This window comes from Vicugna pacos, chromosome 6 (assembly GCF_048564905.1).
Source record: "Vicugna pacos chromosome 6, VicPac4, whole genome shotgun sequence".
NCBI classification, from domain to species: domain Eukaryota; kingdom Metazoa; phylum Chordata; class Mammalia; order Artiodactyla; family Camelidae; genus Vicugna; species Vicugna pacos.
The window spans coordinates 60303400-60364347 of record NC_132992.1 but is presented as its reverse complement, the minus strand read 5'-3'; the positions used below and the strand labels follow the sequence as shown (position 1 = coordinate 60364347).

General features: G+C 36.1%; 1 protein-coding gene across 4 annotated transcripts; it reads right to left on the bottom strand.

Annotated features, from left to right (window-relative positions):
• Positions 1-4048: 4048 nt before the first annotated feature.
• On the bottom strand, positions 4049-46345 carry PPM1A (protein phosphatase, Mg2+/Mn2+ dependent 1A). Of its 4 annotated transcripts, none has more exons than XM_072963157.1 (6): positions 46059-46345; positions 14117-14970; positions 11680-11797; positions 7436-7544; positions 5934-5991; positions 4049-4953 (listed from the first exon to the last, which is right to left on the bottom strand). In XM_072963157.1, the coding sequence occupies exons 1-6, from the start codon at positions 46327-46329 to the stop codon at positions 4924-4926; spliced, it is 1440 nt and encodes a 479-aa protein (XP_072819258.1). In that variant the 5' UTR covers positions 46330-46345; the 3' UTR covers positions 4049-4923. The 4 variants fall into 4 exon arrangements, with proteins under 4 accessions (XP_072819258.1, XP_072819259.1, XP_072819260.1 ...); XM_072963158.1 differs by lacking the exon at positions 46059-46345 and adding an exon at positions 42629-43059; XM_072963159.1 differs by lacking the exon at positions 46059-46345 and adding an exon at positions 42047-42185.
• Between the last annotated feature and the right edge of the window lie 14603 nt (positions 46346-60948).

Sequence of the window (60948 nt, the reverse complement as noted above, 5' to 3'; positions counted from 1 at the left end):
TGCAAGAGTTCTTAATCATATACGCCTAGGCCCATGGAAGACTTCCTATGCTTTTAAATAATTAAAAGTAATCTTCCTCTGTCCTCCTCACTGGCATCTTCCCACCCCTCCATCTCCCAGGTTTTCTTATTTTTGGCCCAGCTTTACATAGTAGGAATTGGCTTTGGTGAGGTAATGCACTAAGCTTTCTTGAAAGCTCAAAAAAATGGAACTGACCTGTTTTGGTCTGAAAAAAGAAAAGAGAAGCCAAGAGGGTAGTAGAGAAAATGAAGCAACATTTTCTGCAAGATGAGGGGGAAAAAATGCCACTTTGTTGTTGTATCAATTTAAACAACCCTTTCCCCCATCTAATAAAAGTTTGTTGTCAACTACATTTTCAATTTTAATATATCCGAGTGTTTCTAACTGGTGCACTCCTACCTGCTGGTAATATAATTAGGAAAACATGAGAGCAGAGGCCCCTAACTTAATATATAAAAGAGGTAAAAAAGAAAAAAATCTGTGTTAAAGTGAACAAAAGTGGAATCAAATGCCTCTCATCATCCTTGTGTAGCATTCTATCAGTAATAAGAGACTATTCTGACCAACAGAAGAGAATTATATATTCATAACATTTAGAAAATGTATCCTTAAATATTTCAAGCATATTCTGAAGTATTGTACGTAAAATTTAAAACAGATACAACCCCAAACTCATGGCACATTACAGAAGGAAATTCAGCAAAATTAGGCTTCTAAAATTTTAAACTATAAAGAAGTATACCTAATGCCTAAAAGAAAAACTCATTAGAAGACTAGATCACTTAATTAAAAAATGGTCATCTCACCAGCAGTATTCGCAAGCAAAAGTATGTGAAGCTCTTAAAGTTTCCTTCAAAGAAAAACCTCAAATGAAAAACATTTATATACTAAAATATTTACATATTTTCTAATACCAAGTCCTAACACAGTACTGTACAAATAATCAAAACATTAAGGGCTTAAACCTTTCATTTAAACTTCATGAATTAAAAGCACACACCATGAAATTCAAAATTAAAATAGAACGAAGAAAATCTGTAATGTGTTTCATCAGTTCTTTCACAAACTACAAAATGAATTTCCAAAGAATTTGTCCAGTAAAGACGGGCAGTAAAATTATTTTTAAAAAGTTAAAACACAGTAATCACATGACTAAAATTGGACACTAACACTGGCAATGTGTTTTCAAGAAAATACAGAATTTTACTTAAGATAAATATATATGTGTGTGTGTGTGTGTGTGTGTGTATATATTTTTTAAATGCCTTAACTCAAACTCCAACAGCATTTCCGAGATTGGAGAATTCTAAGAAATCCATTACCTGTTTCTCTGACATGCTGCTGTCAGCAGGAAGAGTAAAGGCCAGCCGTGCACGGCAGTCAAGCATACTGAATAGACGTGTGAGCCTCATTAGTCTAATTTGATTCCTATGCTAAGCAAAATTTTCTTTTGAATGAGATTTTTAACTTTGAGAAGAAAATAAACAGAAAAAAAGAGTTCTCAAGTGAACAAAGGAACTGCAAATGAGCTCTTTGTGGCAGAGACCTGCCTTGTTCCGGAAAGTATCTGGCAGACAGTAGGTGGGCAATAGCTATTTTTTTGGATGAGTGATCCAGTTATAACATTAACATATGTTAGATTATAAATTCTATTCATATGTAAACTCCTTGAGACAAGGACCTATTCATTTCTTTATAGTTCCAAGGTGCTTACCCTAGAACAGTGTTTTGCAGATAATGCAATATATATTGTAGAAAAGGTGAGTTATTCGCTGGACTGGTCAAATAAATCACCAAAAGTACTGCTATTAATTCAGATTATTTGAAGTACATAGTTGATTTATTCTTTAATCCAGATTTCTTAATATTATGTAGTAAAAAAAAATTAAGTGGCTGGAGTAGTACACTAATTGCATAGAACTCTAGAAGCAAGTTAATGCGTCATAATTAAAAATAAGTTTGAAACAGTTCTAAAGCTGAATAAGAAAAATACTGTTTGGATTTTTAAAAGTTAATGCTAATATTAAGAACTGCTTCTGTTATCTGTAAAAGTATATTCCCTAAGAAAATGGAAATTAAGAGAGCTTACCTTGCTAAAAGAATAAGAGATCAGTGAAAATTTTAATGTTAGGATAACAAGAATCTGCTATACAAAATGAATTTCCTATTAAAAGCAGCAAAGTGGGTTCATCCTGTTAAAATATTTAAATGGAAGTACATTTTAGTAGTATATTATCATCACAAAAGAACTTTATCCCTCCAAAGAAAATACAACACATCAAAAAGTTTTGAGGCATTGCCCTGAGATGCTAATCAGCACACAAAAGAGGGTGGGAGGTCAAGAATTTAAGTGGTACAAAAATGAAGTGCACAACAGTGGTGCTAAAAGTGCCTTTTAAATGTGTGGCTGGTTCCCCACCACCACCATTAGCCCCAGGAATCAAGAATACACACAGACTGCGGTTCTAATGTGTACTTCCTCCCTGTATTTTTGTAATGAAAAATTCTACCTAGTATGGCAATATTGACTCATGTGGAAAAGATTTAGTCTTCTTAGATCACACTTAATATAGTTTTCTCTCACTTTCAAGACTAACTTCTGTACTCATTAATTTTAACAGGAATATTTTAACCTTCTCTTTATAAAGACTTTCAAATTTTAAAAAGTCTCTAAATATGCTATTATGGTTTGAAATATAGCTTTCCAACACATATTTTACTTACTATTAAGATTTTGCATCTTAAAATCCAATTCAAGCTTTTGAAATTTCCAGAACTAAAAACCTTAGTCTACTTAAACAATTAAGGAACTGTATGTAATAGGAATTTAGTTTTCAGTACTAGTATGTCTAGTAATCAGTCTATACTAGAAGCACTGTTATTCATTAAATGTATGTATTCAATAAATTTAGATGCTTGCAAAGTCATAACTTAGAACAGTACCATACTTCGCACTCTACCACAGATTTAGACATTAAGCATTTATTGTAAGTTAAGTACGGAATTGGTTCTATAATTCCAACTGTTATGAATTTCTAAATATAAATAGTACTTTTTTTCTTCATGCTGGATTAAGATATAAATTAAATACAATTAAGTTACATGTAATCACCTCACAAATAAGAGGGATAATGAAAAGATTTTGCTGGTTTATGTAACTACCTAAATCTGAAGCATGTTTCACATTACTCTTCCCACTACTCCCCTAACTTTACATTAGTTTTAAGGCTATATATACAAATACGTATATTTCCAAGTTAGGGAAAAAACAAATATAACAAAATTATACTACCTTTTATACACAAAGTTTTGATTTTGTATTCAGTGTTGTATTTAAACCTTACATTTTAATAGTTTTCTAGTGGAGAATCTGCCTACTGAATGATTAAATAACATGGTGATAAATACAACATTCAACCTAAAAAGACAAAAATACAGAAGGGCACAGAACAGTAGTCTTTTCAATGTGACAGGATTTAAAACTTACTTTCACATGCTTAATCAGAGGAATTGAAACCTAAATTAAATTAGGTTTTTTTATATCTACAATTCTTTAAGCTTCTGAAAGTTATTTTTAAAGGCCAACAGCTAAATATATTCAACATGCTATATTTCAAATCACAAATACATCTTAACTACTTGGATTCTAAAGACATGAGCCAATTATAAATCACAGGCAAACACACACACACACACACACACACACACACACACGACACACACCCCTACCATCGAGTGTTAGACTGTCAAGCTTTGACAATTACTTTAATTAAACAGTAGGCAAACTCAAGCTGATACACATCTTAATGAAAAAATAAGCAGCCAGAAAGAAACCCATTTAAAACCAGATTAGGGAACCACAGAGACATAACTCAGTCTTTCTAATGGAAGGGAAACAGTTCTATCTATGCCTTAAGTAACTATTTTCCAATTAAGAGACTAACATCTTTCCCCATGAGAAACTTCTCACTTACAGTGGCATGGTGTTTTAAAAGGGCAGGGTAAAGGAGGAATTACACATACATGATTAAATTTCTTGTTTGTTAAATCAAGCTTTATTGATAAAATGGAATTCAGAGTATCTTACTAGGAACAGCAGCAGGCCCAGCCAATCATGATAGCAAAAATGTGGCAGTCTCCTACTATCTGTAGGAAGCTGCTGCTTATCAATTAGTAATTAAATGTAAGGACTTGTAAAAGAGGTGCAAAGAATCAAGGCATTTTAGCCCCAAGATTGATATTCTTATGAATATATTGTATTACCTGCAATACTCATGGCAACAAGGAGAGAACAACCTAAAAGACAGTTAAATGAAGGGACCAGCTTTATCAACAATGCCAATCCCACTGCCAATAAAATTAAGATAGTTTTCAATTAACTCCCTGGATGTTCAGCTTTGTAAGAGTTTGGAATAGTTCTCCATAATCACGTGCACCGTTGAGCATGTAGCTGACATGGCTGCTGCTCTCCCTGTCCCAACCCCAAGTCCAAACACAACATGACTTGAAAGGGCTATATATCTGTTGCATCACACAACAAGCCAAACATTTCTTGTAACTTTGATAGTGATTTAAAGCAGTTCATAATTAAATATGAGCATTTTGTACAAGGACAATTATACTTTACAAAAAACAAAATCATACAACAAAAATTGCTGGAGTCTGATTTACAACATGAATTATGGTTTGAAATCACGTTTACATAAGTCTCAAATTTACAAAAAAAAAAAAATCAGTTCTGGGCTAGCTGTTGTACTGCTGAAGTTCTCTGGTGTAATCACTCTCACCCATGTCATATATGCCTTTCTTAAACGTGGAGGATGGATGTTTAAAAGGTTCAATGAAGTTGAGCTGTACTCTCCTTTGGAGGCGAAGGTAAACTCCATGGTTAGATGAGCAGTTTTACCACATATCATCAGTTGATGTAGAGTCCTTTATAAAAGGAAACAAAGCAAAACAAGCAACTAAATTAAAGCTTAGAGGTACGCTACCTTCCGAGTAATGCAGAAAGGTAAGGTTTTGTAAAGTGGACCTTTGGAATATAAATGTTTTCTAAAGTATATAAGTATGTGTACATGTGTATATGAAATATCAATATTTAATCTGTTCAAAGAATTGTTAAACCCTTTGTTTTACTTTGGAATAAAATACCTGAAATATGATTTTATCATGAGGTTGACCAAATGTATTTCTAAGCCAATAAAACCACTAAAAAGAATTTTTTTCTCTTCAATAAACCCAATTTATTTTTAGAGCACTACCTTTATAAATTTTGATTGCATAGAAGACATTAAGACCTCAAGTAATAAGAGATTTGAGGAGGCTTCATAAGGCAATATATAAAATACTTCAGAGCTGGGCCCAAATGATTTTAAGTTATCACTTTTCTGTAATCACCATACTACAACAGAATTTTAACAGAAAACTTAACTGGAGAATATGGCATTCTAAATGTCTTTATATAAACAGAATTCTCTAAGTATACAGGGTTCTTGACAAAGGTATTTCCAACCATAAAAACTATTTAGTGGAGATGGGCAGTCTAAAGTTCTGTTGTAGCTGCTTAAAAAACTCAGAATAATTCAAAATTCTGAGCAGAGATATTACCAACTTCAAAAAAGAAATTTAGTGGAGGAAAACTTCTGAAGTTGACTGCTTGTAGAGGCTTGAAAAAAAAAAAACAACCCAGAACAATTCAAAGGGACTTTCTTCTTTTTTGAGAGAGATGGCCACTCACCATGATTATGTCCTCAATCACTAGAACTGTGGTGCAGGCAGAGTTCAGAGCAATCAATCAGGGGTGTGTGTAAGAGAATGGGTGCACTGAACAGCTCTGCAAAAACAGGTAGGAAGGATATGCATTTGTGGAGTGGAAGGGAAGGGAAAGCGCAAGGAGCTAAAATGCTACTTACTGTGTCATCATTTTTGTAAGGATTCAGTCTATTGTAAACGGCTTCAATTACATTCCGCCTAAATTTAGGAAAAAATGCAGAAAGTTAATTCTTCAGAGCACAAAACTGCTTAATAACTCATAGCCAGGTGTTCATTAAAATGTCAAAGACAATCATACACTTACTTTAGTTTTATTTCTTACTGTCAATAAGTGAGCCTTACTTTAAGATATTTGGGCCCCAATGTTAAAGTAGAAGTAAATATACTCAAAAATGTAACATTCTATTAATGCAATTAATAGAAGACTAAAAGTCATGGCTTAAAAGAAAATCAGTCTGTATGGTCTACTTCTATTCAAACTGGCACTAAGTGGTTATGAGTCAGAAATGACAATGCAATTCTTAGGATATGCTAATATATTCTAGTTAAGAGCTGAATGTTAGTTTTGAAGTAGAAATAACTTCAACATTTGTTGTAGTAAAATAATTTAGATATATTTTACATTTAAATTTCTGCTTTTTGTAATGCCCCTTTAAAAAAGGTCTATTAAAACTGAAATGTCAAATATGACATTTCCCTGGCATGTCTAGGAATTAGTTTCTGAAACACATTTTATTAAAAATAAAGAATCTGTAGTGGTATTTTTAAGTTATAGCCTTCCTACTTCTAAAATTGATTTAAAACAATTTTATAGACAATCATTTCACAGAAGGTCATACTGAAGAAATAATTTCCAAAAAGTAAAAGCTTCAAACCAGAATTTTTACAACTACTATTTAGTGAAATGATTATAAAGAATATGACTACACTTACAGAACACAGTGGAAAATCAAGGAAATTAGTCAATATATCTTTGTCAGTCAATTACATGGATATCTAAGGTAAAAATGCTTTATGTCTTGAATTATAAAATTGTTTAAAGTCTTCACTTGGTTTATACAGAGGTAAGCTTAATATTTAACACAGGTGAGTCCAGTTCTATGAACTAAAGTGCAAAGAGAAAAAAAGTAAGAAATGCGTCCTTCTGCCTTCCCTCACACCAAAGCCCAATCAACCAGCAATCAACAACCAAAAACACTGGGAAAATCAGAGATGTAAGAAATGGCCTAGATGTTAGAAGAGAAAAATGCTTATCCCTGGGATGTTAGGTATCCAGGGACTGACAAAACCAGATGATAATAGTAGGAATAATAATGACACTTAGAATTTTGTAGTATTATATAATTTAGTTTAAAAAATTCTTTCACTGTATTGTCTCATTTATGCTACATGAGGAAATCAGTGTAACCCAATCATCCTTTAAAGATAGCCTTCAGTGTAATTAGTTACAATGACATTCTTATACCCGGTCTACGAAGCACCATATACCACTAATACTGAAAAGCACTGAATCACAGGTTAATTTTAAAGACACAGATAAACACACCACTTTAGAATTAGGTAAATACACATCTGATCAATGGACACTTAACATTTTCATGTACTGAGATAAATGGTTAAGAGTATGCAGAATGTAACTTACTTGCTTGCCAGTTCACCCCCTGGTGGGAGGCTGGGGATGTTCTCACTCGCTAATGTGCGCATCACATGGACTAAGTCAGGGACGCCTTCCCCCTGCTTCTTTATGATTTCTGGGAATCAGAAGTACTTTTTTTGTAAGTGTTATCCAGTTTAATAATAACACAAAAAAACTGAAATAAAGATAACTTAGGTTTTTAAAGATGGCATTTACCAATCTGAGATTTTCTAAACTAGTATAAGAAAAAAAAATCAAGATGACCTTTGAAAATTTATAACAAAGGGATGTATAAAATGACACAAAAGATGACATACTTTCCAGATTAACTTCAAAGAACAAAAATAAGATAAAAATGTGAAAAAAATTTCATGTTAAAATTAATGTATTACTTAATAAGGGATATGTGTGAACAAATGAGAATATTCTTCTTAAGATGCCAACTAATTACTTCTGAGGAGATTCTCTCCTCTTTTTAGACTGGAAACATGTTTCCTGAACTTTGAGCTGAAAACACAGTGCACCTATTTTTTTTAAAAAATTAGCAATTTCAAGATGTGAAACAATAAAAAAAAACATTTAAGTATGGGGGATTTACTGATTATATCCTAACCCAAATCATATTTACATATGTTTATATTTGCAAAATAATACTTAAGTAGCATGTGCAGAACAGGTCATGTACCTGAACATCATTCTCAGCTCTCTCAGTTTAATTTTTGTCTCAAGTATCTTTAAGCAATAAATAGGTATATACCATTTCCTTAGTTGATTATTTAAACAAAGCCTACAGAATGGAAAATGTCTAAATTTCATGACAAATTTTTTAAAAAGAAAAATATCTGATAAACCATACAACTACAACCATACAACTGCATTTAAAATTGTCAATTTCAAAACATCCAGTTATTAAATGGGTAGAGTGCTATGATTTACGGTGTTGCCATGCAGATGTATATTGTTATTCATACCACAGAATACCAACAATTATGCGCAAACAACTTAAAGAGCTCTCAAACTATTCACTTTAAGTATAAGAAGTCTTTATCTGAGTTTTAGCATATTTATTCTAAATGCAAGATCATGCCAAAGGTATTTGTAAGTTACATGTTCAAGTTTTGTTCAATTTTTGTTTAAACTGGGGATCATTCTAGTTCTCAATTTGTAAATACCTTTGAAAATAGCAATGCATATAAAGATATTTCATCCTCTGATCAAGTTTCAAAATATTAATTCATCATTAAAGCCATATATTAAAAGACAGACAGTGCTACCCATATCTCTTTAAATGGCTTAAGTTGTCCTTTTAGGATTAAAGCCAAATTTTACCATCTCTTATTTTTTGCCTTTTTTTTTTTTTTAAACCAGTCTTAAATCTGAACAAAAAGCAAGGATCTCAGATTTGGTTTGCCAAGTTCCTTTATTGTATAATCTTTAACATCTAGTATATTTATTCTACATATGATTCTAATGCTGGAAATCTGCTGTACAAAAATAAAGGGATTTGATATTTACCTAAACTGCACAATTTCACAATCTAAAGCTGTAATACACTTAACATACAGTCTCTGCTAAGCCAATACAATTATTGGATAGATAACTAGATACAACAGAAATGAACACTGATGATAAATTCAATCAATGAGGTTTCAGGTCTAAAAACATTACCTTGAATTATCTATATTTGATGTATCTTACATCTCCTTTGTTAAAATATAAAAATTAGGATATTTTAATTGTGAAGAAAATTACAAGAAGACAAATTCTTTAAAAAAATAATATAAGGCTTTTAAAACAGTTAATATCTTATTCCACATGGGACAATACATTTAAACTATCTAACCACTAATACTAGACTAGCCTTGCTTCTTTCTGCTTTTTGAAAAAGAAAAAAATTTTAAGAAACAGTCCTTTAATTGCTCTTGGACTAATTACATTTTAATTAGAATTGCAAAAAGACTGAATGCTTTTATTAAAGAATATATATTTATAGATCTGTGTTTCACATACTCATATATAAACATATTCTGCTATGTCCCATCCCCTCCACCAAGTCTGAGGAATTCTATCAGTTATCTCCAAATTAGCAACTTTAAAGCTTGGGCAGTCAGTAGCAAATAAAAATACACATACATAGGTATGCTCTTAAAGTGACTTAGAAGGACCAAAACCTTAAGTGGTATGGTTTAAATTATGAGTTGAATCTTTTCACAACCCTAGAGAGGCAAGTATTGAGAAGATCACAGGAGGAAAGCTGAAAACTCTTTGTCCTTTTCTGTGGTGTGGACAGAGAAGTCAAAAGTATTCAAAGCAAATAAGATGAGGTTTAGTAGGTCACAGAAATTTAGTGAAGGCTTATATTTAAAGAAGGAAAAAAAAAAAGAAAAAGGTATTTGGTGCCTGTTTTGGAAGCTGAATGCAGTATTTATCACTTTTTAAGACATATTAACAACTTTTACAATGCAAGTAGTTACATTCTTTCTATGTTTTTAAATTTAGTAGTGGTTTTAATTGATGTAATATTTATTCTCTAGTTGCAGTCTCATCAAATCTACCTCCATATACTGTATTTATGACATAATTCTAATTAAACAGTACAAGTATAACAACACTTCAACATATCAAAAATACTAAGTACTAATGAAAACTGTTCAGGTGGCAATTCTTGCTTGATAATAAGCAATATAAAACTTAATACTGTAACAAAATTATGTATGCTAAGCAATTATTTAAAATTGCATAAAAAACTTAAGAGTGCCCACTAAAAGTAGCAATTCATTTATAAATTCTGACCCAATTTCATAGTAAATAAAACTATTTATTTCTTTAAATCAGTAAGAAAACATGTACACCCAAGTTAATTAAAAATGCCAATAAATTAAATATCAACATATCCCAATACACAGTCTTCTTAAGGTTTCATATTTTTTCCACTAACCAGCAGCTTGAACCGATGTGATACGACTTGGCAGCATTCTAAATATTTTATCTTACTGTATTATATATAAATAACTTATATTGAAATGAATCACTTTAAATAAAAATTTTCCAAGACCCTTGGTAATAGGAAACAAACTCATTGAATAGTATGTCCAATGAATGAAATCCTAAATAGCACATACACATACTAGATATATCATTATCAAGCAGGGGAGAGAAAAACAAAATAGCCGCTCTAGACAGTACTGAAAATCAAAACCAATCATGATTCTAATATCAGACTAATTATAACTGATATCAAACAGTAAAAAGGGTGAAAACAAAATTAAAGTGCACATTAATTTTAATAAAATGCCGGCACAGTAGGATATAATAGTGTGTAGGTCAATGCTTACATGCTGTTAGAGGTCTTTAACGTGCAAAGTAATGACATTAGGAGCCCAAAATGTATTTTAACACTATTATAGGCATGTCAAGTTTTTCTGCTTAAAGAAACTGCATAATCTACATGCTTACTGTATATATGCAGTAAACTGGAATTCTCTGAGACAACATTTATACCCAGTAGTACCTGCATCAAAAATCACCTAAACTTTTTCAAATAAAGGCATTACACTTGAGAGTACAAACACCTTTCTAACTGTCTCAAAGTAATTTGCAGAATTACAACAAACACACTTATGGAATTTCCAACTTATTTCTTGACTTTATTCAGCATTTACATTTCTGCCAGGTAGAGACCTAGTATGTCTTCTTTCAGGTTTATGTTGTCTAGGTGAGGCAGTTTATGGCTTAGGCAAGAATTTCTGAAACAGTTTAAAATGAATTTTTAAAAGCTGTGGCACATGAAAGTTGTTATTAACCAGACTACGATCTTTAAGCTGTTTTTAAAAAGTCCCCAAATACCTTAAGTTCATACACACAGCTTTATATAAAAAGATGGTACAAATTATCACCATCAAGAATAATCTGTTTATAATTAATTAAAACCACAAATAAGACTCTCCTGGCATAAAATTACTCATACCAGTGAATTCATCAAGAATTTGAAAGCACACAAACACTTTAGCCTTTTTAAACAAAAGTATCCTGAACAGAATGTATTGGGCCATACTAGTTGTTACTTATAACTGTGATAAGACAACAAAATACCTAAACAGCTACTACAGAAACACCCTTTTCCACTTTTACACACTAAACACTAAATGTCAAAGGCATGTATGTAAAGACCTAAAAGCTAAAATGTTAAAATTTGATTGTGTTGAGGTTTTTCTTTAATAAAGCTACTTATTTTTTGTTAAATGATCCACCTTCTACTCTGCTTTCCAGGTACTTGTCCAACTCTGCCTCCTTCTTCACTGCTTCTGGAGATACTTTGGGTGCATTTGGAAAACAGATCAATATCACACTCATGTTGTCTCGACTTCCCTGGGAAGAAAAAAGTTTGAGAAAGTATTTTGTTTTCGTTTGGCTCTTCAAAGTCTTGAGTACCTTTATACCCAAGCAAATTATACTTGTTCTAGTAAAAATATATATTGTTTTTAAGGAGAAAAAAATGTATATATAGAGGGGCATCCTCCCATACATATATAGTATATATACTGTACAGTATAACCAACACTCCAAAAGACGGGAGAGAAACACTATAGGTTAAATTATACTACAACAATTATTTTTCTTAAATTCTTAAGATAGAAATATTTCTGAACATTTCCTGGTGGCCTACTTAACCTGAAGTGATAACTAACAGAAATATACATACATAACATACATACATACATTCAGTTCAATAAGATAGAAAATTTTAGTAGTATTCCTCACAACATGATTTGACCTGTATTTACATGTATACTTGACAAATTTACACTTAAATTGTGGGGCTAATTAATTTGCTTCATAGTAAGTAGAAATAAGGAATTAAAAATAAAACTTCATATATAAAGTTTATAAACCAGCTTTTAACTTTCACAACTTAAAAAAATGGCTTAACTTTTAGGAAGTACATTTATTTTTAAAGACACCTAGGTATTCAAAATGCTGTAATTAAAGTACTTGACTCAATTTTGGCCTCCCCACAAATCAGACTTCCTATTAGTAATTGGAATTAACTTCTACATTTTAAGTATTTAATTCCCCTAAATGGGAAAACTAACATTATACAATTTGTTTAGGCAAACAAAGAATTTAATATTAAAAAGAATATTGGGTGAAAACTGTATAAAAATGTGCCAAATGATAAGGTAGTGAATAATTTTTTAAATAAAGCATAATGCAGAAGAGATAAGGTAGATTCTGAGTCATAATTTACTAATATCTGAATCTGACAATTCTCTCAAGAAAACAGATTTTAGTTTAGTTAACAAATGTTTAATTCTCAGGTGCTACAGAATAAACCTAACAAATGAATGCTACTTTGTCCCTTTTTAATACTAAAAGGTACAAAGAACATATGCATCTTTGGTCCCCTACAAATTCAGAAATTAACAGTGCACACTATCAAACTGTTGCTCTATCGATTTTTTTTAACATGTATGTTGGATATTACATAAACTTGATTTGTGTTGGATGTTACATAAACCTGATTTCTAAGTACAGATTTTAAGATTTTCAGTACAGCTGGCAGTTTGCATATAAAACTACAAAGAATATTATGCTGACTTTCTATTTCTGTGTCAAAATGAAATAAAATATATAGCCTTAGAAGAGTTTTATAACCAAAAAACTCCAAAGAATTAGTTAATGAACATGACTGACAAAATAGAACAGTGTGGTAGAAAGAAGACTGAACCTAAGTCAAGGGCCTGGTTTCTAGTCTTAGTGCCACAACTGAAGAAGTACATTGTGTAACATTTTTAACTTCTCTAGAGAAGGAAGCAGCAGGTATCCAGTACACAGGTTCCTAAACTAGGCACTTTATATGTATACATTAGCTTATTAATTTAATCCCTCAACAGTCCTATGAGTTAGATACTATTTCTTCCATTCAACAGCTGAGAGAGGCTGAACAATTTGTTCAAGACTGTACAGCCCCAAAATAATCGAGGTAGGATTTGATTTCAGGTCTGACTCTTAAGCCCGTAGAGCCTTCTCCTGTTCATCCATATGTATGATCCCATTTGATCATCCCCAACAACCCCATGAGACAGGGTAATAATCTCTCTCCTTTTTTTTTTCCAAACAATTAAAGAAACTGATTTTCCAGACAGTTTAAATCTTACCTGAAGTCATACAGTCTCATACCAAGTTCTTCTGACTCCATGTCCAAGGCTATTTCTAGTAAATCACACCACATGATCACTAAATTCTCTCCGTTGGTGCTACAAATTCATTAGACCATAGTCTCAAAGTACTTCCGTAAGTGTACTGAGATAGCACACGGTAAAAAAATTAAAATTCTAAAGTACTTTCACATACAGACACAGAGGCCTAAGCCTCCCTATTCCCTTTAAAACATGCACTTTGATATAATTTGTTACCTTTGATAATATTCCACAATATTAAAAAACTCAAGTAGTCATGGTTACTAAATGATTAAACATTCAGATTATAGTTCTTACATATCTGGCAACTGGGTAATTTATTTCTAAGAAGTCTTCCTATATTATTTTCATAATTGGTGAACAGTATTCTGCAATTGTACCAAAAACTTCTTTCTAAGAACTATAGATTCTAAGATGATTAGTATATACTAGAGTAGTAATTAAGATGATTTAAATTACTTTATCTTTTAAAAAAAAGTCTAGCTACCTTATACAAACAGGTGTCGACTACTTCATTGCAAACTTTCTCAAGGTCATCAGTGACTTCAAGTCTGGATCTTACAAAATCACAGAGCTCTTCATTTCCCATAACATCCCAAATACCATCACATGCAAGGATAATGAACTGGTCATCTTCTTCAGATCTTTCAATATCATGGACTTCAGGCTCTGGTGAGACAAGCTGCTCTGTAGGACCTTTTCCATGGACACATTTGTAATCAAAGTCCCCAAGGGCCCTTGATACAGCCAGAGAGCCATTCACACGCTGAATCATTACAGAACCACCTGCATTCTGAATTCGTTCTTTTTCCAGAGGATTACTTGGTTTGTGATCTTGTGTAAAGAAGTGAACCTTCCTGTTCCTACAAAGTAAACCTCTCGAGTCTCCACAGTTAATGAAATAAGTATGTTGAGGAGAAATTAAGACACCCACAGCTGTTGACCCACTTCTGTCAGCACCGTGTTTCTTCTCTGACATCACTCTCATGTGTTCATCGATCTCCAGAAAACCTGTTCTGATTCCATTCTTTACATTTTCCACAGAAGGTGCTCCTGCAGACCCTTTAAAATCCTGGTTATTGGTGATGTGATCTAACAAATGCTCACAGCAGTATTTGGCAACCTGAGACCCAGCGTGCCCATCATACACAGCGAAGAACGACCATGTTTCAAGTCCACTTGGCAAGCCAATCACAGCTGTATGTGCGTCCTCCATCTCAACTCGCCAGCCTTGCATGCTGCTTAGCCCGTATCGCAGCCCATTGCCCTGCCCCTGGGCGTTATGTTTTTCCATCTTTGGTTTGTCTAAAAATGCTCCCATTATGTCTTGATCCTTTAGGTCTGCAAAGGAAGAGAAACAGAAGAGTTAATAACTATCTTATAAACAAAATACATATCCAACAACTTTTTTAAGAGTGAAGGAAATACAAAGAAAGCTTTAAATTAGAATTTATATTGCTGACTTAGAACCTGATGATTAACAAGGAAGAATTAGGGGAAAGGCTGATCAGGCACAGCTCAGAACTGACAACAAGCAGAGAGAACTAAAGCATCATGATAAAAGTAGCTGACCTGACATTTCCCCAAGAAACAACCACCTGAGGTAGAAAAATCACTTGGCAGTGGCCATCAGCTTACATGAACCAGGTCAAATGGTCAATGATGCACTGAACATGTGAATCTCTTGAGAAATCTCAGAACTAAGTTGTATATGTATTAGTCAAGAAAAGCCAAATGAATTCACAGGACATACATACCAAAAGCCTACTAATTCAAACATCTCAGTTGAACGTTCAGGATTTTCCAAAGTTTGATTCCAAATATCTAGTTTTATTCCTACTACATGAACCCTCTGAAAAAGTAAAACTCTATTCACAATGATCCAAATTTGTATGTTCCTTCCTTCAAGACTTTGCTCATGTCAGTCCCCTTAACTGGAATCCCTTGCCATTCCTCCCTACTTATAGAAATAAGTATACCCATGCTTTAAAGTCTAGCTCAAATTCTACCTTTTACATAGATTTTTCAGTCTTTGATAAAGGCAATAAATTATTAAATTACTATAAGTGGTCCAGCCCCAATTTATTGCAAGTTGCAAAGCAAGTTTACACACATTTACATGTAACACAATTCAGTGTAACCTAATCTAATGGTAATAGCATGTATCATTATTATGGTACTCTATGACCATTAGGTATAAACAGTAAAGGAGAGCAAAAGGTCTAGGATAGCACTGTGGACAAGCCTGAAAGCTTAGCCAATCCAATCCTTTCCCAATAATCAAAAGCTTAAACCTCTGGTCTGGAATGGGGTTTAAGGCAGGAAGACAGTTGGTCAGGATTTAGGTTGGCCTTTACTTGAGTAATAGCCTAGGAATGTAGAGACTTGGACTCCAAGTCATCAAATGAGTCACAAATGAACTCAAAGAAATCTGAAAGAATAACAGAATGAGATTTAACGGAGGTGAAGGAGAGATGGAGAGGCGTGAGGAAAAGTTCCTAGGTGAATCAGGATGCACTTAGGAGACTAGGAGATTGATGATGTCAGTGATATTAAGCTCTGAGAAGAAGCTGGGAGAGAAAGAGGAAGAAGGAAAAACAATTAAGGAAGAAAACAGTTTCCAAGCAACCTCTCCCCACCGCCTTCTTTACTCTACTAGAGCCAAACTAATACACAGCAGAGAACTCTGGCCGACAGGTGTAATAAAATGATCTCCTGCCTACTTGTCTGCTTCCTATTACAATTCCACTAATGGAGGGTAAATAATGAAAATTAGCCATTATTCATTCCTTATGGTGGTACTCATCAGATTACCTTTCTGACACCAAGTTGATACACAATATGGCAAAGGTAAGTGTTTTAATTGGACAAAAGATACAATACTAATGATACCTTAATGCAGACAATATTTAAGATGAATTCTAAATCATTCTGATATGTTTTACAAGCATTACGTCAATTAATTCCCAACAACACTCTAAAGTGGGTAATTGTATTACCTCCAATTTATAAATGAACTTTAGTGAGACTAAAGAACTTGGCTAATGCCAATTAATAGATAAATTTAGGGGAATCAGGGCTCTGATTCAAGCCTGCCTGAACTCTAAAGCACCATTTACTACTAAGGCAATGGTCTTAACCATGGCTGTACAAAAGAATTATCTGTGGGGCTTTCGAGAAAATAAGACTAAAAAATCAGAATTTCCAGAATGCCTGGGTTGGAACATAGACATTAGTGCATCTGTGGTAAAGATTAGATGGAATGCCTAGATAGGTAGGTAGGTAGAAGAAGATTGAGCCATGGTGAGGTCAAGTCATCTGCTGAAGGTCAACAGCAAGCTGCCTCATCTCTGTATCTCAATTTCTTTAGCTAGGCTAAAGGGCAAGTGGGAGGAATCACAGTCAGTCCTTCGTATCTTTGGGTTTTGCATCCATGGATATGGAGGGCTGACTATAGTCCCTGTACTATGCTATGTTATAGAAGGGACTTAAACAGCCACTTCAGCATTTTAGTATCCATGGGGGCTCTGGGAACCAATCCCTGCCGATCCCAAGGGACAAATGTATACTTAAGGCACTTAATACTACTAATCCAGCATTCTTTATCTGTACAATGGCCATATTAATACTTACCTCTGAACGTTGCTACAAGGTTTAAATGAGGTAATGACTGCAAAGTAGTCACACAGTATATGGCAAATGAGGCACTCAGCAAATGGAAACTATTTAATTATTACTACATTCCCACATACACAGCCACGTCTAGATTCTGATACTATGTAACAGGAATCTTTCTCTTTTATAGGAAAGTCCAGTAGTATTTTCCAGATATACATATGAAACTACCAAATAAGTAATTATTTGAAGATACATAGGTTATGCTTTCTAAAAACAAAACCTAAACTTTTGAAAAAATATATTATAAATATAAAAATGTAACAAGCCAAGTCAATCATCTGATAAATTTTAGGTTCAGCTCCACAGCAAATGCAAACATATGACAAGGGCAAGTTAATAATTTTGTAGTTGGACTTTCACATACTGAAAATAGGCAATTCAGAAATCTTACTTCCTGGGATTCTGAGTAATTTGTAGAATCCTGGTGAAGCACCCAACTATAGCTACATAAATACAGCAGATAGTTATGTAAACATAATACTTACCAGAAATTCTTTACTTATAAATACCATGTTGGCATAGTTATTTTCCTTAAGTGGACTACTACAGAGTATTTTATGTAGTCAAATTATTAAATTGGCATATGTCTATAAATAATAAATCCCAAGGGGATTCAATTTGTCCATGAAAGTTTAAGTTAGTCTCTGAGAGAAATTCTGGTTCTCACCTAGACTTAAATTTACTCTGAGCACATGCCATGTCTCATCACAACACCAGCATTATCAGCTGATCAGAACTTTTCAATAAAGTTGACTATGACAGTAATAAGATTGAATTCATCTGTGATATAATCAGAAAATTTGGGGACCATTTTTGCCTTTTAAAACAAAACAAACTCCCAAGTTAAAAAATTCTAAAGCTGGTCAGGAAGTATTCATTAAAGTTCAGCCACTGCCTTTTATTAAGCAAAACTGATCTCAAATCATAGCAAAAAGTCTTGGACTTGTCATTTGCTTTAATCCGCTCAGAATTATCCAAATTTAAAAAGCTCTTTATATTCCACTGTTAAGATCCCTAAGCAATATAGTAACCATGAAACAAGAGTTAATAAACTGACAATTTTGGAAGAGTCCTTTAGTAAAAAACTGAAGACTAAAAACCTATTTTTTTCCTATTTACCTATGGACACAGTCTATAGAACTAAACACTGCTAAACAGGCATCTGAAGGAGGGCAGATGGTGGTAACTTAAGGACCTTAGATGAGCACTGAGATAAGTTTGATTATAAAAATTGCAAAGGAAAATCTAGACTAGGTCTGCAAAAGAAATAAGAAATCTAAGGTTGGGGGAGGTCCAGAGGGAAAAAATTATATACCAAGAGAGCCTAGAAGCTTCCTGAGGGAAGACACAAGAAATGGAACACCAGCTAGCAGCACTGGTAGCAGTGTATAACATGGCAACATTGAAGTCATTTGCAGTGAGGAGTAGGATGTAAACTCTCTACTGCTACCAGATCTTGGATATACTCTACGTTGCCCACTATGCTTATATATGAACGGACTTTGATAAATGGTCAGCTGACCTCTGGAACGCACATCTACTAAACAACAGATTACTAAGCAAAATATTGCACAACTGGAGTTCAGTGAAGAAACACAAAGTCTTTGTGGCCTTATTTGTCTGCAAAGGATAATTTAGGCCACACAAACTACTTTTAACTTCCCTAGCTCTGAATATGACAATTCAAAAACTACATTTTGTAATTCAAGGCAGCCACCTCAAAGTTATCTCTGCTAATGACAGGTAAGTCCATGAATAAAACTTTACAGTAATTTGAGAGGAAATAAAAAAGGCCAATCTTGGATAATTTTTCTCCCATTTGGAGCCTGAAATTTCTTACCAATCATTACTTTAAAAAACGATTACACATTTATTTTTACAAATTTGATTTTGTATAACTTATAGGTTGTATAATTAATCAGAGCTAAAATGTAGAAATGATCTGTCTAAACCTATTTTATGAATGAGAAGGTACAGAGAAATAAGAGTGATCTGTCTAAGGTCACAAAGTTAGTTCAGAAGTAAGGCTGAGAAAAGGACTTAGGTTTCTGGACTCACTCTATAATTCTCCTACACAAGTCATCCCGTATACCTGCAAACAAAGTAAATGGAACTTTGAAAATGCAGGCTTTTTAACAGACAACACAACAAGGCAGATAGGCTGGAAAGATGGTCACAGAAGAAAGCTGAAACTTCTTTTAGGGTCATTTCTTCCTCTGCCTATTCTACATAATTTGTTTTCTAAACTTCTACACTGCAAAGATACATGATCAAAAAAAAAAAGTAGGGAAGGAAAAGCAAAGAAGAAAAAAGAATGGAAGAACAGAAAGAAATCTAAACTTATTTTTTTCTCTGGGACTAACAGAAAACAGTGAACTAACTGCAATTTCTGGCAATGCCAATCTCAAATACTCAGGCTAAATAAAATATAATAATGAGCAAAGAAAAATAAAAGAATGTATTCTTAAAGAATCAGAAGTTACGGTGTGGGGCAGATGGACTCACTATTCATTAGCTCCAAACTAGAAACTATTCATCAACATGTGATATGACACTGAATGAATAAAACAATTGCAGGCTGTCAACCCTCACCACAAAAACAAAAACAAAAACAAAAACAAAAACAAAAACAAAAACAAACCCTCTGAAAGTAGATTCATGAAAATGAAACTAACTACTGAACAAAAATTTTCAAATAGAGACAATGAACAAACAGCTACCACAGTTAAACAAAACAAAAAATATATAAATGAGATCATTTCAAGGCATTATTTTGTAACTCAGAAGGTCTTTCCTCATCTTGTTGATCCCAAACATACAAACCCACCCACATGTGTACCCATCCCATCCTCATACCTTTGTGTTATAATAGAGTACTTTCTGTCCTTTGACTTAAGATAAATCCCTCTATTAGAGCTTTGGAGCCCATGCTTCAAAGGAATCTTACATGACTTAACATGTCTTCCCACGAACCCAACACTGTTATCATCTTTTACTCCTTATTCTGTTGGAGTACAACTTTTAAAGACACTCAAATGTCACCCATTAAAAAAATTAGTCTTCAGGTGACTCATTCCCCTCTAGCTACCTATTTGCCTCTCTCTTCCCTTTACAGTTCATGGTCTTAAAAAAATTGCTGATGCTCCAAACTGTTGTCTGGCCATTCCACCAAAACAAGCTCCTGCAAGCTGCTTAATCCAATGGACATTTTAGCCTTCATCTGGATTGACTGCTCACAGCAGCACTCAACACAATACCCCTTGAAACACTCTTCCAATGGTTTTCAAGATGCTACACACTCCTAGCTTTCCTCCAACCCCTAGCTTTTCCACCCTTTTCTCCTTTGCAGATCCATCCTCATCTTCCAAGTCATTAAATACTAACATTCAAGACTTGGACCTAGGCCCTCTTCTCACTCTATGCAGGCTCCTGAGGTACTCTTTCGCTTTTGCCAGTGAATGACACCATCATCCATTGAAATGAAAAGAAATCAAGCACATATCTTTGAAACTTCTTTATGCTTCATCTCCCATCAGTCCATTATCAAGTTCCATGAATTATATTTCCTAAATATTCTCAAATTGTCTACTTTTTTTCTCTAATACTATAGTCTTCAAGCTACCATCATCTCTCAATGAATTATTCTATACCAGCCTCCTATTTTGTCTCTTCACATGCATGCTGGCCTCCCTCCAATTCATTCTACAAACTGCAGCCTAAGTAAATGTTTCAAAATACAAATACCAGTGGTGATCATTTTGTAATATACAGAAATATCAAATCACTATGCTGTGTAGCAGTAAATAACATAGTGTTGTAGGTCAGTTATACTTCAAAAAAACCCCATGAAAAACAAAACCCAAAATCAAACTCATAGGAAAACAGATCAGATTTGTGGTTACCAGGAGTGGGGGAAAATGGATTAGGATGAAGGTAGTCAAAAGGTACAAACTTACAGTTATAAGATAAATAAATACTAGAGATTTTGGGTAATCTTCAAATGAAAGAGTATCAAATTAGTATTAGCCACTGCAACAGTAAAACTGAATCCTAAAAGCAACTAGAGATGTAATGTACAACATGATTAATATCATCAACACTGCTGTATATTATATAAGAAAGCTCTTAAGAGAATAAATTCTAAGAGTTCTCATAACAAAAATAAAATATTTTCCTCTTTTTTTGTATCTATATGAGATGATGAATGTTCAACTAAACTTACTGTGGTAATCATTTCACAATGTATGCAGGTCAAAGCATTATGCTGCACAGTGCTGTATGTCAATTACATCTCAATAAAACTAGAAAAAAAGACTATATATTTAAGAAATACAAGTCTCACCACATCACTTCTGTACTAAAAGTTATTCAATGGCTTCCCACTGTTCGGTGGGGTGGGGTGGATAATGAACTGATTAATATGGCTCACATGAAAGCCCTGTGTGGTCAGGCCCCATCAGCCTTCTTTAGACTTATCTTACTTCCTAATCCCCCCCCCAACAACATTCCCCACTGCAACCTTAAGGGTTTTCCTGAAGTACCTAGTACTTGTCATGTTTCCTTCATCAAAATAATACAAATGCTACTCCTCTACTTAAGCTATTCCTTCATCTCTTACTTTAGTTAATTCATACTCATTCTTCAGATCTTAAGTATCAGCTCTCCAGGAGAGTTTCCTTAATAACCCTAAGTCAATTCCCCTACCACAGAGCATATAGCAGACCTTCAATAAACAGTTTCTTTCTCAAAAGAAAGAGCAGATGCAAGTAATAAAAATTTGGTAACAGAAAAAGTGCAGCCAGTATAAACGTAAAAAATAAAGACTTTCTGATGGAGAAAACAGAGAAGCTGTAAGAAAATAAATAAATTATTCCCTCAGTTGAAATATTCAAACATATACAGTTCACTGAATATCTAACATGATTAATTGCTAAAACCCACCCCTATTTACCCACAATTGAAGAAATTCAAGGAAAAAAGAAAAATACTGTAATACAAGCTTCTAGGAAAATCTTGAGTAATCTTCAAATGAAAGAGTATCAAATTAGTATTAGCCACTGCAACCATAAAACTGAATCCTAAAAGCAACAGAGAATAAACAGAGTTCTAAGAGTATGGAATTATATAATCATCCAAACTATTATTCATGTCTACAGGGGGACAGAAAAGCGTAAGACATTTTAAGATACACAAGGACTAGAAGCATACACTCATACTTTGTGGAAAATTCAAGAAAAAATCCAAACAAACAAACTTCTACTGTTTTAAAACTCAGTCCATCTCTATGAACTGTCATTAGTTTAACTCTTTAATAACATTATAGAAAAATAACCCATTTTAATTCTTAAAAATAATGATCTAGAAAAACAAAATCCCAAACATATAAAGTAAAAGAACTTGAAGTTGCCCAATTATCCAATTTAATACTAGGGAGACACTCCTTTCCTTTCATGTTTTTAGAATCCTCACATCAACAACAAAGCACATATGAAATATCAAAAAAATAAATTAGCTTTCATATGATTAAACTTAAAAGTTTTACATCCATCTATCCAATATGTGACTTCGGACAAGTCCTTTTGCTTCGTGTCTAACATACCTCATTGATAAATAAGCAACCCTGATTAACTGTTCTCAAAACAATTACCTTGTTCTGAGAAATGTATAAGAAATCAAGTGAGAAGATTACAGTTCTAGGAATTCCTAGGTAAATGTCATTAGTAAATTAATACTTTAGTCTAAAATCATGCTAATAAATTCCCACTTCAAAACTTATTCTCACTACCAAGATGAAGATTGTAAGAGATAAATAAGATTATTTTACTGCAGAAAAATCAACTTTTAAGGAAAACAAAACAAAACAAAAAAACAGCTACCAACTAAGACTGCAAATTGGTAACCTGAATTTGACCCTCATATACTGTTAGCTCTTCTCCCCAAACAACATGCAATTCTCCAGGGTCCCCAATACTACTTATTGACTGTATCTAGACCATTTTATCCACTTTTCACCATGGCATCTGAGTTTGCATCATTTGGTAAAGAGGACAATACCTGTGACTGTAACAGCATACAACGCATGAGGAGTTACTCTAATCTCATTTTTCACTAACTTCATCCCGAAGTAGAAAAACAAAATGAGACCCATAAGGCTAAATAATGGCTCCCAAAGATAACAGGTCCTAATCCTGTAAATGTTACCTTACTTGGGAAAAGAAGAGCCTGTGCAGATGCGATTAAGAAATTTCTGATGGGAGGGGTATTATTTTGGGTTAAACTGGGGTCTCCAAGTGCAATCTTAAGTGTCCTTATAAGAGAGAAGCAGAGGAGAATTTGACACACACACAGAAGATGATGCGAAGACAGAGCAGGGAGAGATCTGAAGATGCTGGCTTTGACAATTATAGTGATGTGGCTATAATCCAAAGAATGCTGACTGCCATTAGAAGCTGGAAAAGGCAAGGAATACATTCTTCCCTAAAGCCTCCAAATTGAGTACATTCCTACAGACACCTTCATTTCAGCCCAGTAAAACTGATTTTGGACTTATGATCTCTAAAACTGTAAGAAAATAAATATGTATGAAAAAATCAAACTAAAATATAAAAAGTATTAACAGAGCTAAAGGATAAAATTTAAGAGATAAAAAATATTACTGTATTATTTTAAGTAACATGAAAAGCAATAATGAGGAGCAAAGAACCTACAGAAACCCATCTACAAGGAGTAAAAACCAAAGTAAGAGAAAAATCATCCAGTATGTCGGTAATAAGGATAAAGAGATAAAAGTGAGTAGACTGGCGAAAAGATACAAACCCTGTGGATTCAACAGTTTAATAATACACTGTAAAAGAAAAATCAAATAATGGAAGAGAAATTAAACTTCAAAGTAAGAAGAAATTAATCCCAAACTGAGGGAAAATCTGAATTGATGATTGAAAGCTTTCATCTCGGACCAGATAATTTTAGTAGAAACTGGCCAATACCAAAGCATAATTTGGTGAAGATAATGAATTTCAAGAATAGGAGAATTTAGACAAACAAAACATGCCAAAAAATAAAAACAAATCAGGCTGGCCTCAAACTTTTTTGCAATGTCAGATGATAGGCAATAATGAAATAATGCCTATAAACGTTGAGGATAAAGCGGGATATTTCAAGCATTCCAGACCCAGCAAAATTGGCATTTATTATGAAGGTAAGAGATAGATATTACCAGATACACCAGCACTAGAAAATTATATAAAAATTGTACCATTCCTGAAAAATCTGTTTAAAGACAGACTAATGCTCCCAAGAAATTAATCAAAACAAAAAATGGAATAATGGAGATCTCATAGTATATAGGGCTTTGAGGTAGGCAAAATATACTAGGCAAATGTAACCAAAAAGAAATCAAGGGCTGTAATTTTAATATCAGACACAGGAAAGCATAAGGAATAAAGCAATAAAGAATATCTTTTTTTAACTGACAGTGTATTCTAAAATCATAATTTAACTTATAAATTTTATGTGCCAAATATTTTTATACCAGATAATTAAATACTATAATGTTGAAACCAAAAATATATATTCTGTTCAAAAACACTTAAAACAATGAAAACTTAAGCATTTTTGGATTATATATTGGAAAACAAAAGCTTTAATAGTTTCCTAAGACACTCACTCACCTCAACCTGGGAACCAAATAAAAGAAAGAAAAAAAGAAACAAATGATACCGTATTATCTGACTTTAATACAACGAACAGTAGGTACAGGTAACAATAAAGAAAGAAGAAAACTTCAAACATCTGGAAATTGCTTTAAAAGGCATGCTTCTAGTCAGTTTTGCATTGAGTTTGTTTTTACAATTGAGAATAATTAGAAACAATAATAATGAGAAAAATCACATCAAATTCTATGAGATATGATCAAATCTTATTCAGGAAAATTTGTACTTTCCTAGCAAAAAAGTGAATGTCAATATATTAAATACTCAAGAAGTAAAAAAAAACCACCACGTACATACACACAAAACCTAAGGAAAGTTGAAGGAATATGTTACAAAAGATTAAGGTAAATATGGTAAGTCACATGAGAGAAAAATGAGTAAAATAGGTAAACCATGAGTTAACCTAATTGAGAAAAATTATTATTCAAACTTAGAAACCAGTCTATGTGTATCTCACAGATAGAGATGTGTTTTTTTGTCTTGTTTTTTTAAAAATACACTGTATAATTCTTTGTCAATAAACTTGAAAAATATGGAAGAAATTGACAATGTTCTAGGAAAATTAAAATTACCAATTTTTTTTTCGAGAAGTGCTGGAATAACGACCAGGAGCTCTGGTACAAAATGAGAAAGCTATCAAAGAACTATCCCTCAAAAAACCTCCAGCACTCATAAAAACAAAAAGCAAAAAGGCTAAGAACTATCCCCGGTTAAAGAAGACCAGAAATATGACAACAAAGTGTAATGAATGTGTGGCTGTGCACTGGCTTATTTATATTCGTGTGTGTAAAGAGAACATGCATGTATTCAACCACAAGGAAAAAAAGAAAGTTTACAAAATAAAAGTGGCAACATGTTCACGGCTGGTCATTTGGTAAATATGGAAGTTCAAATTTTTTTCAAATTTTCTAAGTCTGAATTGCTTTTACAATAAAGTTATTAAAAATAAAATGCATCAAGACAATTTCACATCCAAGATCTTTCAAGCCTTAAAAGAACATATAACTCCCAAATTATCTAAACTACCTAAAGAGAAGAGGGGGAAAAACTTCCCGCTCTTTACATACATAATCTTGATATAAAATTTGACAAAGATGGCACTAAAAAATAAAATTATAGTCCAAACACAGTCATCAACACGGAAGCAAAAAACTAAGTAAAATATAAGCATATATTACGGAATTAAGACAGGTAACACTAGTTACTTACAAATCACCAAGTAGTGTTCATTTTAGGAATTTAAATATAAGCCAACTTTCAGCAACCTATTAATATGTCACCTCTTTAAAAATTCAAAGGAGAAAAAGCGTATGATCATTTCTACATAGGCTAAAAGGGAACTGATAAAATTCATTCCATGATATGATAATACATATTTCAAACCAAAAAGGAAGCCTAGTGATTAGAACAATTTCCAAGAAAAAACAAGAACAAGGGATATTACTCATATCACTATTATTTAGCAATGTCTAGAAATATTGATCAATGGAGTTAAGATTTTTTTAAAAAGGCATAAATTATGATATCAAATAACTACTTGCAGATAATGACTGTGACGGCAAACTCAAAATCTGAAACATTATTAGGAGAAAACAAAGTTTAAGAAGGTTATATGACTACAGAAAATCATACAAGAAAACTATTAATAATTAATTTAGAAAATGAAGAAAAATGTAAATAAAGGTATATTTTAAATAATTACCAAGAAATATTCAGGACCTTTAAGAAGAGAGCCTCAGAATAAAAGGCATTCCTTTTTCTGATATAGGAAGATTCAATACTATAAAGACATTTTTCATCCCTTTATTAATAATAAATTCAATATAATCACAAATGGGTCTTTTTTTCCTCAGACCCTGATGAAATGATTCCAAAATTCATGTGAAAGATTAAATGTTTGAGAATAGCCAAAACACTCTAAAAAACAAGAGAATTTGCCATACCTAATACTGTAACAATTTTAAATTATGACACTTAACAGGGAATAGAGTGCAGGAATAAACTGATCAGTGGAATAGAACTGAGACTTCAGAAAGAGAGCTGCAGGAATAAAAATTCCTGGTGTTAGCTGGACTATTATTCCACTCCTTCCCTGCCACTGAGAGAAGATGAATCTCTATCACGCATTTTTATTTTAAAATAAATACCAAGTGATTGAAGATTTAAAAATAAGTTTGAAATACTAATAGTAAAACCATACAAATACACCTAGGCAACTATTTCTGTAATCTTCTTATGGTAGGACTTTCTAAGTATGGACTTTCTAAGTATGACACAATGGCAAAAAGGAAAAGACCAACTCCAAAGGAATAAAAAAGTGACTCCAGAGGAATAAAACCTCTGCACTATAAAACAAAGCTCATTAAGTCTGAAAAGCAAATATCTTTAAGTATCTGTGATAGAGATGGTAAAAATATTCCTTAAATAACAAAAGTCTCTTACAAGACAACAAAATGAACACTTTAAAAGAAACGGACAAAGAACATGACAAATTCATAAAAGAGACAGAGAAAACTAACAGACAAATTCATAAAAGAACGTTAAGTCGCCAATAAATATATGGAGTAATGAGCAATCTCACTAGCCATTAAAATATTTATTTTTCACATATTTATCAAAGATCAAAAATTTACAATGTCCACTATTAGCAGAGAAGTAAAAAATTATAGGTAGGAGAGCAAACTGGTACCTTTCTGAAAGCTATGTACGATCCATATTAATTTTAAATGATGACTTCCATTCAAATGGTTTTGTATATTCACACTTTGAAGTTCTCCTCTGTTCCAAATGTATTTTATTTAATTGGGGGGGGGGGTCGGGAGGTAGTTAGGTTTATTTTATGTATTTTTAATGGCAGTACTGGGGATTGAACCCAGGATCTTGTACATGCCAGTCACCCACTCTACCACTGAGCTATTCTCTCCCCACCAAGTATATTTTAAAAATAGATTACTATAAGACAGAAAATAAAGATGACCAAGCAACATGCTAAAGATAAACTCTTGAAATACGAAGTACTTTATGAAGCTTAAACTGTGAGTTTCCTGCCCTCAAGTGACAGAGACGGACAGAAGTCCACATCCTGTATGGACAGTAACAGGAATTTAAAACTGAAACTAATGTCTGTGGTGGAAAGGCTCTCTTGCCTATAAAAGCAGCAGGGAAAAGCTACTTACTAATCATTGCTGCAGGCTTTAGTTTAAATGAAGTTATGTGCTCCTTCAGAAGCATAGACTTTCTTTTAGTTTGTGTTTCTTGGAGAGAGAAGCAGGGAACCAAGCCTCTAAATATAAGACATGGTTTCAGACTGGGCACTCTAGGGTAAGGATGTAGGTGCATGCAAAAACAATAGGTAAGAAAGGTGGAAAGAAAGAGAAGAAAGGGAGGAAGGAAGGGAGGAAGGATGGAAGGAGAGGAAGGAAGGAAGGAAGGAAGGAAGGAAAGAAAGAGAGAAAGAAAGAAAGAGAGAGAAAGAAAGACTGACACATAGACAAAGGGAGGGAGGGAGAGAGAAACAGAGAAAGGAAGGAAGGAAGGAAAACATTCAAGACTGCTAAACCAAACTCCAAAACACACAAGGAAAGCTAAACTATGAGAGCCAACAAAAATCAACAACTGTAGGAATTCAATCTAGAAGAAAGAGTAATAATCAGAAAATAAAATGTGTATGTTCAAGATCCCTCCAAAGCTCAAAAGAACACAGACATCGAGGGGGGAAAAGGATAAAAAACAGCCAGAAATCAAACCAGAATAGGTGGCAATGAGTGAGCAATTGTGAATGAGTGAGAGAGAGAGAAACTGAACATGAGAAAAAAAATGAGAAATAAAAACCAAGACCACAAAAACTAGCTGAACAAAGTCAAGGTGTGAATTAGTAAATTGGAAAATGTACCTAAGAGCTGCCTAGAACCTTACACAGAGATTAAGAAAGATTACTGGAAAAGCAATATTCAAAGATATAAAGGCTAAGGAATTTTCTAGAACTGAAGAAAGAGTAGTCTTCAGATCAACAATGTATATCAAAGATTGCCTACAGATAACACAACATAGACACACCTAGGCAAATCATGGGTATGTATTCAGAACATCAAGTACCATAAAACAAACTAACAAACACTAACATTTATATCACACTTGAAACATGCAGGGCTCTTAAGTGCTTTACATATATCAAGCTAATCACTACAACCTTGTGACATAGATACTTTATCATCACCTCTGTTTAGAACTGGCCTAAAGTCACACAGTAAATAGTGCTGACAGGATACTGAAAAGGAATCTTTTTAAAAAACCACCAGAGAAAAAAATCATATACAAAGGCATAACAATTAGGAAGAGACCAGACTTCTCAGAGTTCTAAGTTGCCAAGTTTCATAACACAATGAAATAATATCTTGAGGGTGCTAATGGGAGTGGGGGGAGAAAAAATCTATTAACTAAGAATTTTTTACTTGCAAAAAAAGAGTAACGTGTAAAATATATTTTCAGGGAAAAAAAAGGATATTTACAAGCCATACTGTGTTGCAAAAAAGATTACTAAGGATATACTTTAGGAAGAGGAAAGGTGAACCCAGGAGATGCAAGGACCAGTAAGCACAGAAACTGGTAAAATATACTAGTTGATTAAATTAGGTATTAACTATAAAAAAGGAAATGAATTTTTTTATGCTACAAAAAGAAATAAAATGTAGGCAATTACACACATGATGGAGGAATGTTTGGTGTTATCAAATACAAACTCATAAAAAAATTCACCAAATATACAAGGAAACAAGCTGCCATGAGTAGGAGTTAACATATAACAAATATAACTCCTTTATGACTTCTGATATTGGAATTAGCAAATATAAGATACAAAGTACATATATGAAATGTTAAAGAAAATTTTTCAAAAAAACCACACAAAAATGAGAAATAAGAAACTATTTAAAAATTACCAGGCAAACTGGGAAAGAATTAAATGATACTTGTGGAAATAAAAAAAATAATTGTTGATATAAGAACTCAAAGGACGACTTAGAACAGATTAGAAATAAATGCAGTAAATTAGCTCACTGAACTGAAGAAATTTCAAAAAAAAAGTTCACTTCAAAAAACCTACAACCAAAGGATGAGAGAAAGAGGAAGGTGAAAAAGAAAATTAAATACTTCAACAATAGTAAGTAGTATTAAACAGTCCACAGATGCAGGCTCTAAGAAATTTAAGACCTGGACACTGTAGTACTCCTGCAAGCGCAGGAGTTGTAGAGTTCTCTGAACTCTATTATGAACATTTATTCCACTGAGAGAATCAGAAGACACCAGCAAAACAATGGTGCCTTATTCTACACAACAGAGCAGTAGAGCTTAATCTCATTTAACAAATGCTCCTCTGGGATCTCATAATTTCTAAATATACTTAAATCATAGCAATCTTTAAATTTTCACATCTTACTTTAGTTAGAGTTAGAAGTTTCTTATAGGGTCCCATTAGGTCCTAGGGCCAAGGTCTCTAGAACATTCCTCCAATTTTCCTCAAGACTAAAAATATTTTCACAGGTTTCTCTGATTAAATATTCTTTTAATAAAGCTCAATCTTATAGACTAGTCAGTTAAATTAACAAGTACTCTTAAGTTTCTCCTCAAATATTATCTATAAAACAGTTATGGAGATTTATACAGAGGAGTTCTTTTGTAAATAAAGGAATACTTGTTATTAAAGCAAATTATACAGACACTGTGTAAACTTGGTTCCCAATACCAAAAACATTCATTTAAATCAGGCAGCACATTTTATCTGTTAAATAATAAATCTCCATTGTTCTAAAGAAAATGTAACCTATCTTCCTCATCTGTTCCTTAAAAAATTTATACATAAAATATTGTAGGCATATTTCTGATAAGGAGCCAAGTGTAGGACTTTAAACATACCATTCAAGTGGTTAAATATAGGTACTAACAGTTCCCATTAGTCTGCACTCACCTCCTCCCAAATTTCTAGTTTAGCTTATTACAGGACTTTACTGACTTTATAGCTGTATGTGGGATTCCAGCTCTTTGGGGGCACTTTTACTGAGTGTCCCTAAAATCTCACTAACAATTCTAATCCAATTAGAAGGCCCTGATCTATCAAAGGAAGTAAGATTTTTTGGGGCAGCAGCAATTTCTCAATTAGTGCCATTCTCTGACTAATTCTAGAACTTGGAAGCAGCCCAGTATGGATGTACCCCGAAAAGGATTCTGCCTCTCCAGTTTGGAAACCCCAGGGGCACAGTGCCATCTAATTCTTTGTGAGATTTCTCTGAAGAATAATACCAAGGTGATATGAGTTTCCCACTCTGCACTGGTTCAAACCTGAGCATCTTCTAACAATCCAAAAGAAATAAATGACTATGGTTCAGCTTAAAACTTCCCACAAAGTTGTGGGGAAAAAAAACAGGGCACTAAACCTCATGAGAAAATGGAATCACCATTTGTGCTTCACTGACGTAAGACTAAAATTCAGAATTGAAAATTTTAAATTTCACTTCTTTTAACACATGACATTTTATCTTTACTTTCTTCCCTCAAAGTCTTACTCTCCTCCAAGCAGCCTCTAATCTTTATTCTTCTGCCCACAAATTCAGTCTCCTTGAAAATTTTATACCATTTCTATTCTTGCTCTTTACTACCTTGTCCCTCCCCAGCCTGAACAATCTCTTCTGTTTTCCCTTTCTTGCTTTAAATTCTTCCTCATTCTTGGGTTTAGGGGGAGTAAGAAGGCAGAGTTCAGGCAAGCCAGCTGCAAAGGAAAATATTTTAGTGAATTCATGCCAGTCTGAGTTTGAGAGGTAGAAGAGAAATGTCTACTACAGCAACATGTTAGGAAAGCTGAGGGGCTACAGAGAAACCCGTAGTGAAAAGCACTACTGGAGATGGGACTAACAGTACATGTTCCCTGAAGTCATAATACTAGTCAAGAGCCTGGTTCTTGGTTTAAAATCGGATAGTGTTTCTAATTACTGAATAATTTTTCCCAATCATAGGAGGAGGAAAGAGCCATTATTAAAGCTATAAAAGGAGACAATTATTCATAGTTAGCTATCTCATGAGATATATAAGATGTTTATAAAGGCTAGAAATCACTGATCAAAAAATCATCTGGATTTCATTTATGCGAAATATCCCAAAAGCAAATCTATAGAGATATAAAGCAGATAAGTGGTTGACAAGGGCTGGGGGAGAAGAAAATGGGGAGTGGCTGCTAATGAGTAAAAGGTTTCTTTTGGGTGTGATGAAAATGTCCTAAAATTAAAGTGTTGTATGGTTGCCCAATCTGTTAACATACTGAACACTACTGAGCGGTAAACTTCATATGGATGAATTTTATGCTATGTTCGTTACATATTAAAAGGCTGTTTTAAAAGATTACTATCGCTTTACATGGCTTTCTGGATCTATATTTTACATAAAAAGGTTAAAAAGACTATACATTATATGTAGTGATATGAAAAATACTATATTAAAATTGTTTCAAAGATTAAAAAGCTTACCTGAAAATTTCTCAACTGTTCAGTATTTCTTTATCTTACAGCTTCAACTAAATATTTACTTCATTTTTTAAATTAAATATTTACTTAACCTCCCTTCAACAAACCAAATTTCATCCAAATGAATTCTAATGCAAGACTGTTATTGAATTAAATAATATCCTAATTTAAATGCTCTCAATTAAAAACTTAAAAATGAAATTTCAAAAAGCAAACCAAAACTGACCAATCAAACCAGCGAAAATAAGTCAGATAAAGCTCTGTTATGCTAAATACTATTTCCATAAAGCCCATGACATAGGTCATTTTTTTCTACCAAATATTATTCAAAAATAATTAGTTTTTGTTGAATTAGGTAAAAATTTACAAGCACCCAAATTACAGTCAGTTTGCACAGATTTTAGCAGCAGTTTCAATTTCACTAAATGTGAGTGAGGCAGAGCTTGCCATTTCTGATGTTTCCTTCATGTTTCATGATTTTTTAATGTATCACCATCTTCTAGACATATGCTGTGATCTGAAACATACTCCATAAAGTAGTCTTCTTAAATTTCTACAAAGGTATGTACTGCACAATTTTTTAAGTAAACTTTAGAAGTACACAACTGTCTGAAAAATACCTAAGCTTAATTTAGCTGGAGGGTTCTAGTAACTATAAAAATTAGATACTGACCTAAAGTTATAGTATTAGCAAAACAAAAGATATGGATGGCATAGAGCTATTAAGTTTTTAAAGTTTTGTAAGAATGTTCTGGTAGTCATAATTTCAATTTGCCTCATCTGTTAACTATTTCAAATTTCTCATTTTTTGATAGCTTGTCTAGAGATTGAGCAGTGGATTCAATTCCTAGCTTGTTGTTTTGGAATCCTTGCATACGTGAGGATTCAGACTCTGACTGATCCAGAAACCAATAACTGACTTCCTCTGCCAATTCATCATTTTCTCTTTTCCTTAAAGCAAACACCACCCCTCACACAGAGCATTTATAAGTGTTTGCTTATAACCCTGTATATTTAAGTTGAAAGAACAGAAAAATGAAACATTAAATATTCAAGATGGTAAAAGGTTCATTCACAGACAAAATATGTGAAGATTCTAAATATTTTACATGTATCAGTAATATCCCTGCTGGAAAAAAGGACCAAAAATTATATGCCTCTGAGACATAGACTTCTGTCCATACAATCTAACAGTCTTCAAAACTGAATCATTCACTAAGTCCATAAATTGTAATATGAGATGATTTGTGTGTACAGAAAGTAAGAGAAAAAAGGTTTTTTTGAAAGTGAACACTCTCTCTCTCTCTATATATATATATATAATATATAGCTGGAGATATACCTCTTATACTTGATTAGCCACATCTCAAAGCACATGGCCTAAAATGAATTTCTCATCTCCCTACCACTTCTACCCAGTTCTCTGTCTTGGGAAATAGATCTACCATCAGTCATGAGCTCACAGAATCCTGTATTTCCCTTATAGCACATAAGGCCCTGCGAATTATCTCTCAGTTTAGATTTTAAGACCCATGAAGAAAGGAATCATGTCTCTTTTGTTCATAAGTACTTAATACACAGTGACACTTAATTAATATATGTCATTATTACGACTTCTCTCTTGTCAACAGAGTTAGGAATTGTCTACCCTGCAAACAAATTGTATCCTACCATTTCCATTTTGTTATTCTATAGAATACATAGTTCTGATTTTAAAAATCTCTACAGAAATATCATAAATAATTTCAAATAAGAAAATATTGAACCCTACAAATCTGCAGTTTACCAAACACTTGATTTTCAGATTACTGTTCATTAATGACTTTTAAAAGCTTCATCATTAATTACACACTCATCACTGAAAAAATGCCATGAGACATGCTGAAGGGGACAAAACAGAAAAGATGTAGTTCTGACCAGAAGTTTGAGCCTATACATTCTCTCCCCCTGGGCTACTTACTTATTCATCTTCTCATTATTCAACATTCATGAATGGTTAATTTTTTTTAAAGTCTTTTCTATGTGAGAAGCCAAGTATCAGGAAATGCCCAAAGGAATAATTTCTAGTAGCTAGGAAATCCACTTTGAATGTATTTGACAAAAATATCTTGAACTTAGTCTGGGAATTTTACTGTATAAAATGAACAATCCCCTTTGCACTTGAGCTCCTGATTCCAATGACTGCAGCAAATCAGTACAAGATCATTCTAGATGGTTGACTACTTGTTAAAGTATTTTCTTATAGTATCAGGAAACATTTATACAGACAGAAAAAAATTAAGATGACAGATATGGAGGAATTCAGGGTTAAACTCTGGATTGACCACAAAAGAAAGCAGTCATTTCTGATCAGTCTCTTGACATCCAAAAAAAAGCCTTAAAGTCTTTCAGCAAAAATGATATACTACTACTTTATAAAAAGTGAAAACTTTGTTTACTGCCTATTTATAGTCTGAAGTGTATGATGGAATTTTGCAAAAATGTTTTCTAAAGTCTGGTAAGTTCTGCAATTCTTTTGTAAAACAAAACCAAAAAAGTAGTATACAGCCACTCCTTTGCTTACCCTTATTGTTAATATTTTCAATTCTAAATGTGGTAACAAAGGTAAGTAAGCAAGCCGCATCTCCTACAGTCTTAATACCAAATCTGACACAATTTTCTACCACTCATACTAAAGAAAAACAGCAGTGCTAAGAAGCCAGGACATTCAAAGTTGGCAATGAATTACGTTCTTATTCTCTGAAGACAGTTCTTGAATAACATATTCTTTAAATAACTAAACTACATACAGCATGACTCAAAACAAACAAAAACCTGTTTATCTACATCCCTGCCTGAGACAGTCATATCACAGATGAATACAAAGCACCATCCTAAATTTAAGCTGGATTATATGTGACCTATGCTTTCTCATAGTCTGCTATATTTCTGGCTCACATTCAATTTTGTCATGTGCTCATGAGCAGAGAGAATACAAAGATTAAACAGTCATACGTAGAGCACCTATTTAAAACGAATGACACCTGGAATTTCAAGGGATTTACTTTTAAAATATCTTAATATTGAAATGTTCCATTTATAGTATAATCTCTATTGTAAGCCTACGTACTAGCCTGTGTTTAAGACTATCTTCTTAAACTCAGAATTTCATTTGCAGGAAGGACTGATGAAATCATTTATGTCAGTGGGAGGCATAGTAGTGAACATGAATAAAATAAGCCATAAGACAAAACTGTGTATGGCTTGTAGTATTAGTTGTATTATAGCTGTAACTTATATACTTTTTACATTAAAACAATTTAATGGTTCCTCTTGGTGAAAAGCACTAAAGGGAGCAGACATGACACATGATGCTGTACTTTTCAAATTCAGTGTACACTTCCACCTCAGATTCCCAGTTCAATTACAAGAGTCACTCTCTGGGTACAATGGACCTGTAGTCATACCCTTCATATACAAATATTTTCTAACCTATTACAATCGTCAACAGATCTTCTTTTAGCAGTAGCACTGAAACTGCCATGACCTATGTATATAATTACTTTGAAAAGTCCAAGGACATGCGTTTGGCTTCTGTTACTAACTATGAAACTTAGCCTCTACCTTAACTTCCTCATCTGTTACAATACAGGTATTAATAGTACCTATCTCATACAGATATAAAGATTTAATGAGATAGTACTATGATGTCTGACATGTAAGTGGTCAATATTAGCTATCATTGTTACTAGCTAATATCAAGGCTAGAAAAACTTAACAGGAACACAAAGAATCAAATTCATGATTCTGGTCTCATCACTATCATATTCTAATAAATGGATCTAAGCAGGCATGGATTGCCTATATAAAATCATTCATCTAAAAAATTCAATAAAGAAAATTTTACTATTTTCTAAAAACTGAAAATAGTTTAACAGTTTGATAAAGTTTAAAGCTTAGCTTAGAGGTTTATATAAACACAGACTATTCACACATTATACATTTGATTCAAATTAAAATAGTTGATAGTTATCTCCTTTTTAATACATTGTCTAGTAACTATGATTCCACAATTCTCTGTTTAAAAGGATGCCTAGTTTATAATAATATTTGCAATTATAACTCTAGAAAGAGATTCAGGATAATTATGAATGACCTGTTAGCCCTCAAAGCCAAAACATAGAAAGTTAAAATGAAATTCTTAGGTTCAGAATCAGTCAACATAATTTTCTATATCAACGTAACAACTCTGCCACCATTTAGATTTGTATAATCTCCACAATTAAAATCCAGATTCAGCCAAAGTAATATAAGAAGAGAGTCAGAAATATTTGCCACCAGAAAGCTATTAACTTCTTCCACCACCTCTGACAGCAATCACTGCTACCCTCAGGAGGATTCTGCCTAATACAAAATATCTGAATGTCCACTACCCACAGGCACTCTGCCAGGCTTTGGGTATTAAAAAAAAAAAGTTATTGTATTTTCCTTTTCCGAATTTTTATAAATAAATTGAACACACAATTATAATTAAAATACAAATATTTAGCAGTAAAGTACATGATTAAAGCCATACAAATAGTACAACAGATACTACTGTAGAAGTACAGAGAAAGGAGAAATGAAACACTGTGATCAGGAAAGTGCTTGTGGAGGAGAAAATAATAGAAATGAGCTTTTCTTAAAGAAGAAAACAAAGTCTGGAGAAGGAATGACAAGAATTCTGAGCTATCAATTAGCATGAGCAAAGATCCACTGAGAGAAAAGTACAGGGTGTGCTGCAGAGATGGCAAGTGTATCAGTTTGGTTAAAATAGATCAGTCCTGAGATCCAATCACGGAAAGTGTCAAAGCCAAAGCAAGAATTCTAAATTTTATTCTAGAGGCAAAAGGGAGTCACTCTATATTGAACAGAGAAATAATATGAGGAAAGTAGTATTTTAGGAAGAATTTGGGGATGGTTTATAGAATGGAGGAGATAAATGCAGTATAAGATGCTAGCAGGAAAGACCACGGAGTGTTAAAACGTGGTTTGGGTACGATGTAGTAAGACCTGAACTGTTCCCATACAACTGTTCAACCTTAAATAACCCAGGATTCACACACAAAGCCTTAATGCCTTTTATGAAGATTCCTCCCCCCCCCTTTTTTGGCGTTAATTAGAATAATTTAGTTTTCTTACTCTTTCACATCTTTTCTGTAGCAATATCTCCTTGCCCAGTTCTAATCATGAACTGCAACTCCTCTTCAAAACACAACTAATGTCCTTCCTCACTTATCATTCTACTCTGAACATTCACCTTTGCTTTATTACTTACTCTTTATCCTCTATTTAACCGACTCCCACCTAATCATTAACCTAATGACTTCTCTCCAGCTTCATACAGTCCACTCATAATCAACCTTCTTTTCCATTACCTTTTAACTTTTAGTCTATTCATATACGAGTTCTACATACAACCTTTAAAACCTCTTCTAAAGTTTCTACTCAATCTCTTATAGTTTGTCTTCCAGGTTCACTGCTAAAACTATACTCAGAGACAAGCCTCCCATACTCACCAAGTTTCTACTCCCCTAAGTATCACAAGATTTCATATACTCATAACAGCACTACCATTTATTTGGTATGTCTTCACAGCAGAAAATATGTCAAGTGCTTTACATGATTATTTCATTTACCCTTCAAGATTATCTAATGAGAGAGGCTTTTCCATTTGACAGATAAAGAAAACGGAGGCTTAGCAAAATCAAGTAGCTTGCCCAAGAGTACCACACTACAAGTTTTACAACCCTCTCTGGAGCCTTCGATGTGGCTCCACTGACTGTATGTACTCAGAAACATTTCCCTAAATTCTTCATTCCAATTATCAACCATCTGAGAATTAATACTGATTTCATACCTCAATCTGGACAATGATAGATAAAGACATAAAACTTTATCTCTGTTGACTTCAGAAACTTTGGGAATAAGAAAATTATTTTTACTTCTTAAATCTTTACTGAATGTTCAGAAGGGGCTCTTGCATTGGAAGGCTTAACTACCTACATTTGTAAGGTCCCTTTTAATTCTAGGACTCTGAATCGTAAGTGTTAACATTCAGCTTTTCAAATTTTGATCCCTAGGAACAACAAGGCTAATCTAATTGGGAAAAATCTACTCAGGAAAGTTTTGAAAATAATTTTATATCTATAGATCTGATTCTGGCATCTTACTAAGACTCTCCAAGCCTATGTTTTTCCATCTGTAACACAGAGATAGCATCATATGCTTTAGAGGGTTGTGGTAAAAATTAAAATCTGACACAAATAAATGGTCAATAAATTGTGGCATTTATTATTCACTTTCTTCTGTTTCAATAAGTAGTTTGGTCTCATTGAATTTGAATTCAAATCATATCAGCCACAAAAATTTAAAGACTTTCATTCCTAAATATGAATATTACATAAACTAAGTCAATGGAGTCCAAATAAACATATTTAGAATTACAAAAACTCAAGCTCCCTTCCTTATCACATTTACTCAAGGTATGTTTAAAACATCTCTAATTTTATAAACACAGTATCAACAGTCTAATACACATTAATATCCAGTACTTTTCTCTCAGTTTCTTATAAAATTTCTCATCTAATTACATTTTAGATAAAGGTATATAGAAGCTCACCTCTCTTAATTGTTTACTTTCTCTAGCTCCTACCTGCCTCAGCAAAAGAAAAGCTAGGTAAAGAGATTATCTAGGTAGTGCGTAGCTAGGACACACAAAGGTCAAAATCATCAAGGAATATATTCTGGAGACTCCCAGTTAAAATATAAAATTGTTACTCGTGTAATATGGAGCACATCAGACATCAGAAAGAATATAGGTATTCAGCCTTTTGACTTTGATATAATTTAACCCAAGCTACTTTCATATAAAGATGGTTAATAAACCCAGATTGAAATTCAGAGAATTTCCTGGCTAATAGTGAAATACCAAATAAAGCAACTAAATTTGAAAAATTTTGTCACCAACATTAAATGAGATGGAAGACAGAACATATTCTAGCATAAAGTTACTACCCAGGGTACATACAGGAAGGCACAAACTTTTACCTAGTTGCCTCATAACACCTTCCCCTTCCCCCAAGGTCCAAGTATTTCACAAGGCCACACCCTGTTTTATCTTGTTTAACTCTTATAGGACTCTACTAGCAACCATTTTCTTACAAGCTGCCTCTTTCCTCTGATTTAAGGATGGAAAGTAGTCAAGAGTATCACTCAGAGTCAGGTGCCCAGGCAAGAGTTAAATAAGTCATTCAGAGGATCATCAAAATATCATCTTATACTTATTTCTACAAGATCACAAACTCACATCTTAGAAATTAATTCAGCTCTCATGCATGGGCACTTCAGGGATAACAAGTTCCCTGTGGACATATGTCAGTCTCTAGTTTTAAATTATTTTTCTTCCTGTCAATAATCACTTTATTTTTTAAAATTTTATTCTTTAATGAAGCGCATTTGATCCACAATGTTAGTTCACATGTACAGCAAAGCGATTCAGCTATAAATACACATACATATTTTTTTAGATTCTTTTTCATTATGTTATTACAAGAAACTGAATAGTTTCCTGTGCTATACAGTAGATCCTTGTTGTTTGTTTTATATACAGTAATGTATATCTGCTAATCCCTAGTTTTAAATTTTTAAATAAACATTCACAGTTAAACCAAAATCTGTTACGTATGCTATTGGCCATTACAATAAACAGTCTAGGTGTAATCTGAACAAATTCAAAGACTGTAGATTTTTAGAAACTTCTTAGCAATATTTACCATGTGACAATAACTAGGTATTTGAGAACAAATTTTCAAATGAAGGTTTATTAACAAGTCATGATAAGCAAGATCCAGCTTGAACTGACAGGAAAACCCTTCACAATGTGTTCTTAAAATACCCTTCACATCAAACTACCAAGGGTCTTGTGCTTGTTCAAGCCTATAGTCTCAACCACTTTGTCTCTTGCGAAATCTTTACCTACCCATCTCCCAACGGTTTTCTAGACTTCCCAATTCCAACAGAAAAACCAATAAAGGCTACCTACAGGAATATCCTTCCTAAATAACAATTAGCAACTTAAAATTCTTTTAAATAAGACACAACTCATAAAGAAAATCAGTGTCAGAATGCTGAAACATCCAAGTGCCTGGCACCCAAGAGGCATTTAGTCAAAGCATATTGAATAGACAATGTTAAGAAAAAAAAAAATTTTAACAACTAGACAGTAAATTTGATACTATAACCTATCCCTTTTGCTCTGCTGATGTTTTGGAGCACAGCCATGACTAACCAATTCTTGTCTCCCAGTGCAGTGTTCCCTTCAACAATTTATACTGTGATTATGGGCATCACTTCAGCTCATCAAACTAAAACATAAACCATATTTATATTATATATTAAAATACACACATGCCATGTAAAAAGAAATTTTGATGACTCTAGCATTCAGTCATTCTACTTCTCAAATATACTGAGGTAGCTAGCCAAACTTTACCAGCCTTATACATCTCCCATACTATAATTACTTCACTGATGTGAAAAATATTTAATACTACCTAGTCAAAAATGTCTTAAGCAACTTCCATGTGCAGTTCATTAGTTCTGATAATGTGGTATTGCTGTACCTTGTACGTTAAAAGTAATCATTCCTTTATGACTGAATGTTCAAACAGATGTATGTGGGTTACATGTAAGAACAGAACTACAACATCAAGTAACACTGCTTCAAATTACTTATTGGCAAAAGAAACATTAAATCAATAAAGGTAACTTCTCTACTTAAAAAACAGGCAGTGGGGTGGGTCACTATCACCTTAGCTAGTTTCTTAATCTGTAAGGAGTTACAGAAACACAAACTGGAAAAGGCCCAATATGTAAAAAGATAAAAAATATAAAATTGAAGTTGTTCAAGTTAAAGAGGAGTTAAGGAGAAAACCCTAATGGACTCCTGAGAGTTCTGGACCCCCAAGGCTCAGCAGAGCACTGTTAAAATAAGTAAGCCTTCTGACTTCAGAGCTCTCTGCATCTAAAAAGTGACTGTGTTTAAAATCCCAATATGCAAGTTTGAACAATTTTTTAAATTTCGAATTTCCTTCAATAATGTCAAAATCACTTACTCTGGGAAAATTAACTACCTCCCATAGATTTTTACATCTCACACTCTCCCAACCACTTTTTAAAATGTATTTGGCTCATTACTCCAATTATCAGAAAATTCAGGATTGGGGTGGGGGCGACGAATAGATTTCCTGGCTTGGACAACTCAAGTATAACCTTTATGAATCTGAAAGTACCATGCGGTGCTTGAGAAAAGAGAAAGAAATATCTCAGGTGATGAAATTTCCAAAACATACCTAAAACTCTTCACAGCCACTTTCAAGAAAATATTTAAAGTCTACAAGCAGAACAGAATCACAAGTCAAACTTCCAGCATCAAGTCCTTTTACCCACACAATTTACACGATTAAAAAGACACACGAGAAAAAAATCAGGACGATTTACTTCAATGGATTTGTTCGATGTCTTAATAATGAATGAATCGGAGACATCACTGCCTTGAGTTCTGAGGGAGCCTCCCCACCTATAAAACCTGAAACAAATTCTCCAGAATTTGGTGTTTCGAGGCCAAGCCTGGTCCAAAGGAAGCCTCCCCACTTCTTTCTCCCGGCCTCCCTCCAGGGGTTGGAGCCCAGGCGGCCCGGCGGGTGGGGACGCCGGCTGCCCCCTCCCCGCTCGGGGAAAGTTCCGCCGGCAGCTCTCGGGCCAGGCGGGCCCGCGGCCCTCGCCCGCTTGGCCGCCACAAACACCCCGCCCCGCCGCCGAACCTGGAGGGTCGCGCCCCCTCCCCGCGCCGCCGCCACAAACACCCCGCCCCCGCGTCCCCGCCGCCGCCCTCTCGGAGAGTTAACCCCTCGCCGCCCGCCGCCCGGCTCCGGGGAGGAGGCCGGGCCAGGGGGTGGAGTTGTCGCGTCTCCTCCCGGGAGCGCCCGGGCAGACGCCCGGCTTGTTTACAGGCCCCAGGCCTGGCCGCCGCCGCGCAGGCCCGCACCGCCCGCCTGCCCTCGGCCCGAGCGTCGCACTTACCCGGAGCAGCCGCGGACGGACAGGTCCCTGGTCAGCCGAGGCGGCGGCGGCGGCGGCGGCGGCCCGGGAGGGGGCGGGAAGGGGGTCACCGCGGCAGCCGCCGGCCAGGACTGGCCGGGGAGGGGGCGGAGGAGGGGAGGAGCCGGGCTGCGTCCGGGCCCCCGGCTCTCGGCGCCCTCGCGGCTCAGATCATCCGGGCGTTGGAGCGGGAGGCGGAGAGCGGGTCCCGGAGGAGGAGGAAGAGCCGAAGATTCATCTCTTTCGCGCCCCACCTGCCTGACGCCCCCCACCCCCCCCTCCCCAACCACCGGTTCCTGAGCTGCAGCCGCCCGAGCACCCGAAGCTGCGGGCCAGGCTGGCGCGGAGACCACTGCTCCCTCGCTCCCGCGCGCGCTCCCGCCCCTAGAGCCGCCGCCGCCGCCGCCGCCTCGAGCGCGTCCCCGCGCAGGCGCGCTCACGACGGTGCCGTGCTGCCCTTCCCCCACGCCTCCGCTGGCCCCGCCTCGCCCCGCCTGGTCGGCTCAGTTGCAGCTACAGCTACGGCGCGGCGGTGCAGCTGGAGAGACCCGGATGTCGTTGGGCAGGAACTGCGGCGCGGGCCAGCGGGCGGGGGGAGGGGAGGACTCAGATGACGTCACTGCCCTACCCAGCTTCTCTCGCCGCAGCTGCCTCGCGGCACCGGCTCCAGACCGAGGCCGAAGGGAGCATCCGAGTCCCGGATCGGGACCGGGGCCTTTATGCCCTGCTGCTACCACCTGTCTGCGAATACATATCCCACGCCTGCAAAGACGCGGTTCATAGAGGCCCAAGGGCCGACCCCCTGCTTTCGACTTGCCTCGGGCTCAGTCGCGGCCTGGTCGCGGCCTGGCTGCCGCGGATCAAACGCACGTTTGATGTCAGGCCGCTGCCAGACCCTCTCTCCCAAGGCTCCACGCCTCCGGAGCCATCCTACCGTCAGTGACCCCGGGAGGCCCACGCAGGTGCCCCAGCCACGCAGCTCGCATCCCGAAGGGCAGCAACACATGCAACCTTACCACCACCCACCCACACGCGAGTGCAACTGATATATGCATGAGGCACATGCTCTCAGTTTCTGGCAGGTTTTGTCTGTAGCTCAAGGGATTCCGCATTGTATTTATTTGCTCATGTTAGACAGTCACGTGATTCTGTCACAGGGGACCTGTAACGACCTCCAGTGTGGTTAAAGGAACGAAGGCTTTTTCAAAATCTGGAGAATAATTAAAAATGTAACAGCTGCTTTTATTAAGAGAAATTTGCTAAACCTAATTGAAACTGCACGTGAGGGCAGCCGAAATCCAGTTTAGCTAGCTAGACTATGGAAAACCCAACCCACGTTGTTTGCAGACGCCGAGGATAGAATGACAAACCCTAGGCAGCCAATGAATCAGAACTGGGAAGCAGTACATCACCAGCACGGTTTCCCATTGGTTTGGGTTCCTTCCCTTCTCTTGTCAGAGGCTTAACCTGTTCAGGGATTTGACCAGCACATTTGCAGGAACAGATGTTTAAAAGAAAAATTCGTATTTTAAAAAGATGCTCTGGTATATACAAAGAAAAACTAAATATTTCATTATAGGAGGCAGGTACTTTAAAAGAACTCCTGAAAATACTAACCAAGTTGTGTTCAGGCTGATAAAAAGGTAAATTTATGATGCAGCCTCTCCATTTTATCCTAGGAGCTTGTCCCCTGCAACTTTGTATCTCCTAAAAGCACTTTGTTGCCTCAACTCTTATATCAAAAGCAGCCTATTTATTCTGTCTCTGTCATTTAGCAAACATTTAGCTGCTTTTAAAGCTGTAAAAGCTGGCTCCAGTTTTTTCAACATGACTTTTTGGGGGAAGGTTCTGTTTCTATCACTTTTAGGCCTGGGATCCAACAACGGGATCAAACAATATCACCAAGTGATTGCTGACAGGCCAGTTCTTCAAGGAACCCCAAAATTACTGTACCCTATATCTCTGGGGTTAGGATTTCTCACAGTAATATGAAGAGGAGTAATTTCCAGATATACAAAGTAAAAATAAAGTTCACTTATTTATTTGGTCCCAGTATCATCTGAGGACATACTCCCTAATTACTTCTCCCCACACTTGCCAAAAAAAAAAAAGGAAATTAGATCAAAGATCTTTGAATCTCTGCCTTATTGGAATCCTGAATACTTCAGACAAGTAACAGCATGATTAGCATACTAGTGGACTCATTACTATTCTGAAATAGAAAAACCTATGTGGCAACCACTATTTGGAGTGCCTTAGAAAACAAATGTTTTAATTTGTAAGACAAAGCCTGGGTCACCAATGGCACTGTTGAACCACAGGGAGCTTGAAGATCTTGCCTGTCTTTCTGCTTCCTTCCTTTAGGTTTTCATATATTTCTTGTCTCTCCTCTATACTTGTAGGAGACTCTAGGTCAATTATAGCAGAAGAGGTAGAAAAATAGGAAATATGAACATAAAGAGATTTTTAAGGAATCTGCACAGTGTACCACAGGTTGCCAATTAAGCTGCACCTTCCTACTGTTTCCTATTTCTGAATACAGCTTGCAGGGACACTTTGGTATGAACTAGGAAACTCATGGGTTATATGATTAACTTTTTAAAATTTGAAACAAAGATATCTTAATACTGTTTAAATAAATACGCTTGATATCACAATATCCCCTTCCTTATTATTATACTAAATATTATATTCCCTAAATATTATATTAAATATCCCCTAAACATTATGCTAAGGACAAAAAATTATTTCAAAGAGAAGGAAGTGACATTGAAAAAACAGAGTGAAAATTTTCTTCTCTTTTGAACTACAAGGACTTGCCTGGGCCTCCTACACATATTTGGGATGTTCATGGTAGGTTTTTACAAAATATCAGTGAGAATATATTGCCATGATTGTATTTCAGTAATTTTTATAGGTATGTTATAAAACTATTCTACTCTGCTTTGGAAATTTGTTTATATTTAAATTACCAAAGAGGAAGAAGATTTTCTGAAAGATTGTCTTTCAAGTCCTGAATTTAACAGTATGCCATCAGCCCTAGTAACTGGGAGGCTTGGGGTGAGGACAGGTGGTAGGAGTCTGAAACTTAATCTGGTCGGTAATACTTTCTCCTCTTTTCCTCCACAATCATGATTTTTTTTAAAAAAAGGTTTATGGTTTTTTTTTTTTTTTTTTTTTTTTTGTAAAACCAAATTACCACTGTGAATCCATCCAGGAGAGTCACCCTTATGACAGTCTTGCTTGGGCCTCTCAAAATGATCTCAGCAATTTAAGTGGCCCCTCAGGGGAGTACCTGAGGCTCCCCCTCACCTGAGTCATCCATTCATTCACACTGAAGCCAGTCACTACCCAAGAGCCACAAAGCCAAGCAGAACATACATTCAACTCTTTCTTCCTCCTCCTTCAATACCTGTTCCATGTTTTTTTCTCATAAACATCCTCTTCTTCTGTCCTCCTCTTCTCCTTTTTCTCCTTATTACACTTCTTCCCTTCTTCTGTTTTCTTTTTATCTCCTTTGCCCTTCTTTTCCCCATTTTTCTCTTCTCACTTTTCCTTAGCTTAGTCCGAATTACAGCTTCTGCTACCCACTTTCTCCTAAAGCAATACATATGAGCAGATAGTGCCCCTACACTAATTTTGTTGGTGGGGGGATACCCCCCACCTGGTCCTCCTTCCTCCATCCACCCCCACCATATCAGGTCATGAAAGGACTGTCACAGAATGAAAAGGATTAGAGAATCTTGTCCTGTGTGACATCACTGAGGCAGTCCCATTAGGGTGGGGCAGACAGGAGCCAGCAGTCTTGTGCTGCCACTGTGGCTCCTCCTGGGGCCTGAGAGAAATGTGTGTGGCCTACTGTGAGCACCAGAGGTCAAGCTGTGGATAAACTTAGAGTAGGCTCTCACCTCAAAAAGAACTATGGATGGCCACAGCCCCACAAACACTGATGTGGATCTTGTCAGACAAGTTCATCTGTTCAACAGCTGGTTATAGTGTACCAGGCACTGTGCTGGATGCTAGGGGTAGTTAATGACATCAGTGGGCAAAGTCCCAGCCCCCAAGGAGCTGATATTATAATGAGGGATACAGACAAAGAAGTAATGAAATAAACAAGGAAACTTATGATTGTGATCAGTGCTGTGAAGGAAATAAGTAAGGAAATAGACTGGGGAGATGACTTAAAACAAGTATACAGAGAAGACCTTTCTTAGAAGGTGGACATTTGAACTAAAAGATGAGGAGTCAGCTTTGTAAAGAATCAGGGAAGAGCTTTAGAGGCAGAGGGATCAGCATGGGCAAAGGGCCTGATGCAGGAAAGAGCTTGGTAGAAAAGTTGTCTACAAACCAAAGAAGCTCAGCAAATCCAAGCAAATATTTTCTAAAGTTGCTGAAGTTTAGAATTTTAGCCTAGGATATTTGGGACAATTAATCCAATTTACAGTTAGGAAACTGCCTTGAGTAGAGGGGCACAATCCATACAAAATAACTTAGTGAATTGGTCTGGTCCCAAAAGCAAAGCAGCTTGAGAAATCAAAATTAAAAATCAAAGGACTTATATTCAGCTATTGAAATTAAGAAGCATTCCACAATGCCAGAGAGAGGGCCCTTCAGACAATCCAACAGCAGTTAGAAATAAACTAAGTTTTGAAAAAATTCTTTTTCTCCCACTATAGGTAGCTATTATTAATGAGTAAAGACTAACAAAAATTTGGATTTCTCAAGAACAATTTTTCTGGGTGTTTATTGTTCATTGTGGTCATTACTAAAGATCTCAAACTAAAGCGTACTTTTGAAAGCTGCAACACATTTTGTATCCTTAACAATAGTGGCCTGGTTGAAAACCAGTGATGAAATGACCATCACAATAAATGCTTTCTTTCTGTATCTCGATTTACAGTTTACAAAGCCCTGTTACTGAGACCAACCAATTTTATTTTTACAACAACCCTTGGCAAAAACTGTTCTCATCCTTTACAGAAGAGAAAACTGAATATCAGAGACCTAGCAATTGCTCGGGGTCGCCAGAAGGAATGACTGGTACCCAGTTTTTCTCCTGTATCCCACGGATCATCCCTGGCTTTTACATGCCACTAATAAAGGTAACAAGGAGAGTCAGGAGTGGAAAGAGCATGGACTTAGAGTCAGCGGTGTTTGAAACTGGCTTATGCTGGCTCATGAGAACAGACTGTTAAATTTGTAGGAATTTTGCCAGTTGTTTGTTAAACACAGCCACCATGAAAAAATTAAATTATATAAACCTCCAATTAAATAAATTTTAAACAAAGATAATATATATTAAAAACTCACCACTTCTATATTATCTTTGTTTTACTATTATCTATGCTGTTAATGTACTTATGTGTACTGTGTCTGAATGGTAGAAATTCTCTATTAAGTATTACTGCACATCTCTTTCCAATTCCACATTCAGTGACCACTTTGGGAGCTTGAACTCGGTTATGGAGAGAGTTTTTACACAATGGAAATCAGCAAATGTCACAAATTAAGGCTTAATTTATTGCTTTGTTGATGGTCTAGACTTAAGATAGTGACAGAAAAACTATTAAGAATGCAAATTAAACCTAAAAGGCACATTATGTATGTAACTGTTACACAGTGAATGGCACAAAAACATCCAATTCAACAAACAGGTCACTCACATTATTGGCAAGTAAGTTCCCATATGCATCTTTGTTGTTTCACTTTTATCTTAAATGAAAATATTAGCCAACAGTCATGTCAGAACTACATTTGGAGAGCTGGGTGTTAAACATTTACCAAGACACCACTGGATCTGTTGCACTGTGCCAGCTGGGCTACTTATTGGCTCTGTGACCTTAAGCAAGTCATTTACACTATTAGCTTCGATTTCATTCTCCACGAAATACCTCCTCTTGGGATGTTTTGTGCGATTTAGAATATGTGAGGCACTTTTGACCACCACATCCTTCTTTCTCCTCATGGGCAGATCCTTCTCTCGCTAGAGCACGTGAATGGATACGTGCTCTCTCAGTTTCCCTTGTAGCCTAGAACAGTAGCCCAGCCTATATGCCAGTACACCATGGTATATCTCATATGGGTTATAGATGTGACGATGTATTGATCCCTTAAGCTTGAAACATTTGAGTGAGGTTCAGCTGCTGAAACCTGAGATGATCCCATCTCCCCACCCACCCACCACTCTGTGTCATAAAAACATTTTTTTTAAATATGTATCATGCTGTGAAGGAGTTGGGTAGCACTGACTTAAGGTATGGATGTGGGATGCAATTCTGACCAATGGAACCTGGGGAAAAGTCTTGGAGGGGATGGATCGTAGGATGATTTTCCTCCCTAATAAAAAGAGTCACGTGAGAGAAAGTATCTTTCTCAGTCATACATTGTTATGTTTACACATGAGCCTGGAGCTCCTGGGCCATCTTGCTAAGAACCGAAGGCAAATGATGGCAAAAGTCTGGATCCTGTACATTGTTGAGCCATTGAGCCATTCCTGCAATTGTCTACCTTGGCAACCTACACTTAGCAGGGATAATAAATATTCCTCATTGTTTAATGCACTTTTATTTTGTATTCTTATAGTAGCTAAAAGGAGTAGAAGAGCTGGTATATCCCCAACAGACACCTAGTGAGTGCTCAGTAAGGTTAGCTAATCACCAGATTGGATCCTTTGCCTATAGAAAAGCTGCACAGTCCGATGTAAACTTATTCTTTAAGCATTGGAGGGATTTGTCCAGTACTTAGATTCACTTTTAATCTTTATTTTGATTCTTTCTTTAAAATGTCTTAAATTGGTTACTAAAAGCAGTAATTAAAAATGAAGTCATTTTACGCTTGAGAGCAATTAGACACAGAGGTGTTAATGTGAATTTTCTTTTCTTGAAGGGTCTTGACAGATTGGAGTTCTATCACGTGAGAAAGTCCCTTCATGTTCTGCAGAGTAGAACTAGAACCAATGCATGGGAATTACAGAGAAGACCACTTTAGTTCAAAATAAGAGGAAGGGAATGAACTTGGCCTAGAAATGTGCTGAACTCCACACCAGGCCCCTCATGGGTGTTATTTAATTCTCAAAATAACCATGCAAAGAAGAATCTATTTTTCCATTTTATTAAAGAGGAAACTAAAGCTGAGAAAAAGAGATCCTTTATAGACCTGGGACCTCTGATTTCAAAGTGCTGGCTTTTTCTATTGCAGAAACAGACTGGGCCTTCCTGAGATGACTTTCTTTCTCCTTGAGGCCCTTTCCGCTGCATTTTCCTGTCCAAGAAAACAGAGCAATTCCAGCAATGGTGTCCTTACTGAAGATGTCTTAGTAAGATGAGAGAGGTGTTATACTGCATATTATGCAGAAAATATTTCCAAGCTCCATGTAAAATCATCACTTATCTTAGAGTTTTGCTTCCAGCTGTCACCTCTTCCATTCTCCTGCTTTCTCCACTCAAGGAAAACAGCTCTCTTCCCTTCTCCTAAGACACTCTCCTTTCTTTTGGGCATACTTCTTACAAACTCCACTTAGCAAGACCATAACTAATGTAACACCCATTGACCCCCACCCCACATGTCCCTGGAGAGCCACTTCATCCCACAATTGTTACAAACAAGGCAGAGGACACTGTGTAGAGTGAGAAGAATTCTGGCTAGCATCAGAGACTGAAAACTCAAGAGACTGGAGCCAGGTGAACTGTTAAGCACGAGACCAGGCTGGGTATAACACAATAGGCAGTGGTGAGAACTGTGGAGAAGGAGAACATATATATTCCATTAGAAGACATCCAAAACAATAATTGTTCAATGTTTTAAACATGTTGGAGCCAAAGAGGACATGCCAAAGCCTATCTCTGCTCTGTCTAGCCTATAGACAAGTTATTTAACCTCTCTCAGCCTTGGTTCCCTCACCTGGAACACGGCAATAATACGTTGCAGAGACAGATAAGATCCTATACTTAAAGAACCTGCCACATGGCCCTATACCATGGTGCGTAGAAACACAAGAAAATGTAACATTTACTGTGAAGCACATCATGTGGTATTGTTAGTAGTAACAACATATAATCCACCCAATGTGTTATCTCTCCTACAGGCCTAGATACAGGTTCACACTAGAGTTGCCAGTTATAGGGCTGAAATCTTTATCTTCAAGACTTGTTTTAGCTTTCAGTTTTTTGCCTTAGTGAGGCCTGTGGAAATGTATGTGTGACCTATGACAAGGATCCTTTGCTGGAATGTTCTGCCTCTCCCACCAACATTGACCCTTTTTGTGTGAGTTTCTCCTTCCTGCCACCTGCACCAGAGGTAACCATTTGGTTATAAACCTAAACACTATATTTCTCTTTGTATAGTGTTTCAAAAGGACTCCAAGCCCTAAAATACATGTGTTATCATATTTATAATTTGTATATTATAGATTTGAGTCACCATACGTTTTGTTGTATTCCAGGTATTGAGCACCTGGAATATGCCAGGCACTAATCTAGACCCTGGGGATACTGTGGTGAAAAAGAGGGGCAATTTTCATGGCACTTACTTGGGGTCAATAGAGCACAAGCAAGGTCATTGCAGAGGGATAAGTACCATAAAGGATATAGAACAGAGTATGATGTGGGCAGGCAATATGGTAGAGAGGGCAAAGAAAAGAGCCTGTTAGAGGAGGTGGCATTTGTGCACATCTGAATGACAGGAAGAAGTCATCATGTGAAAATCTAGGGGAAGCGTGTCCCAAACAAAAGCAAAGGCCCTGGGGCAGTAGAGAGCTTGTCAAGGAACAGCCAGAACTCTAGGATGTCTAGGGCCTGGTCAAGGAGGGACAGAGGGCTGTATAGGCAAGGTGACTTTAGGCCACAGTAAGGACTTTGATTTTATTTTAAGTTCGATGGAAAACCACTGGTGGTTTTTATGCATGGGAGTGATGTGATCTAATTTGTTTTGCTCTTGGTGCAGTGTGGAGAAGCGCTTTTAGAAAAGCAAAAGTGGAAGTAGAAAACTCCTTTCATGTCAGTTTCATAAATCCTTAAAGAGGAAGTGAAATCAGCTTTCAACTTTAAATGACAGAGTGATTACATTTTGGTGGTAGGAGTGTGGTCTTTTAGAGAGCTCTTGTTGCCGGGCTTTATGTTTTCGTTTTCTGAGAACTATACTTAGATATTTTTACCAATGACTCATCGAGTAACCTTTCTTTGTAAGTTTAGTGAAATGTGGCAAGGAGTACCTTGTAGGAAAGGCCAAGTTAAGGATAGGTAATTTCAGGTGAATACTTAGTGTCCGCAAAAATATTCTCCAAAAATCTCACTGCTGTCTCCCTCTCTACTCACGACTCTCCCAACACACATTTGAAGGCAGAAGACTAAAATTCTACTAGTTAATTTATTCCTTGTGCTATCCAGGGAGGATGATAATTTAGGTGTCCCTAACCTAAGGCAGACATTTACATCTTAATATGAAATTTTTACATCTTTTATGAAATGAAGTTTCAATAATCTAGACACAAGTTGCCTTGACATGCATTGGTGAGAATGAGGTAAAAGAAATTTAAGGAAGTGTTTAATAAAGACCTCAATAACACCAAAGATGAATTCTACCTCTTCCACAGCCATGCCCAGGGTCACCTTTGCTCGTGGAACTGTGAAAGTGATTCATACATTTCACATGTTTATTCTTCGTATTGGCTCTTGGGTTTTATTCATTTAATTTAATGGTCATATATGGGTAGTCTTCAAAGCAAACCTCGCATATACTTTTGGGAAAAGACGACAACTATTTATGTTTAATCTTATAACTAGTACATTAAAGATAACCAAGAAATATTTCATAGTAAAAGTTATTATGACTATTACATTACAACCGTAGAATTAGTAGTCTCTACACTGGTGTGCCAAATTCAGTCTAAGTACTAAATGGTATAAATGATAAGTACTCACCACTGGAAAGAATCATTCAAAACCAAGCAATTATTAAGAACCTACTATGTGTCAAACACCATTAAACGTGCAGAGGGATGCAAATAATAGCTACCATAATGTACTCAAACCTCTTATTTACCAGACTCTTAAATATGTCATATCTGTTCCATCAAAAATATCTGTTAGAAATAATTTATTGTTCAAATTACGTTTTATGACAATTATAAGTTCTTGAAAGAGATATTTAATAAAATATATGAATCTGTTCTTTTAAAGAACCATGTGTACATCTCCCGGGGGTCAGTAAAAGTACTGACCTTTGTCCAAGTAGGCAAGATGCAAAACTCTTTTGTGTTGTCAGTCACAACAAAAGCACGGGAAGGTTAAAGGAAACAATGTGAGTACTTGAAACATGTGATGCCAAAAGAAAAATCTTGGCTTGATATAAAATACCAGTGACTTATATGGCCTGGTGAGTCATGTGTATCATATCTGGGTTATGTACCCATAAACATTGGCTTAAAGGCAGTCAGACTATTTAGACTGTCATCACTAAACTCATCATCACATGTGAGTCCTGTCTGAATTCAAAAGCAAAAACTGAAATACATAAACACATGGAATTGACAACATATAACATTTCTGCTGTCCTATGCTTAGATTTCCAAAGGCAATGTTACAAAAGGGTGTTTAAAAGCCCAAGATTGTATTCTGTCTAATTTGGATTAGATAAAGCCTTCTTGGTTATTTAATATTTGTTTGAAGCCTCTTAAGGGCAAGAACTTTCACTGACTTCTCAATAAAAACTCTAGATGATGTAAATCATAACCCCCCACTTATGAAAAGAATTTAGTCAAACACTAAGTGTAGAATAAAAACCTAATATGTGTCAAACCCTATTAAACATGGCAAGAGATGCAAATAATAGCTACCATTTATTGAACACTTTCTGTTTTCTAGAATCTTTATTTCTATAGTATTTAATTTAATCCTGACAATATTCCCTCAAGATAGTTGTTATTATTATATTTTACAGATGAGAAATAGAGGCTTAGAGAGGTTTAAGTCACTTGTCCAAATTCATAGAGCATTTTATCCACCATGTGAGTGGATAAAATTTGAACCTCATGTGACTGCATTTTTTTTTTTTTTGCTGTTTTTTACAATGCGAAACTGATGGTTAACATATAATCTTGGTGTCTATGCATACATCAGGCTATACAATGAGCCTCTAGCCTGAGGAGTCAGAACACTGGGTTTAGTCTTGACTCTGATGCTATGCCGCTGTGTGCAATCTGGAAAAGACACTCCATATTTTTGAATTTCGAGTTTCCACATATGTAAAATAAAGGTGTTGAACAAAATAATCTTCACAGTCCCTTCCAGCTTCAATATTCCACATTCTAGCAAGGAAAAAAACATTGACTCTAGAAATGGGCATCTATTTCCGCAGACTGGTAACAGTAATCCAAATTTCTTTAGGGGGAACCGCATCTTCCTCTCTCTCAGCATTATTCCTTCCTCTGAGCTCTGAATCTGGTACAAGTTGGGGCACATGACCTTAGTGGACCTAAATCCTGGAATTGCTTGGGAGACGTTAGAGGAAAGACATCGTATTTCTCTGTGATTGTTAGAAGTAATGGTGATATGAGTTTGGAGCTTCTAGGGAGTGTGCCCAAAGCCAACTCCTTTTCTGGAATGTTCAGTTTCTTGAGACAATAAATTCTCTGTTCTGTTAAGTTAGTTTAATTGGGGTTTCTGTCTGTTGGTTCATAGATGTCATGATAGAGGTAATCCTTGAAGAATGGGTTAGATTTTCATTAGGAGAATATTTTCCGTGGGGAGAAAGATATGCCTAGAATCCTTGAGATGGGAGTGACTCCCTTATCTGAATTGGAAGCAAAGTGTGAAGAGGCAATTAAGATATCTAGAAGGAAAAGTAGTAGAAGACCAAATTGTCAAAGATTTTGAAAACCTCCAGGAGGACTTTAGACTTAATGGTTATATCAGATTTACTTTTCAAAAAAATTCCATCTCTCCTCACCCAAACCTTGCCATTCTCCCATCAAGATCTTGGACAAGTTTTTGCAACCGCCTCAACAAATAGGATGTGATTAAAGTGACACTGCATTACTTCAGAGGCTAGGACATAAAAGGCAATACAGTTTCTACTTGGTTCTCTCTCTTTCAGGACACTTACCCTTAGAACCACACCACCATGTTGTAAGGAAGCCCAGTTAGCCTGGAAAGGATGTGTGTAGATGTTCTAGTTGACAACTTGTGTAAAAAAGAATTTGGCCCTTGTCCTCAGTTCATGGGAAATAACCTCTAAAACCTCAGAATTTCCCAAGGGATAAGAGAGTCTTTGTTATTTGTCATGTTCCCTGATAGCTTTTACTGATGAGGTGACTAATGTTGGGTCTCTAGACAGTTTAAACAAGTGATATGACTCAGGATAGAAGCTGTCCATGCCAGCAAGACTGACCATGTGATTAAAAGGTTGGGACTGAACTGAGTGATATTAACCCAACCTATGGGGAAGGGAGGGAACTGGAGATTGAGTCACATGGCCAGTGATTTAATAAATCATGCCTATGTAATGTAATCCTAATAAAAACTCTGCACCCTGAAGTTTGGGTGAGTGCCTACAACTGGCAATATTCTGCATATTTTCACACATTGATGTGCTGGGAGAGTGGCACGTCCTAATTCCTGATTCCATAGGGAGAAGATAATGGAAGCTTCATATCTGGAACTCTCCTAAACCTCACCCTGTGTGTCTCTCCCTTTGGCTGGTTCTGATTTGTATCCTTTAACTTAATCATACGCATAGCACTTTCCTGAGTTGTGTGTGTCATACTAGTGAATTATCCATCTTGATGGGGTAGTGGGAACCCCTGAGTTTGTAGCCATCTGGTCAGAAGTGAGGGTGGCTTGGAGATCCCCAAACTTAAAACTGATATCTGAAGTGAGGGCAGTCTTATGGAGGACTGTGCACTTAATCTGTGGTTTGGCCCAACCCTGGGTAGTTGACGTCAGAAGTCATTGTACAGCCGTAGCTGAGGTTCAAGCTGACAGCAAGACTCAACCATCGGACATGTGAGTGAATAAGCCCTTAGCTGATTCCAGCACCCAGCCATCAAGTTATTCCTAGCCTTTGGGCCTTCCAGCTGATGCCCTAGACAATGTGGAGTATCATCCCCACTGCATTCTAACATTTTATTTGAGGTGTGTGCTGGGCAGATAACTTCTTTAGGTGGTAGGTCTTTAGATCAAAGGATCAAAGGTACTCAAGGAGCTATGACCAAAGAGCCATAACAAGAAACATCATCCATCCCTAGAGGTGATTTAGATGTGAAATCCTGAACTTTAGACCTGATGATGAATGCCATCATGGTATAAGATTTTAGGGGTTCTTGGCCAAGAGGTTAGGGAATTTTGCATATGGGAGAGTTGCAAATTACTATGGTTAGAGGTTGGACTTTGACAAATTGTATTTTCCCAAAATGGCCGGGTTAATATTTCTAGTCCCATGTGTTCTTCCAGAATCTTTCCCCCATAAAGAGTCCCTTTTCCTTTGTAACTGCCTTAATAAGAGAATATAACAGAAGTTACTCTGTCTATTGATTAAAATGATAATAGGTTTTAGAAGGTGCTACAAGATGACAGTGAAAACAGTGGAGTGAGGACCTCTGAAAATCTCCTTGGTAAAAGCAGTGAGAACATTGGGAAGATTCTCAGAATCTATTTTTTCAGGGTTCTGGAAATAAAACCAAAGTCTTGAAACAATCTTGGAACATTTATTCAAGAAGAATTATTGAATCTTGGTAAGAACAGTGAACTGTATGGTGTTTTAACTTGCTCTATTCCAGTTCTCTCCTCTCCAGCTCCATGATAACCTTGAAAACCATGCAATCATAGTGAAAATCAGCAGTCTGACAACCACTGGAGGGGGCTTTGTAGATGTCATTAAGTTAAGTATATGGAGATGGGAAGATTATCATGGATTGTCCTAGTAGGTCCAATGTAATCACAAGCATTCTTATAAGAAGGAAGCAGGAGGGGCAAAATCAGAGAAGGAGGTGTGATGATGAAAGCAGAGGTCAGAGTGATATGCAAAAGGGGTCACAAGCCAGGGAGTCAGGTGGCCTGATGGAAAAGGCAAGGAGACTGATTCTTCCCTGGAGCTTCCAAAAGGAACATGGCACTATAGACAGGTGTTACTATTTCTGACTTGCAGAACTGTAAGGTAATGAATTGATGCTGCTTTAAGACACTAGTTTATGGTAATTTGTTATAGCAGCAGTAGGATACTAATACATATATACTGTACTTCTTTGGGATCTTGGTTTGCTTTTATTGTTATCAGGTGATATTTTCAAACTAATTGAATAATGTCATTTTGTTACAGAAAATTAGCTGATCATCAAAATCACTTGGAAAGCTTTTTAAACATAGATTTTCCTGAGCTTCTTCCCCAGAGATTCTAGGCTGGGGATTGTTGTTCTTGAATAAGCACCGATTGATGGGAGAGTCCCCTCTAATAAGGTGGGAGGTTAAAGTGTACGTGGCAACTTTAAGCTCATTTATGGTTAGGGTACATTTTTAATGTGACTTTTACAAACAGACTGTTTTTTTAAAAATCTAGGACCTGGACTTTTTTAGTATTCAGACCTTTCTTATAATCATCTTTCTCTGAGGAATGAACTTGGATGCAAGAAAGCATCACAGAGGGCAGCTGACTGCAATCCACAGATGGTTAAAAAAAAAAACAAAACCTCAGGGGGACTGTGAACAGGTTCTGGCACAGCAGTACCACTGCCACACTGGAGAGGGGACTGTCTTACTTCCCCAGGGCTACCATGGCAAAGTGCCACAAACTGGCTGGCTGAGACAACCAAGATGTATTGTTTTACAGTTTAGGGGGGTCACAAGTCCAGAAGTAAGGTGTCAGCCGGGCCATGCTCCCTCCAAAGGCAGGAGGGAAGGATCCCTTCCAGGCCTCTTTTCTAGCTTCTGACAGTTCCTTGGTTGTGGCAGCCTAGCTCCCGTCTTTACATGGTGTTCTCCCTGTGTGTGTCTATCTTCCAATTTCCCCTCTTTCCTATTGGACGAGGGGCCCAGTCTACTTCAGATGACCTCAGCTTCACTCATTACATTTTGCTTATTCCCTAATAAGGCCACATTCTGAGCTACTGGGGGTTAGGACTTCAACATATAAATTTTGGGAGGACAAAGTTCCACCCATAACAGGGATATAGGTCTCAGGAAACTGAAACAAGACTTGTCAAGGAGGTGGGCAGAGTAACAGTGACAGCTACCTTTTATCCTCACAGGGACTCTCCAAGGTAGGTGTCTTTATCTCTGCCTCAGAGATGAGGAAACTAAGGCTGAGATGGGGCGAGGCAATTTCTCCACGTTCACACGGTTAGACCGGGCCAGAGCAGGATGCATAGCCCGGTGTGCCTGGCTCCAAAGCCCAAGTTTCTAATCACTTTTCTCTGTCATTTCCAGGAATAGTCAAAAGAGCAGAAGGCCTGATTTCTAGGCTCAGCTCTGCCACATAATCAGCATGAGACATTCAACAAATCATTTAACTTCTCTAGGGCTTCGTTTTCTCTCCAGTAAAATGAGCCTAATAATAAAATATGGGGAAGCACAAGTACTTCATAAACTGTAAAGCATTCTGCCAATGTAATAAATGTTATTAAGAGCAGCATCGGCATAAGGCAAAGACAATTAACATGTTCTCAGTGGAGGATGATGATATATTTATGTTCCCAGGTTCTTAGAGTTTGTGTTGCTTTTACGACCATCCACCCTCCCTGTGTGGGCCTTCTCACAGTCCATACACCTGTCTTCTGACCCTTCCCCCAGTTCAGGCCTCCTGCCTTGAGTAGACAAGTGAATTCTACACTCCTTTTTTTTTTTTAAACCAAGTTTCCTAAGGTAAAACTATTTTGAGACGGTTCTTTTGGCAATTGTGAAAAAAATGTAGAATCTTGGTTCAGGCTGCTATAACAAAGTGCCTCAGACTGCACGGATTATAAACAACAGAAATTGATTTCTCAGAGTTCCAGAGGCTGGCAAGTCCATCAAGATCGAAGGGCCAGCAGATCAGATGTCTGGTGAGGGCCTGCTCCCTGGTTCACCGACAGCCACCTTCCCACCGCGTCCTACATGGCAGAAGGATTCAGAGAGCTCTGTGGGGTCTCTTTCATAAGAGCACTAATCTCACTCATAAGGACTTCACTCTCACGGCCAAGTCACTTTCCACATACCCTGCTTCCAAATACCATCACTTTCAGGCTTAGGATTTCAACATAAGAATTTGGGGGGATGCAAACATTCATCAGAAAATAAAGTTTGGGTCTCTTTAGAAGTTTGTTAAAACTATTCCTGTCCTTTGCAAGTTGAAGATCTATAACCAAACTGCTAAAATCAAACACACAACCAAATAAAAGACCAATTAACCCACGGGGCAACTTCACATAAATCTATTCGTTTTTAATTTAGCTTTTGTTTACTTTTTTATACTGGCAAAAAAAAAGCCACTTGCTTACTCTAAAGGGATTAGAAGACACACAATAAATGCAAAGAAAATATGCTTCCCCAATAATCCCATATGCCATATTTCTTTCCAAGAGAAAGGAACTGTTTACACTTTGGTTATTTATTAAAAAAAATTGGACTTTCACCAAACATTTTGCTTTTTAAATAGCATTATGAGTACTATTTTCACATCTTTCAATATTCTTTAGGAACATGATTCTTAATTACTGCGTAATACTCCATGGGTACCAACGTGTTATTACTCACTTAACCAATTCCCTATGGTAGAACATTCGGATCATTTCTGTGTTTTTGCTACACTAAACGGGGCTTAGAAGAATATCCTTTTACTTAAGCATGCACATTTCTAGTTATTCACTTAGGATATGTTCTGAGAAGTGGAATCACTAGATTGAACAGCTTTCTTATATATCAGTCAAGCAGCAGAAATCACTGTCTGATTTTACTGCAAGGTGCTGGGAGGCCCACAGATTTGTCAGGAAAACGAGAGGCACAGGCACTGGTAACAGGTAGGAGCAGAGAAAGGCGGTGCAGCAGAGTCCCGGCAGGACGCCCTGCAGAGCCAGCGAGCAAGGGCGCCTCTGCCGGGGCCACTGAGGCCGAATGGGGGCCTGTACTTGCTTCACTGCCACTGTTGGCACTGGGCCTGCACACTGGACCCTGGACATCAGACACCATGCTGGCACCGCTGCCCCAGCAGCTCCTGGAAACTAGGTGTTGCTGCCACAGACAGAGGAGTTCTGCTCTCTCCCAGCTTCTCAGCATGACGAGCAACAGACACACAATCTTGTCCTTACGTCTGAGCGCCCAACCCTGGAGACTGGAAATGAGAGTATCTGGTGTTTGCACCTACTGTAGAGAGATGAACCCTGCCTTCCACCAGTATTTGAAAGGTGGAAGAGCCCACGCACTGCCAGTTTGATGGGTAAAACCCAGCACTTTTGTCTTACTTTAATTTGCATTTTACTTGTTTGCCAGACAGGATGGACATTTTGGATAGAACTATCCAAAAGTTTGTGATTCCTCTTTTGTTAACTGCCTAATCACATTTCTGACGACTTTTCTATTAGAATAGTTAACTTTCTATTGGGGCATGTATCTTTTTTGTAAGTGCTTCTTTAACAGTAAGACTACCAACACTTTGACAACCATATGTGTTTCATCTTTTCCCCAATTTGACCTTTAACTTCATTCAGGAATTTTTAATTTTAGCCTGCCGAAGTTTATCTGTTTTATAAAGTTAAATCTATCACCTTTTCCTACTATGTTTTCTTACTTTGCTTTCAAACTTAGGCCTTCCCTAATCAGGAGTTAGATAAATATTTACCTACATTTTCTGGCTAATCCAAATAAATATAACTTCTAAATCTTCAGGTGAACTGGTCAAACTGTCATAAAGTTACAGAAGAGAGATGTCCTAGAGCATGGAAGGGATCCACCAAAATTCAGTAGAGGCAACACAGGAGCGATGTTCTTTCTCCTTTGCTGCTCCTGAGGGCATGTCAGAGCCCACTGCCGACACCACACGCCAGAAGAAATTTGGTCAGTTAATAATGCAACCTCTTAGGACCATACTTTAGTCAGCTTAAGTGTTGCAAGAAAGTGAAAAAATAAGTGGCTTCTCATTCAAGTAATGGAGTTTTGGTTTTTTTTAAAGTATACTACTGTATAACAACCTGACATTTGAGTCTCCACAGCAAAAATTTCCTTTACTCTCAGAATATGTGTGGATGGCCCTCAGGGTGGTGGATGGATGTAGTAAAATATTAAAGAGGATTTGGAGAACATTAATGTGGCCAGAGAAAGAAAGGGAAATATTCAAATATTACT

What these genes read in the sequence shown, in the direction of transcription:
- PPM1A (XM_072963157.1), bottom strand. Translation starts at nt 46,329, where the DNA reads ATGGAGGAAGGAGGACCAGGTGGGGGGTATCCCCCCACCAACAAAATT. An exon ending in GAGAAAAAAACATGGAACAG is followed by an intron (nt 14,971 to 46,058) that starts GTATTGAAGGAG and finishes CTTCCTTTGCAG; the next exon opens with ACCTAAAGGATCAAGACATA. An exon ending in GGGGGTGAACTGGCAAGCAA is followed by an intron (nt 5,992 to 7,435) that starts GTAAGTTACATT and finishes TCCTAAATTTAG; the next exon opens with GCGGAATGTAATTGAAGCCG.